The sequence below is a fragment of the Plecotus auritus genome (assembly GCF_963455305.1).
Source record: "Plecotus auritus genome assembly, chromosome: X".
In the NCBI taxonomy this organism is placed as follows: Eukaryota; Metazoa; Chordata; class Mammalia; order Chiroptera; family Vespertilionidae; genus Plecotus; species Plecotus auritus.
The window spans coordinates 98,406,498-98,476,655 of record NC_137784.1 but is presented as its reverse complement, the minus strand read 5'-3'; the positions used below and the strand labels follow the sequence as shown (position 1 = coordinate 98,476,655).

General features: G+C 41.7%; 2 protein-coding genes across 2 annotated transcripts in view; one reads left to right on the top strand and one right to left on the bottom strand.

The window, feature by feature from the left end:
• The window catches only part of UBE2A (ubiquitin conjugating enzyme E2 A), a 9,445-nt gene extending 9,163 nt beyond the window's left edge, over positions 1–282 (bottom strand). The window contains exon 1 of the mRNA XM_080652812.1: positions 56–282. Within this exon, the coding sequence (XP_080508938.1) occupies positions 56–99 (44 nt within the window). The 5' untranslated portion in view covers positions 100–282. The remainder of the gene's footprint in view (positions 1–55) is intronic.
• Positions 283–9,862: 9,580 nt separating this feature from the next.
• Positions 9,863–35,033, top strand: STEEP1 (STING1 ER exit protein 1). Its single transcript, XM_080652144.1, has 7 exons — positions 9,863–10,096; positions 14,372–14,489; positions 29,144–29,185; positions 30,514–30,652; positions 31,466–31,555; positions 32,144–32,236; positions 33,867–35,033. Exons 1-7 carry the CDS (start codon positions 9,973–9,975, stop codon positions 33,927–33,929), a joined length of 669 nt encoding a protein of 222 aa, XP_080508270.1. The 5' UTR covers positions 9,863–9,972; the 3' UTR covers positions 33,930–35,033.
• The last annotated feature ends 35,125 nt before the right edge of the window (positions 35,034–70,158 follow it).

The window sequence follows — 70,158 nt, the reverse complement described above, 5'->3', positions numbered from 1 at the left end:
GACCCGCCCTGAGTCCGGTAGCCAGCCCGCGGCCGCCGCGGTCCCCGCCGGTTACCTCTTGAAGTCCCGCATGAGGCGCCGCCGAGCTGGGGTAGACATATCTCGAGCGGGGTCAGGGCTGGGGCATACACTGAGATCGCGGGTCCCAGTCGAGGGTAAGGAGGCCGATGAGGCTGAAGAAGCCGAAGACTCCGGGGAGGAAGCGCCCAGAGGCACTGCACTGCCCCTCCGAAGTCGAGGGTCGGTCTGGCGCCGGCTAAGCACCACCCCGGAGTAGACAGGGGCTGAACCAACCTGGAAGGAAGGGGGGGGAATGGAACGCCGAACGCCTGATGGGCCGTACCAAGACGGGAGGGGGGCGTGCAAGGAAAGTTGCTTAGGTCATTAAAGCCCGGCCAGAGGCTCGCGGGGCTGAGGCAGTCTAACTGGCCAACGGAAGCCTACAGTTCCAGGACTGGGTCCTGGAATGGGCTGCACCCCCACTTGTCAAGTCTAAGACGAATCCTGGGAAGCTTTTTTTTCGGTTATCATTTTTGGCTTTCTTTTTAAAAAGACCAGATCACTGAAAGTGCGCCCTGTGACTTGGAGGGGGCGGGGGACAAGGATAAAATCCCAAACTAGAGGAGGAGGGGTGGGCGGAGGCAAACCAGAAGGTTCTCAAAAAGCGGGAACAATGCATGCACATCCCCTGCGGACACAGAACACTGGGGAGGGCTGTGTGTGACCCGTTAAAATCACTGAAAATCCAAAGAGTAAATCGGCCTCGACTATGAAAGGGTCTGTGGGTCCCTTTTCTGTGGGATGAATGTGAGCGATTTGAGTCCCAACATTTAGGCCGATGATCACTCTCAAGCAGAATAAAATGGTGGTGTGTGTCCTGGGGGGGAAGGAATGAGAGCTTAAGACAAGAATGAGGTTTTAGCTCTGGGCACTCACAATTTGGTTCTGGAACCACATTTTCCTTTGGCAGTTCAACAAGCCAAACGGCTGCTATATGTTCAGAAAAATCCAACGTCTGAGAATGTCAGACTGCAGACAACTGCAAGTGCAGTGGGTCTGAAGTAAAAGTAACTGGAAGAAGCTGCAGATTTCAGGGAAGAGTCAGAGTTGGGATGCGGACCTGCAAAAGCAATAATAGTTTTAAAGAATGATTTTTAAAGATTAACCCCAAATAACTTAAAAGGTAGGCAAAATACTCATTTAAGAATTTTTGAGGCCCTGACCCGGTAGCTCAGTTGGTTAAAGGATCGTCCAGATCGGCCAAGGATGCCCATTTGGATCCCCAGTCAGGGCACATAACAAGTATCAACCAATAAATAAGTGGGATAACAAATCGATCTCATTCTCTCTCTCTCTCTCTCTCTCTCTCTCTCTCTCTCTCTCTCTCCTTACCCCCTCAAATCAATAAATATAAAAATACTATTTTAAAAAGAGTTTTTGAAAATATGAGAAAGGTAAGTCTGGGTTAAGTCCTGAAGAGTTTTGAATGCCAAGCCAATGGATTTCTTGGAAGGTGGGTGAGCAGAGAAGAGACATGATTACAACTGGCCAATCAGAGATTGGTCCCAGGAAAGCAGCTAGGAGATTCCTGAAGTATTCTAGGTGAGAGACACTGAACCAGGCAGTGACAATAAAAATGGAAAGGAGGGGAAGAATGGAGAGGACTTGGCAACAGAGTGACTGGGGGTGAATAGACAGAGGAAGGAGTCAACAATGGCTGGAGTTGTAAATTCAAAGGCAACTGGAGGTTTGAAGGTGCCATGAACACAATTAGAAAATAGAGGGGGAGGGGCAGCTTTGGGAAAGGAAATTTGGGAATTTACTGAGTTCATGGGACTGGTGAGACATACAGATGAAGATGTCCACAAGATATCAGATGTGTAGAAATTTGTTTCTAATATGGGAGGTAGGAGACACTTTAGAATGGTAGTAATTGTAGTTGCTGCTTAACAACTGGTACCTTCATGCCAAGGATTTAGATCTCTCATTAACTCCAAAATATCAGTTAAGGCAAGTCTCCCCAGTAACTTCACATTATGGCTGTGGTGTGAAGGGGGGACAAAAATAAAATTTAAAAACCTTTTCCTCTCATCTAGAAACATGGACTAAGACATATGAAAACAAAAGCATGATCTACAAAAGCAAATGCATTCATTCTCTACTGCTGTTGAACAAATTACCACAAACTGTTGGCCAAATTCAGTTCTGTGTTCTTATAAGACTAAGCTCCCCATTTTTGCACTGCCTGCCAGCCAGGGACCATTTTCAGCTCTTAGAGGTCTCCCACATTGCTTGCCATGTGGCCTATTCTATCTTCAAAGTCAGCAACAGAGAATTTTTCTCTCATCAAAGCCCTCTCACACTCTGAATGTCTTTCTTCACAAAGAGCCCAGTTCACTTTAAAGGTTTATCTGATTAGGACAGGCTCAACTCAGATAATCTCCTATCTTAAAAATCATCTCACTTGGGCCCAGATGGTATGGCTCTTTGGTTGAGCGTTAACCTATGAACCAGGAGGTCATTGTTGGATCCTGGTCAGGACCTGGTTGTGGACTCAATCCCCAGTGTGGGGTGTGTAGGAGGCAGCCGATCAGTGATTCTCTCTCTCGCTCTCCCTTCCTCTCTGAAGTCAATAAAAATATATTTTTAAAAAATCATCTGACTTGGAGCCTTAATTACATCTGCAAAATTCCCTCACAACAGAACCTAAATTAGTGTCTGATTGAATAACTGAAATAAGGTGTGTGTACATCAATAGCCAGGAATCTTGAGGGAGGGGGTGGCATTGGAGAATTCTGCCTACAAAAGCAGCAGTAAGATACATAGCAGAAGCATGTGAATCCAGCAGTTGACTCATTGGTTTGGTCTGGTTAGAACAGTGGTCGGCAAACCACGGCTCGCGAGCCACATGCGGCTCTTTGGCCCCTTGAGTGTGGCTCTTCCACAAAATACCACGGCCTGGGCGAGTCTATTTTGAAGAAGTGGCGTTAGATGAAGTTTAAGTTTAAAAAATTTGGCTCTCAAAAGAAATTTCAATCGTTGTACTGTTGATATTTGGCTCTGTTGACTAATGAGTTTGCCAACCACTGGGTTAGAACAAGCTTCCTGGAAAGGATCTATATCAACTTTGTTTCAAAAGAGATGAAAGCAGGACTTGGAAGAGAAGAACTCACGCAGTTTCTGGGAGGGTGACAGCACCAACAAGGACATGAGGCTAAATCCCATGCTCTGACCTGGCCAGCGTAGCTCTTTGGTTGAACGTCAACTATGAACCAGGAGGTCATGGTTCGGTTCCTGGTCAGAGCATATGGCCTGGTTTCAGACTCGATCCCCAGTTGGGCGTGTACAGGAGGCAGCCAATCAATGATTCTCTCTTCTCTCTCTCTCTCTCCCCCTTCCTCTCTGAAATCTATCTATCTATCTATCTATCTATCTATCTATCTATCTATCTATCCTTGTAAAAGAAATGAAGTCCTTTTCAGTTGAAAGTGTGTTAGCAATGCAGCTTCAGGGAACATAAAAAATTGTCTATAGGCAAAGATTTGAGAATTTTCCTAAAAGTAGGACTGTGAAATATAGGAGTATGTGACTAGGGAGATTGTAGAAGTTCATTCATGCAGCTTTCAAAATGCAGAGTGGATTATGATTTTCCCAAACTATTTTGGGTTGGAAGGAGAGACTGGATAACTGATCATTTCCTGCCTATGAGGCTGTGAGTTTGTATTTCTATTAGCCAGTGAAGGCAAGCAATTTTATTATCACTTCTGTTGATAAAATGTAGTACAAACGGCAACCAAGAAACAATAGAAAACAAAACAAAAGGTCTTTCTTGACTCTAATAATCTCAGAAGACAAGTCAAGAGAATCACATAGGAAACAAGTTGTCACAGTGTGGCTTTGGGCAATAAAAGTTAAGTGTCGTCCTGTGCACCAAAAGGTCACTGGGTTTGATTCCCGGTCAGGGCACATGCCTGGATTTTGGGCTCAGTCTCCAGCAGGAGGCATGCAGGAGGCAGCTGATCAGTGTTTCTCTCTTACATCAATGTTTCTCTCTCTCTAAAAAAACCCCAAACAAAACATATTTTAAAAAACATAGTAGTATGCTGTTCATTTATAGCCCCTAGACAGGGGTGGGCAAACTTTTTGACTCGAGGGCCACAATGGGTTCTTAAACTGGACTGGAGGGCCGGAACAAAAGCATGGGTGGAGTGTTTGTGTGAACTAATATAAATTCAAAGTAAAGGAGCGGAGGGGAGAGCAAGAGAACCCTCGGCTCTTTCGGCTCCGCGGGCCGGATAGAACAGCCGAACGGCCGGATCCAGCCCGTGGGCCGTAGTTTGCCCACGGCTGCCCTAGGACATAGAGAGAGAAAGGGAGAGAGAGCAGAGTGAAAGAGAAAGAGAGATAGGAGGGGGAGAGGAAGGGAGGGGAGGGGAGGGGAGGGGAGGGGAGGGAGGAAAAGAGAAAGAAAAACTGAAACAGTGAAATATCACCTCTATATCTTTTTAAAATATGTTTTTATTGATTTCAGATAGGAAGGGAGAGGGAGAGAGATATAGAAACATCAATGATGAGAGAGATTCATTGATTGGCTGCCTCCTGCACACCTCCTACTGGGGATCGAGCCCATAACCTGGGCATGTGCCCTGACTGGGAATAGAACCATAACTTCCTGGTTCACATCACCTCTACATCTTGAAGAAATATCACCAGATTGTGGCATTTTAAAAATTAAAAGTGCATACTTATCATGTCAAAACAAGAAAATAAAAATGGATTTTTAATATCATGCTTTAAAAATATATTTTTTTCTTGATTTCAGAGAGGAAGGGAGAGGGAGAGATAGAAACATCAATGGGAGAGAATCATTGATCAGCTGTTTCATGTACGCCCCCTACTGGGGATTGAGCCCGTAACCCAGGCATGTGTCCTGACCAAGAAGCCAACTGTGACCTCCTGGTTCATAAGTTGACACTCAACCACTGAGCCACACTGCTGGGCTGAATATCAGCCTTTTAAGTGTAGACTACTTGGTTATCTACTAGATGTCAAAGCACTGTGTTTATTACACAGTGAGACTGTAGTGTTGCTAAAAGAGTATAATATACATGAACATTACCAAACTAAGCACTCATTGCAATGTTCCCAGCTCACAGGAAAGCAATGGATAGAAAAATTAGAAAGTTTAAAATGGAACATGTTATCATAGCAGAATTCTTCACAAAAATAAAAGATGAAAATGTGGCTTCGGCCAAAGTGAGTTTCTGAGTGGCTCATTTGTTAGCCAAGGAAGAAAGGCCATTTACTGATTATCAGTTAATTAAATTGTGTTTGATTGCAGAAGCCAAAGAAATGTGTCCAGGGAAAATAAACATTTTAAAGACTATTAACCTTTCAACAGGAACAGTGGCTCAAATACTGAAGGACATTGGAAGCAACATCAATAGTCATTAACACACACACACACACACACACACAAAAAAAACACAACAAAACAAAAACAGGGCAGCCCTGGATGGTTAGCTTAGTTCAGTGGTGGGCAAACTCATTAGTCAACAGAGCCAAATATCAACAGTACAACGATTGAAATTTCTTTTGAGAGCCACATTTTTTAAACTTAAACTTCTTCTAACGCCACTTCTTCAAAATAGACTTGCCCAGGCTGTGGTATTTCGTGGAAGAGCCACACTCAAGGGACCAAAGAGCCGCATGTGGCTCGCGGGCCACAGTTTGCCGACCACGGGCTTAGTTGGTTAGAGCGTCGTCCTGATATAACAAGTTTGTGGGTTCGATCCCCAGTCAGAGCACATACAAAACTCAACCAATGAATTCATAAATTAGTGGAACAAGAAATCTCTCTCTCTCTCTCCTTCTCCCCCCTCAAATTAATATAAATGAATAAACAGGGCGAATAATTTCAAGTGGTTTTCCTTGACTCTTGATGAGTTCACAGATGTTTCCAATACTGTTCAATTGTTTACTCAAAAGTCAATGCTGAGTTTAAAGTGATGTAAGGATTGACCAATGAGAATATTTCCAAAGAAATCAAGAAAACCCTGATTACAACTTGAATACAATCAAGAATACAACCTGAAGTAGAATCTGCTAATGTGCATTACAAATATGTACAGGGCAGAAAACAGCTTAGTTGGACAAATAAACAAAGCTTGAGAAAATGTAAGTTGTTTAAATCCCATGATTATTCATTTCATTATTAAACAGCAGGTACTTTGCAGGAAAATATTTGGCTCTTGTGTTATTCAACCCTTAGTGTCAACAACGTACTTCATTCACTCTCATGAACTAAACCATTGTTAGTTTCATGAATTTTTTTGTCAGAAATAGAAACTGAATATTCTGACTTGCCCTACTAACTGCAGTTTATTAGCTTAGTAGTGGTTTATAAAAAGTTATTTAAAAGCACAGGGCTGAGATTGAACATTTTCTGGATGAGAAGATTCACTCTCAACCACTGTTATTGAATACTGAATGTTTTTTTGAAATTAGCTTTTACTCTATACTTGATAATGTTACTTAATGAATTTAACCTAAAATTACAAGGCAAACCACTGCTTATATGTGAAAATTATACTGCAGTAAATTCATTTCAATGACAACTAACATTGTTTGAATCAAAAGTAATGTCAAGTTATTTTAATCACTTCCTGTGCTGTAAAAAGTTAAAACAAAAATCAAGATTTGTATTCCCACACAAATTTGCAGTGGATATATTTTCTGAGCTCAAATTACAGTTCCAGTGGCATTTTTCGAACCTTGATGCAAAGTGCAAAGGAAATTTCTGTATTTTAAAATTAATCTGTTCATTTGAGGAGCTTCCACCTAAATTTCAATTGGAGGTGATTACTCTGCAATGTAATGACATGCTAAAAGGCAAATATTAAAAGAATCTAATTGAATTCTCAAAATGCCTTCTAAGAGATGATTATGATCAATTAAAATCAATTGCTTGTGGATGGATATCAGTATTTGATAGTATTTATTTTTGTTCTATTTTTTCAAAGATGAAATACACAAACTCTCATTACAGATAAGCATTAACAGATGAATATTTGCAAATGTTTTTTAAAAGTATTTAATACCTTTATTAACAGGTGCATACAGCTTATTGACTCTTGAGAAATCAAGTTATAAACTTTATTACAAAGTAAAAATGAGGTTCTTAAAAATGTCAATTTGGTCATATGAAACAATTTAAAAACCTTTAAAGATGTATTGAGATTGCAGGTAATTTTGATGACAGGGAACACTTACTTTGAACCCTAAGTAAGTGAAATGTTATCCCCATCCATCAAAGAATGCCAGTCTGCTCAATAGTGGACCTGTATTACAAAAATTTATACTCTATTATATTTTTAATTTCATCAATAAAATATTTGTGGAAATTTGTTCTCTCTTGTTATACAAGTACCTATATGATGTTCTTGATTTTACCTCTTGGCTCTCAAAGCCTAAAATATTTACTCTCTGGCCCTTTACAAAAAAAGTTTAGCCACCCTTGCACTAAACAAAGCCACATGAGGGGGTTAAACTATTTGTAATTGATTACTAAACAACCAGTATATAGCTCAGTGCCTGACACATAGTAAAAGATCAATAAATACCAAATAACATAGAATCATAGGGATGACATTGGACTAAGACCAAGGAGCAAACACTGTGATTCTTTAAAACTTGCATTGATATTTCTTTTATATTTTGTTTAACTCAGGTTTGTTTACATCTTGTATATCTTGAACAGTACACTTCTTCCTGCCAACCTGTCAATTTTCTAGTCATAAATTCCTGCTGTCTTCAGTACGTTCCCTGTTAAAAATCCACTATTTTGGTGTCAGCACTTTGATTATTGAAGTTATTCAATGTAAACTGTTTCAATATCCTCATTCTGGATGGCTCCAGGATCTGTCCTCTACAAAAAGCATTCTGGGAGAGTTTCTGGGTTGGGGAAAAGGAAGAGTGGAAGGTGTTCACTTACACCCGTGGCAAACAGGATCATTAAGATGCCTCTATTTGCAAATCATTTATTTATTTTTTAAATATATTTTTATTGATTTCAGAGAAGAAGGAAGAGGGAGAGAGAGATGGAAACATCAATGATGAGAGAGAATCATTGATTGGCCACCTCCCGTACGCCCCCCACTGGGGATCAAGCCTGCAACCCGGGAATGTGCCCTTGACCAGAATCGAACCTGGGACCCTTCAGTCCACAGGCTGACGCTCTATCCACTGAGCCAAACCAGGTAGGGCTGCAAATCATTTATATGGTTACGGTCTAGTAACCAGAATATATAACAATTCGTACAATTCAACAATAAAATGACAACCCAATTAAAAATAGGCAAAAGATTTGAGTAGACATTTCTCCAATAAATGACCAATACATGTAAAAAGGTACTCAACATCATTAGCCATCAGGGAAAGGGAAATCAAAACCACAATGAGATACCAGTTCACACCCATCAGGATAGCCATAATAAAAAAGACAGGCAAGTCAAAACCGGTTTGGCTCAGTGGAAGAGCATCAGCCTGCGGACTGAAAGGTCCCAGGTTCGATTCCGGTCAAGGGCATGTACCTTGGTTGCGGGCACATCCCCTGTAGGAGGTGTGCAAGAGGCAGCTGATCGATGTTTCTCTCTCATCGATGTTTCTGACTATCTATCCCTCTCCCTTCCTCTCTGTAAAAAATCAATAAAAATATATTTAAAAAAAAAAAAAAGACAGGCAAAAATAATCATTGGTGAGGACGTGAAGAAATCAGAAGCCCCTCCCCCCTCGGATTCCTGATGGGAATGGTAAAGGCACTTTGGAAAACACTCTTGGCAGTTCCTCAGAAGGTTAAACATCAAGTTACTATATGATCCAGCAAATCCACTCCTAATTATACACCAAAGGGAACTAAAAACATATGTCCTCACAAAAACTTTGTACACCAATGTTCATATAGCATTAGTCATTATATCCAAAAAGTAGAAATCACACAAATATTCATAACTGATGAATGAATAATCAAAATATACTATATTCATACAAGAAAATATTATGTAGCTATAAAAAGGAATGAAGTTCCTTTTTACTGATTCATTACTACTTTTTACTAATCCATACTACAAGATGTATGGACCTTGAAAACATTAAGTGAAAGAAGCCAGTCACCAACTACCACATATTGTATTATTTGATTCATATGAAATGTCCAGAAGAGGCAAATCCATAGAGACCGAAAGTAAATTAGGGATTGCCAGGATCTGGGAAAGAGGTGGGGAGTGACTGCTAACCACACAGGATTTCTTTTGGGTATGATGAAAATTTTCTGAAGTTTGATAGTGGTGGTGGTTGTACAACTTTGTGAATATATTTAAAAACTACTGAATTATACATTTTAAAAGGGTAATTTTATGTTATGTGAATTACATCTCAGCTTTAAAAAGTCTCTACTTTGTTAGGTACTAATCCTGAATATAGCCATTAAAATCATAGAGGCAGAGACGGGAGCGGGCTGGAAGAGGTTAATGGCAGAAAAGGAGGACCTATGTAATACTTTCAATAATAAAGATTAAAAAAATAAAATCAAAGAAAAATATCATAGAGGCACACCTAAAATCTGTATTATGCATATTGTGTAAATATAGTCATTCGTTTTATATATACATGTACATGCATATACATACATGTATAGAAATATAAATAAATAATTTAAATTATATTAAGGTTGTCCCAAGCAAAGCAGTCCCAGCTAACAGGGAAGGCAACGGAGGTTCTGGGCAACTCTGGACGACTTTCCCCCCAACCCCCCCCCAGCATCTTAGCCTAATGAGACAGCCCGGAAGTTCACATGACTACTACTGACACGTGATTAGCGTGACTGTAGAGGGGAAAGGCTCAACGCGCGCGTCTCTGACGTAACTTACGCGCGACTCTTGTTTTCGGCATTTCGTTTACCGGTTTCTCTGAACTATGCCTAAAGTTGTGTCTAGATCTGTTGTCTGCTCCGACACCCGGGACCGGGAGGAATATGACGACGGCGAGAAGCCCCTCCATGTGTACTACTGTCTGTGCGGCCAGATGGTTCTGGTGCTGGGTGAGTAGTGGGGAACTGGCGCGCGGGGGGTGGAGGCTCTGTAAGGAGCAAAACTTACGGTTCTCAAGTGTGACTTTTCTTCTGGCTGTGATCTGGGAGCCAAGTCTATTTGAAGATTGGTAGGCTTTCCCTCTGCATCAAAATCCTCCCTACACATCCCCGCCTCGGAATGCAGTTTTTCTGTTTAACCTTCTGACTTTGCATCCAAACCTCCCTGAAAACTAATTACTCCTTCAGAAAACGATACACTGTATCTTCCCCTCCTATCACTTCGCCTCCGGATGCAGTAATAGCTATTATATGAAATGAAAATAGAACCCTTTCTTGATCTGACATTCTCCTCCAGCTATAACCCCATTTCTTTGCTTTTTTAAAATAGCAAAACTTCTAAAAAGAGTTGCCTATATTGGCTGTTTCTGCAACCTCACTTTCCACTTGACCTCACTTCAGACAGGCTTTCCTTCCCACCTCACCATCTAAACCATATTTGTCTAAGTTAATAACTGAACATATTACCAGTTCCAGTGGTCAATCAACCGTCATTTTAGTCCCCACCTCAGCAGCATTTGACAGATCCGAGCACTCCATCCTTCTAGAAACACTTTATTTGCTCCCTAGACTCTACACTCTCATGATTTTCTTCCTATCTCAATTTTTTTCCTCTTCTGAGTGTCTGGTTCCCTTTTCTGTCTCAGACTTTGGCCTTGCAAGGCCCTGGGGCTCAGTCCTCTGACCTGTTCTCAATCTGTAATCACTCCTTAAGTGATATCAACCATCCCCAAGCTTTGAATACCATTGATTCCCAAATGTTCATCTTTAACCTGCACTTCTCAAACTCCACCTGCCAATTCCATGTCTCTATTTGGATGTCTAAAGAGCCTCTCAAAGATATCATTGACTTCATGATGCCCTACACCGTGCTCTTCACTATTCCCCTCATCCATTGATTTTTAGAGTGAGTGGAAGGGAGGGGGAGAGACAGAGAGAAACATCCATGTGAGAGAGACACTTCGATTGGTTGCCTCCCACATGTACCCTGACCAGGGTCAGGGATTGAGCCTGCAGCCGAGGTATGTGCCCTTGACCGGAATTGAACCTGGGAGCCTTCAGTCTGTAGGTCGATACTCTATCCACTGAGCCAAATTGGCTGGGGCTCTTTTTTTAAAAATCCTCACCTGAGGATATGTTTTCATTGATTTTTAGAGAGAGAAAGAGAAGAAGGGGGAGGGAGGGGCAGCAGGGAGGGAGGGAGGGAGGGGAGAGAGAGAGAGAGAGAGAGAGAGAGAGAGAGAGAAAACCATCGATCGGGTGCCTTCCATACATGCCCTGACGGGATCAAACCTGAAACCTTTTGGTGTACAGGACAATGTTCCAACCACCTGAGCCACCTGGATAGGGCTCAGACTCATTCTTGAAACCTCTCTCTCTCTCTCTCTTTTGGCTGAGTACAGTGAACTTTATTGATGCATAAGCCCTTCCCCTTCTTCAGGGGGTCTGGGATAGAAACTGTGGAGATCAGGAGATTTTCAATATTTTGGGGGACTGATTTGGGGCAAGGACTCCCCAGCAGCTGAGGGCCTCTCTTCCTTTCACTTGGGCTGGTGGTCCAGAGGGCTCTTACTCCTTGGAGGTCCACCATTCTGTTGCTGTAGCCAAATTCATTGTCATACCAGGAAACAAACTTGACAAAGTGGTCATTGAGGGCAGTGCAGCGCCAGCATCGAAGATGGAGGAGTGGGTGTCACTATTAAAGTCGCATGAGACAGATAACCTGGTCCTCAGTATAGCCCATGATGCCCTTCTGATGCCTGCTTCACTACCTTTTTGATATCATCATATTTGGCAGCTTTCTCCAGAGGCAGGTCAGATCCACAACTGACACATTAGGGGTCAGGTATGGAGAGTGTCCCTGAGCCGGCTTCAAATCAGATGAGGCAGAAGGAGCTGGCTCAGGGGCAGTCTCCATACCCGCAGGCCTGTGTCTGTTGCCCATTAGGATGCAAGTTACCTTCTTACTTCTGAGCGGAGCACCTGGAAGGGTGTCCCTGCAGTGGGTAGAAGAAAGAGCAGAGGGCACCGATCCTAGCATCACCCCTTTTGATGTTGGCAGTATCTTGCCCCTAGAGAGGGACTTCCCATTGATGACAAGCTTCCCATTCTCAGCCTTGACTGTGCCTTTGAACTTGCCATGAATAGAATTAGGAGCATGTAGGCCATGTAGTTGAGGTCAATGAAGATGTCATTGATGGTGACAATATCCACTTTGCCAGAGTTAAAAACAGCCCTTGTGACCAGGTACTCAATATGGCCAAATCTGTTCTTTCTGACCTCCACCATCATGTCTCAGGGTTGTGGCTGGCACTGTGCAGGAAGACATGGCTGTCTTATGAACAGGAGGAGCAGAGAGCCCAGTTCTCCTAACCTTACACCCATCCAGTTCAACAAATTTGGCAGGTGCTTCCTTGAAAAGCTATCTAGAATATGACTACTTCTTATCACCTCCATTTCTACCACTGAAGTCCAAGCCACCATCATCCCTCACCTGGATTGCTACATTAGTGTCTTGCTCTCTACTTTGTCCCCAGTGGTGTATTTTCTACACAGCAGCCAGAATCCTGTTTCAAACCAGTGTTTGCCTATAACACTGAGAATAAAACCAAAGTCCATTTGAAGGCCATGCACGATCAGACCCACAGCTACCTCTCAGATTTCATCTCATAACATTCTTCCCCTTGCTCACTGCACTCCAGCCACAGTGATGTTTCTGCATCATGTCAAAATGTTCCTGCCCCCAGGCAGGGACTTTGGGATTGGTATTTAGTCTGTCTCCACCACTCTTCCCTCAGTGCTTCCTTACTTTATTCAGGTCTCTGCTAAAATGTCACTTTCTTAGAAAACTTTTCTCTGGCTACCTTATGTAAAATAGCACCCCTGTCACTCTTTGTCCTCTTACCCTGCCTGATTTTCCTTGGTAGCACTTAACACTTTCTGAGATCACTGTTCCTCCTCTTAATATTCTGTCTAAATTTTTTATTAGCACTTATCATTCTCCAAGATCATATTATATAATTATTATTTTTAAGTTTTCTGCCTCCTCCACTAGACTAAATTAATCAGGTCAGGCACTTTGTCTGCTTTGCTCTTTACTGAATCCCCAGCACAGTGTTGGGACTGTGCCTGAGTATATGGAGGAAACTCACATATTTATTGAATAAATGAATTCTCTTTTGATCACCTAGAGTTGGGTCTGAATTTTTGTTCTGCTTCTTATTAAATGTGTGGCATATCTCTTACCTTTCTAAACCTCAAGTCCCTCATCTCTATTTATTTTTTTAAAATACATTTTTATTGATTTCAGAGAGGAAGGAAGAGGGAGAGAGATGGAAACATTAGTGATGAGAGAGATGGGCTGCCTCCTGCGCAGTCCCTATTGGGGGTCGAGCCTGTAACCTGGTCGAGCCATGTGCCCTGACTGGGAATAGAATCATGACCTCCTGATTCATAGGTCGACACTCAACCACTGAGCAACACTGGCCAGGCTCAAGTTCCTCATCTTTAAACTAGGAATACTAAATATCTACTCTAACAGGTCAATGTGAATAGCAACGAGCTATCGCACAAACTACCTGGTGATCTCTAACTGCCCTCTCCTCCTCCTCTGTTAATCTCAATTCCCTCTGATCACTTGACTTCTCTGTGATCCTTTAGGTACTTAATTGGCATTATATAAATTTTCCATCTGCTTTATAACTGTACATAATTTATTTACCATGTGTTTTTCTATTAAAACTTCCCTAACTGGGATGGGTCATCTGCATACTATATATAGCATACCACCTACCCTCTCTATCCTTTTCTAAGCACTTAGCCACTTTTCTCAATGCTTTCCTCATAGGCATTGGAGTATGCTTGATTATTTCTTCTGATTCTAATGCATTATAATACAAACCAACTGTACCATGACGCTTGAATCACAGAAATATCAGAAAACTTGAATTGTAGTGCTGGGAAAGACTTTTGAGATAATACAATCTATTCATCCTTCAAATAAAGTAAAAGACCCCAAAAAGAAGTGACCTGCCAAAGATCACCAGGGTAGTAACAGCACTGCTATTGAAATCCAGGTGTCCTGATACCAAGTCATTTTCAGTTGGAAAATTCAATAATAGGATTCAATAAGCATAGTAATTAAGTAAAAATTACACTGAAAACTTCTGATTGCCTCGGGGTATTTTCCAGTGACTCTAGTGACCAAATCTTTCTTCATTACTTCAGACTGTCAGCTGGAGAAATTGCCTATGAGGCCCCGGGATAGGTCCCGGGTGATTGATGCTGCCAAACATGCCCACAAGTTTTGTAACACAGAAGACGAGGAAACTATGTATCTTCGCAGGTAAGAGGTCGATGTTCTCTGTCTAGGATTTCCATATTGTGTTGGGGTCTAGTCTGAGGACTATAAATACTCCATCTAGCATTGAACAGGTCTTTTGGGCCCAAAACATTGATGTTTGTGGTAGATCTCTAATTTCTGTTAATGCAGCAGTAGCTCTATTGTGTTTTGTTGAAATGGTGCTGAGATGTGATTCTTTTGCCATTTGAGAGCTGTAATTTTTTTTTTTGCAAGTAGAATGAGTTTATTTATTTATTAAAGTTTATCTTTTATTTTATTTTTTTTAATTATTTTTTAAAATAAATCTTTATTCAGATTATTACAATTATTTCTCCTTTTTCCCCCCATAGCTCCCCTCCACCCATTTCCCACCCCACCTTCTGCCCTTACCTCCCCCCCACTGTCCTCATCCATAGGTGTATGATTTTTGCCCAGTCTCTTCATGAACCCCCATACCCTTTTCCCCCTGAGAATTATCAGTCCACTCCCTTTCTATGCCCCTGATTCTATTATATTCACCAGATTATTCTGTTCCTCAGGTTTTTAATTCACTTGATTTTTAGGTTCACTTGTTGATAGATATGTATTTGTTGTTCATAATTTTTATCTTTACTTTTTTCTTCTTCCTCTTCTTTAAGAATACCTTTCAGCATTTCATATAATACTGGTTTGGTGGTGATGAACTCCTTTAGCTTTTTCTTGTCTGTGAAACTCTTTATCTGCCCTTCACTTCTGAATGATAGCTTTGCTGGGTAGAGTAATCTTGGTTATAGGTTCTTGCTTTTCATCACATTGAAAATTTCTTGCCACTCCCGTCTGGCCTGCATAGTTTCTGTTGAGAAGTCAGCTGACAGTCGTATGGGTGCTCCCTTGTAGGTAATTAACTGTTTTTCTCTTGCTGCTTTTAATATTCTCTTTGTCTTTTGCTCTTGGCATTTTAATTATGATGTGTCTTGGTGTGGTCCTCTTTGGATTCCTTTTGTTTGGGGTTCTCTGCGCTTCCTGGACTTGTAAGTCTATTTCTTTCACCAGGTGGGGGAAGTTTTCTGTCATTATTTCTTCAAATAGGTTTTCAGTATCTTGCTCTCTCTCTTCTTCTGGCACCCCCATAATTCTGATGTTGGTACGCTTGAAGTTGTCCCAGAGTCTTCTTACATTATCTTCAACTTTTTGGATTTTTTTTTTTTCTTTTTGCTTTTTCGGTTGAGAGTTTTTTGCTTCTTTGTATTTCAATTCTTTGACTTGATTTTTGTGTTCCTCTAGTCTGTTTTTGGGTCTCTGTATAATATTTTTTATTTCAGTCAGTGTATGTTTAATTTCTAGTTGGTCCTTTTTCATATCTCCGAGGGTCTCGTTATATTTATTGGCCTTTTCTAGGATATTCTTGAAAAGCCTTATAACCGTGGTTTTGAATTCTATATCCAGTCGTTTGTTTTCCTCCATTTCTTTCGTTTGTGATCTGATTCTTTGATGCCGCATTTTCACTGCTTCCCTGAGTTGGTAAGGTAGATTTGTGTGCTAGGTTTCCAATATGGCCCAGTGGGTCTGCCTCCCCAGTTAACCTGAGGTGGACACTCTTGGTGCACCCCTTTGTGGACTGTGTGTACAGCCTTGTTGTAATTAAGTCTTTATTGTTGTTGGTATCACTGGGAAGAATTGACCTCCAGGCCAGTTGGCTGTAAGGATCAGCTGTGTCTATGCTGGGAGAAGTTCAGTGCTGGAGACAGCCTTAGAGGATTAGACTTGCCAAATTGCAGTAGCCTCTGTGCTCAGCTTGGATGGGGTTAAGTCTCAGTCTTGGCTTCCTGTCAGCCTTGCCCTCGCGCGCACGTGCGTGCCTTCAGACCTCTGCCTTCCCGGCTCCCGAGTCTCCACCCGAGAGTCCAGACTCCCCCCACAAGAGCGTGGGTCCCCAGGGGCTCGCCTGGAACTGGGGTTCACTGCAGTCAGAACTGGGGCTCAGTGCAGTCAGGATCCTCTGACTCCCTTCCACTAGGGAAAGCCTGTGGCAACCTCCGCAGCCTTTGTGCGCACTGGCACGCACGCGCTTTCAGTCCTCTGCCTTCCCCGGCTCCCAAGTCTCCGCCCGAGAGTCCAGACTCCCCCCACAAGAGCGTGGGTCCCCAGGGGCTTGCCCAGAACTGGGGTTCACTGCAGTCAGAACTGGGGCTCAGTGCAGTCAGGATCCTCTGACTCCCTTCCACTAGGGAAAGCCTGTGGCAACCTCCGCAGCCTTTGTGCGCACTGGCACGCACGCGCTTTCAGTCCTCTGCCTTCCCCGGCTCCCGAGTCTCCGCCCGAGAGTCCAGACTCCCCCCACAAGAGCGTGGGTCCCCAGGGGCTTGCCCGGAACTGGGGTTCACTGCAGTCAGAACTGGGGCTCAGTGCAGTCAGGAGCCTCTGACTCTCTTCCACTAGGGAAAGCCTGTGGCAACCTCTGCAGCCTTTGTGCGCACTGGCACGCGCGCGCTTTCAGTCCTCCGCCTTCCCCGGCTCCCGAGTCTCCGCCCAAGAGTCCAGACTCCCCCCGTAAGAGCGTGGGTCCCCAGGGGCTCGCCCGGAACTGGGGTTCAGTGCAGTCAGAACTGGGGTTCAGTGCGGTCGGGGGCTTCCTTCCCCCTTCCGCCAGAGAAAGTCAGCTAGGCTCTCAGCCGCCCTTCCTCTCTGCGCGCACAAAGACCCTTTGCCGTACCTCCAATTCTCTGTGAGCTTTTCTCTTTCCTTCTAGTTGTAGAATTTTCACTCAGCCAGCTTTCCTGTGGTTCTGGATGGTGTCCGTTCTGTCTTTTAGTTGTAGTTTTGAAATTGTTGTGCGAGGCAGCAGTTTAGGTGTTTACCTATGCCGCCATCTTGGTTTCTCTCGAATGAGTTTATTTAACCTGTAATCTCTTGGAGCATACTATGTGCAGGCACTGATCTAGGGACTGCATCTATGAGGATTAATCAAGTACCATCCTAACCATTAAAGAGCTCATGGCTCAGCGAGGAAACAGGCTACCTATTGTGATATGATAAAATACTGGTATGGTGAACAAAAGGCTACAGGAAAACATATAAGAGTGGCTCATCCTGCATGATAGTGGTCAGGAAAGGTAGAAATAGATGGTGGCATTTGTGTTTGGCCTTGAACTAGGGTTTTACAAAGTAAGTGAGGTAAATGAGGAACATTTCAAATGGATGGAATATGGAAGCATTAAAAGCATCAAATATGTGTGCTTGGGAAATCTGAGTAGTCTTTTGTATCTAGAGTCCAGGTTACTCTACAGGAAGAAGGGGTTCATGCCTCCTGGGGTGAAGACAATAAAATGCTGAAGCAGACAAGTTTGGATCTTATCTGCAGGCAATAACCATCTCCTTTTTTATCTTTTATTTATTTTATTAAAAAATATATATTTGTATTGATTTCAGAGAGGTAGGGAGAGGGAGAGAGAGAGATAGAAGCAACAATGATGAGAGAGAATCATTGATTGGTTGCCTCCTGCACATCCTCTATGGGGGACTGAGCCTGTAACCCGGGCATGTGCCCTGACCGGGAATCAAACCGTGACCTCCTGGTTCATAGGTCAACGCTCAATCACTGAGCCGTGCTGGCTGAACACCATCTCCTTTTTTAAGCAGAGCAGTGACATGGTTAGATCTGTTTTAAGTTTGGGAGTCCTTGATATATATGGGGAATTGAAACTTGGGAAGGGATAAAATTACATAGAAAGGTTGTGGAGCAAGAAGAAGAGAGGACTGAAGATACCATCCGGGGAAACATTGACATTTAAAAAGCAGACATCATAATTGGAACATAGCCAGAAGAACCTGATGATGTGGAAAACAGGAGAGGACAGAATTTCAAGAAGTGTGTGTGGGGAGGGAGGGTGGTCATCAACAGGTGCCTGATGCCACCGAGAGGTCAATCCTAGGGAATTAAAAAGTCCCTCATTTCATTCAGCAAATATTTCATTTATTGATCTCCTACTATGTGCCATGTGCTGACCTAGAAACCCGGGATATCCTAGTATATTAATGTGCTAAACTGGATAGCTTAAAACCACAGAAATGAATTTTCTCACAGTTCTGGAGGCTAGAAGTCTAAAATTAAGGTGTCAGCAGAGCCATGCTCTCTCAGAAGGTTCTAGGGGAGGATCCTTCCTTGTCCCTTCCTAGCTTCTAGTGTTCGCTAGCCATACTTCTCATTTCTTGGCTTGTAAATGCATCACTCTCATATCTGTCTGCATCATCATATGGCTTTTTTTTTGTGTGCCTCTGTCCCTATGTTTCTTCTCTTATAAGGACACCAATCACATTGGATTAAGGGCACATTCTACTCATCTACATGACCTCATCTTAACTAATTATATCTGCAACAACCCTCTTTTCAAATAAGGCCACATTCTGAGGTTTCTGGAAGAACATTACTTTAAAAAATATATATATATTTTAATTTGTTTCAGAAAGGAAGGGAGATGGGGAGAGAGATAGAAACATCAATGATGAGAGAGAATCATTGATTGGCTGCCTCTTGCACACCTCCCACTGAGGTTGGAGCCTGCAACCTGGACCGGGAATTGAACTGTGACCTCCTGGTTCATAGGTAGACACTCAACCACTGAACTACGCCAGCCAGGTGAAGAACTTTACTTTTTAAGGGGCATTATCCAACCCAGTACAACCAATAAACAAGCAAAGAACCCTGCCCTTAAGGAGCTTAAGTTCTAGTGTTGAACTAGAAAAAACTACAGGCTGGCATCTAGCTATGTTTATTTAAGAAACCAAACTATTATCAACCCGCATTAATGAAAAAAGTTAGCAACCACTGCTAGGTGATGTTCAGTAGCAAATCAAGCATCAAGCACCACTGTGACAACTGGGTTTCCAGAACTGTACAGTTGAAGAAAATTTTGTTCATATTTAAGATACAACCAGGGGCACAAATTATAATAAAACTTATGATAGTCACAAAGGGAGGCCCTCCAGGAAATATTGGGGAAACACTTCATATGGTACGTAGAAAGGTTTATACTAGTAAGTAACATGCCCTATCTAAAGCTAATCCATTCTCTTGTGCTTTTTCTCCCTCCATTAATCTTTATTTAGGTTTCTGATTTTGAAAATTATTAACTATCTTAAGGATGAATAAATTATTAATTATATATTTATATAACATTACATATATAATATATTCTACAATAATAAAAGAGAAATATGCAAATTGACCATCACTTCACATCACCCACCAGCCAATCAGGAGTGAGTATGCAAATTAACCCAACAAAGATGGCAGTGGCCCTGCCCCCCAGCCGCTCCGGGCCTCTGGGCAGCACACATGCAGGTGCAGAGCAGCCAGGCAGGGTGGGACACCTGCTATGAGGGAGAGGGCGGGGGGCGGAGGGAGCTACAGGAGCGGTGCTCCGGCCGGAGTGAAGACTGAAGGCTGCGGCCAGAGCCAAGGCCTGGATCCTGGGTGCCAGAGGAAAACTGGTGCTGGCAGCCAGGGGAAGGAAGGCCTATTGCACGAATCTCGTGCAATGGGCCTCTAGTATATTATAATTATATATTACTATATAGTAGTATTATACATATGAAAAGAATTTCTATTATTCAGTTAATTCAGAAAGTAATCTAATAACGCAACTAGGCCACAGACTCTGTGACATTATAAGGCAGATACCCTCAGTTCTACGCCAGAAAACTGCGTGGCTCTAGGCTGAAGTAGAAACCTTGGAATGCAATCAGCCTGATCCTGGAAGTGAGCCAGCTTCAGTCCCAGCCTTAGTGTTGGGTGCTGCTCAGGCTTGTGGCCTCTGGCCAAGTGACTGTTGGGCCACAGAGTTTTCAGAGTTTACCAACAAGGCATGGTATATTTCCCCCTTGGTTGATATTGTTCCTGCTCTACTCATGTGCAGTCTAGTGTGCTTCCCAACTGGTCAGAATGGAATTTCAGTCTCCTCTTTACCCTTCCTCTTTTGTAGCCAACTGAGTGTGAGAACACCAGTTACTGAAAATATAGCAGTCTGCCCAACACAGGCCCCAGAGGAACCCATCACTTTCCACCTCCAAGTCTCTCTATTCTAAAGTACCTCTCCTTTGACAGTGTTTAAAATATATATATATATATATATATACATATATATATATATATACACATACATATATATACATACACACACACACATATACACATATACATATATTTCAGAGAGGAAGGAAGAGGAGGAGAGAGAGAAACATCAATGATGAGATAGAATCATTGATCGGCTGCCTCCTGCAGGCCCCCCATTGGGGATTGAGCCTGCAACCCAGGCATGTGCCCTGACCGGGAATCAAATCGTGACCTCCTGGTTCATAGGTCAACTTTCAACCACTGAACCACACTGGCTGGACTCCTTTGACATTGTTCCCTAGTCCTCTCTTTCCCTTATCTAGCACTCCCCCAGTTACAAATCAGTGGGTGAGTTTCTGTCTGTATCTTTGTTCCTTGTGCCTCCCTTGATGCTGTCTCCTTCCTTGATTTCTGTGAAATTGCTCTGGTGGTGGTTCTTCTACTTCTTTGGCTTTATAGGTCTTCTGTATTCTTCTTCCTGCCCCTTAAATCTTGGTCTTCCCCAGGGCTCTGACCTTGATTTTTCTCCCCTCTTTATACTGCCCTTGGACATTCTCACTACCTTTTGTGGTATCAATTACATTTATATGCTGAGGACTCACAAAATCTAGATTTGCCTACGTTTTTCTCCTGTGCCTAGAACTGTTTATCTGCCTACTCTACCTCCTCACCTGATGTTCTACCTCAGATCCAACATGACTAAGGCCAAACTCATTATTCCTCTAATGTGGAAGATATTGCAGATTGGTTCAATCAGCACCACTCCAAATCTTCTCTCATACCCGCCTAAATACTAGAGTCTATAAAGTTAGTTCATATTCCAGCCTCCCCCCCCAAAAAAAACCCTCTAATATTCTGAATTTGACTTAGCTTTTGCTAAGTAAAAAGGATGGAAGTAGAAATTGTTGGGTGGGGCTTCCAAGGAAAACCTTTTATTTATTCCTGCTATTTTGGAAAATTGACTTGATAATTGGAGCACCAGCAGCCATCCTGGGACTGGGAAAGAAAGGCCACAAGAATTGCACAGCTCTTGCCATGCTATTCTTGAGTCTCAACCATTGCCAGGAGCCACCTTCCTCTAGGCTTCTTTTACATGAGAAAAAACTCTTGTGTTGAAGCCACTGCAGTCAGGTCTCTGTAACTAACAGCCAAACACAATTTCTTCTTTTTTTTCTCCTCCTATGCTGACGCCACCATTCATGCAGTGGCCCAAGGCAGAAATCTGGGAGCCTATCCTCTTTCTCTCATCCATCCCTGCCCCCACAATCCCCTGAACACATCCACTCACCATGTACTGTCTGTTCTACCTTGTAATCTTTCTTGTGGCTGCCTCCTCATGTTTGGCCCTGCTACCCTGCCATCATTCTGGTACCCAGCTTCACTTGCTTGGGCTGTTGAAGTGGCCTTTTATCTGGTCTTTGGCCTTAACTTTTACTGTCCTTCTGCCTGAATGATCTCAAATGCACATTATTTCAATCTCCTGCTTCAAATCTTTCAGTGATTCTTCATGATCTATAGCAGTGCCTTTCAAACATTTTTAGACAATGAATCCTTTCTTAAAATTAAATTCTTACCCAAAAGTATAAATAATCAGGAAGCTGCTCTGTTTTGGGAGGAGGTGAGCCCAACCCATTAAGGACTCCCTTCCCTTCTCCTATCTGATTTCGTTTAGGGGTCATTGTGGAGCACAATTTAAAAAATTCTGGTTAGCAGGATAAAATCTAAGCCTGAGGATTTAAAAATCTCTATGATCTGGTCTTGGCCTGCCTGGTATGCCCTTGATTTTTTTTTTAAACAACTTAGAAACATCATCTCATATAGTTTCTGTGGGTCAGGAATTCAAGAGCAGCTTAGTTGGGTGGCTCTGGTTTCTCATGAGGCTGTGGTTAAGAGATTGACTATGGGTGCAAAAATTTGAAGTTTTTATTGGTGCTGGAGGTTCCACTTCCAAGGTGGCTCACTTGCATGATTGGCAGCTGAGTGTAACTGCTGGGAAAAAGCCTCAGTTTCTCACCACAGGGATTGTCCATAGGGCTGTTTGAGTATCCTCAATGACATGGCAGCTGGCTTTCCACAGTGTGAGTAATCCCAGAGAAAGCAAGGCAGAAATCACAATGTCTTTTATGTTCAAGACTCAAGTCACAGACTGTCATTTTTTCAGTGTCCTACTGGTGTCACAGGTCAGCCCTATTCATTGTGGGAGGGGACAGTATAAGAGTGTCAATACAAGGGAGCAAGGATCATTGGGGGCCACCTTAGAGGCTGTCTGCCACAACCAGGGAGAATGTTTGGTTTAGTTTTCAGCCTTCCCTATCACATATATTCCTAGAGATTAAAAATAGGAAAGCCCTAGTTGGTTTGGATCAGTGGATAGAATGCCAGCCTGGACTGAGGGGTCCCGGGTTCAATTCTGGTCAAGGGCACATGCCTGGGTTGCAGGCTCGATCCCCAGTGTGTGTCATGTGAAGACAGCCGATCAGTGATTCTCTCTCATCACTGATGTTTCTATCTCTCTCCCCTCTTCCTTCCTCTCTGAAATCAATAAAAATATATTTTTTAAATAATGGGAAAGACAGCAAGGTTACTTAGTCTATAAATATTCAGCTCATTTAATCACTTTTTAATAAAGCACTTAAAAGCCTTGTCTCATTTACATTAGAGTCTCAATATCTCAAAAAGATAAACTTTTTGAGAATAAGAACCCTGCCTTATACTTGATCAATTTTTATAAACTTGACAAAATCCACTTTGCCATAGGTATTTGAAAATAAACTCATTGGGAAATATACAGCCCCTTTTGTTTGATATTCCTGTGCTTTTAAAGTTCCAGCTTATAAGATTGGCTGACTTTAGGATTCTAGAAGTCAGTTGCATGGTGAATATTTCCCTTCAGGCTGAGGTAGAATTTAGAATCCTAGTAGGAACCAGATGGGGTACACAAAACTGGAAATATTGACAGTGCCCTAGTTTAGTGATGTTAGCAAATGGGGGCACATTTGGCATAAGTAATACTTGTAAGCAGAGAGGCAAAGTGTTAAAGAAGGTGGAGATCACAGTCTTTGGCGTTACACTCTAAGCAGCACCACTGTATCTTTTCTCATTCTGTGGGTTGTGTTTTCACTTTCTTGATGATATTCCTGGAAGCACAAATGTTTTTAATTTTAATCAAGTCCCATTTATCTATTTTATGATTGCTTGTGCTTTATTTAGATGTTCTATTTCTTTGCCCGTGAGTTTTGGTAGTTTGTGTCATTCTTTTCTAGGATTTGTCCATTTCATCTAGATAATCTAATTTGTTGGTATACAATTGATCTTAAAATCTTTCTGTCTGTAAGATCTGTCGTACTCCTTTGGTTTTTTAAGGCTAGTAACAGACTATTTGTAATTCTCTGAATAGTTTGTGTTGTTTTGCCTTTTCACATAGTATTCCCTCTGCCTGAAATACCATTTTTTATCAGGACTGTCAGCTTGAACATACCTCTTCATGAAGCCTTCCATGCTTGCTTCAGACAGATTGGTAGCTCCAACCTCTGTGTTCCCATTAATTACACTGTATACATTCCTCCATTTAAGAACTTACCTCCATGATTATAATTTTACTCACTAAATTGAATTCTTAAAATAATTCAACCCATATTTATTGCATGTTTATTTTGTTTCCAGTACTTTGTTCAGCTCTGGGGATAGAGTGGTGAGACAGACAGGCGTGGTCTCCACTGATTTCTGATCTCATGGACCTTACAGTCTAGTGCAGCCGTGGGCAAACTACGGCCCGCGGGCCAGATCCGGCTGTTCTATCCAGTTCTCTTGCTCTCCCCTCCGCTCCTTTACTTTGAATTTATATTAGTTCACACAAACACTCCATCCATGCTTTGTTCCGGCCCTCCGGTCCAGTTTAAGAACCCATTGTGGCCCTCGAGTCAAAAAGTTTGCCCACCCCTGGTAGTGGGATGACAGAAAAAAATAAAGTAATTATGATTATGAAAGGTCATATGAATGAAACAAAGGGCTCATACAGAGAACCACATGAGAACCTCTTTAAAAAGGTGGTCAGGGAAGGCCTCTATGATTAGGTGATATTTGAACTGAGTCCAAAAAGATAAGAATGGCACAGCTGTGGCAAAGTAGTAAGAAGAGCATTCCAGGCAGAGAAGAGCGTGTGTGAAAGGTCAGAGGTGGAAAAACACTTGTTGGTTCAAAGAACAGAAGGAAGACTGGCATGGCTCGTGCATAGTGAGAGAGAGAGGGAATGTGTGAAATGAGGCAGGGGCCCAATTGTGGGCCCAGTTGCTGCCTGGTAGGCCATGGTAAGGAGTTTGGATTTTATTCCAGGTGTCTTGGGAAGCCACTCTTGACTGTACTTAGAGACTGATTTGGGGTGAGACAGTAGTAGAAACAGATTCTAGAATAAGCATTCGGAATTTTAATTTTAGATATGAATTTGGAATGGGAAAGGTCTCTCTCTTTCACTATTTATTTGGTCACACAAACATCTAAAATTTCTATGTGGGGGAAAAAGTCAAAGAGAAATGTAACTGGGGAAGAAATATTTGCAAGTCTCCTTAATCCTATCTAATAAAAGAGTAATATGCAAATTAACCATCACTCTGCTACACCACAAGCCACGTCCACCAGCCAATCAGGAGTGAGTATGCAAATTAACCTACCAAGATGGCTGTGGCCACGGAGCGAGCAGGAGGCTTGGGTTTCCCTGGCAATGGAGGAAGCCAAGCTTTCTGCACACCCTGGCAGGCCCAGGCCTCCACTCAAGGCTACAAAGTTTCAATTATAGAAGATAAATAAATCCCAACAAAAATGGCAACAGCCACGGAGCTGGAGAGAGCAGGAGGCTTGAGTTGCCCCTGGCGATGGAGGAAGCCAAGCTTTCGCAGCCCTGGCCTGCCTTGGCCTCCACTCAAGGCTACAAAGTTTCAATTATAGAAGATAAATAAATCCCAACAGAAATGGCTGCGACCACGGAGTAAGCAGGAGGCTTGGCTCCGCTCCAGGCTACAAAGTTTCAATTGTAGAAGATAAATAAATCCCAGATACCAGGGCCTCCGCTTGGGTTGCCGGGGGGCATGGCCGGCCTGCAAACCACCACAGGCCCCCCGTCCAGGCTGCCCCACACCCCAAGGGAACACCCACCCTGATCCAGGCCACCCTTCACGGCAAACCAGCTGGCCCCCACCCATGCACCAGGCCTCTATCCTATCTAATAAAATAGTAATATGCAAATTGACCACCACTCCAACACACAAGATGGCTGCCCCCATGTGGTCAAAGATGGCTGCCCCCATGTGGACACAAGATGGCCGCCACAAGATGGCCAGCAGGGGAGGGCAGTTGGGAGGGACCAGGCCTGCAAGGGAGGGCAGTTGTGGGTTATCAGGCCAGCAGGGGAGGGAAGTTGGGAGGGACCAGGCCTGCAAGGGAGGGAAGTTGGGGGCGACTGAGCCTTCAGGGAAGGGCAGTTGGGGGGGACCCAGGCCTGCAGGGGAGGGCAGTTAGGGGCAACCAGGCTGGACGGGGAGCAGCTAGGCATCAATCATGCTGGCAGGGGAGTGGTTAGGGGGGATCAGGCTGGCAGGCATAAGCAGTTAGTGGCAATCAGGAAGGCAGGCAGGCGAGCAGTTGGGAGCCAGCAGTCCTGGATTGTGAGAGGGATGTCCGACTGCCCGTTTAGGCCCAATCCCCGTAGGATACATCCCTCGAGGGGTCCCAGATTGGAGAGGGTGCAGGCTGGGCTGAGGGACACCCCCATGTATGAATTTCATGCACCGGGCCTCTAGTCATATATAATAAAGAGCTAATATGCAAATGGTCATCATGCCCTCGTGCCAGGGCCGGGGGACCTGAGGCCCTGCCCCCCGCCCCAGTGCCGGGGCCAGGAGACCTGAGGCCGGGTGGGGGACCTGAGCCTGCGCCCCCCCACCTGGAGGGGCTTAACGGGGTACCTGAGGCTGCGCCCCCCACCCAGCGTCAGGCCGGGGGACCTGAGGCTGTGCTCCCTGCCCTGTGGGGCTTGATGGGGGTGGGACCAGCCGGGTCTGGGTCTCGCGTGATTTCGAGGCGTGTGCGGGTGGGCGGGGACTTGACTCTGGGTCCCGTGGTGTGCCCCAGACTCTGACAGGAGGGAGATTTTCATATATATTTTACTAATTTTCTTTCATATCTGACACTTCTATTATAGAGAAAGGGCAAATAGCAATATTAAAATATTTCCTCTAATTAATTCCCTTTTAATGTGCATGAATTTCGTGCACTGGGCCACTAGTATATAATAAAAAGATGACTCAATAGACAAAAGGTAGAGACAGTTCACCCCCCCCATACAAATGCCTATTAAATATATGAAAAGATGCCTAGCTTTTCTCTTTAAAAAAAAAGAACTACAATTTATGAGATCACATTTTTCACATGCCAGATTGGCAGTGTACTTTAATAGCATACTGTGTTGGTGAGACTGTAGGGAAACAGGAACTCTCACATTGGTGGTGGGAGTGTAAATTGGTTCAACTTCTCTAGAGTTTTGAAAAGCACTTTTAGCATTTGAAGAAATGAAATAATGATGTTGGCAGTGTCTGTCAGAATTTAAAGTAGATGCACTTCTAGGAATTTATCCAACAAGTAAAAGCCATTTTGGTTCATCCATACAAAGGCATACAGTACAGACCTTGTAAAGAATGAAGCAGCTCTTTATCAGTGATGGGGAAGGATCATATATATACTTTTTAATATGCTTTTATTGATTTTAGAGAGAGAGGAAGAGGGATAGAAACATTGATGAGAGAGAAACATCATCTATCGGCTGCTTCCTGCATGCCCCCAACTGTGGATCGAGCCCACAACCCGGGCATGTGCCCTGACGGGGAATCAAATTGGTGACTTCTAGGTTCATGGGTTGATGCCCAACCACTGAGCCATACTGGCTGCACAGCATTTAAAAAAATAATATTTTTATTGATTTCAGAGAGGAAAGGAGAGGGCGAGAGAGAGAGAACCATCAATGATGAGAAAGAATTATTGATCCACTGCTTCCTGCACATCCCACACCGGGGATCGAGCCACGCAACCCGAGCATGTGCCCTGACTGGGAATCAAACTGTGACTTCCTGGTTCATAGGTCAATGCTCAACCGCTGAGCCATGCCAGCCAGGCTAGGCAACATTTTTAAGTCAATACACATTTTACTAATTAATATACAGTTTAAAATATGCTACACTTGTTTAAAAAGGCAAAGAAAAATGTATTTTCTCTATGTACAAATAAGGATTTCTTGCTTGTATCATCCACTATCTCTGGGAGGAACAGAAAAAAACCAGAAACAGTATTTGCCTCTGGGAAATAAAACTGTGAGTGGAGGATGAGTAGGGAGGATACAGTCAGGAAGCTGTGACTGTAGTCCAGGGAAGAGATACCAGTGGTCTGGGCTAAGATGGTGGCAGGAAGGTGGAGAAAAGTAGACAGGTTTAAGGGTTTTTTATTTTTATTTTATTATTTTTAATATATTTTTATTGATTTCAGAAAGGAAGGGAGAGGGAGAGAGGTAGAAACATCAGTGATGAGAGAGAATCATTAATCGGCTGCCTCCTGCATGCCCCACATTGGGGTTCGAGCCTGCAACCTGGGCATGTGCCCTGACTGGGAATCAAACTGTGACCTCCTGGTTCATAGGTCGATGCTCAACCACTGAGCCATGCTGTCTGGGCTAAGATTTTTTTTAGATAAAATGCACAGGATTTGCTGATGCAGAGGTGTGGGAGATGAGGGGAAGCGAAGAATCAAGGATGAGACCCAGGTTTCTGTTAAGTAATGGTGGGTGGAAGAATTGGTTATCTAAGGCAATGTCCTGTGAGCTCTTGAGCCTGATGGCCTGGGCTTGAATTCAACCTGTTCTACTTTCTAACTCTATGAACTTGGGAAAATCATGTGATAACTTTGAACTTAGGAGCCCTCGTGTAAAATGGGAATGATAATATGACCTACCTCACAGCAGGGTTGTTGTAAGGATTAAATGAGTTAACACATGTACACTTTAGAACAGCTGCCTGGCACGTAGTAAAAGCTATATAAGTAGTTACCTCTATTGTTGTTGTTCTTATTACTGCCACTAAGTTGTTGCTTTGACTACAACTGCTCTTCTTCTTCTTCTGTCAGGGAGATGCTTGGCTCCTATCAGTAAATATTTGTGGAAGGAAGGAATGCTTTAAAATCAATACATATTTCACAACCAGTTGATCTATGAAATGAAAAAAATTTAAAGATATTTTATCAATTTTTAGAAGGAGGAAGGGAAGGGAGAGAGAGAAACATTGATGTGGGAACACAACATCGGCCACCACTGGGGACCAAGTCCACAACCCGGGCATTTGCCCTTGACTGGGAATTGAATGAGCAACCTCCCGGTACACGGAATGATGCCCAACCAACTGAACTACGCTGGTCAGTGCGAAATGGCAAATTTTGAAAGGCCCTTTTAGCATTTGAAGAAATGAGATAGTGATGTTGGTAGGTTATGAGATTTGTTCATATCTTTTTTCTTTGACTTGCGTTTTTTGTGCAGGCCTGAAGGCATTGAACGACAGTACAGGAAGAAGTGTGCAAAGTAAGTATTAACAGTGTGGATTTCTCTGAGCATAAGCAAGTAGTGACAACAATGTGTTAGGACCAGAATTGTTTGGATCCAATTCTCTCTTGAATCTTTATCCTTATAATCTCTACACAAATAACAATATGCTTCTCAAAGAGACCAGAGTTACATCTTTGACCAGCAAGCCACAAAAATAAGTTTTTTAACATGTTATAATTTTTTTAAGTTGAGGTATAATTTATATATAATAAAATTTACCCTTTCAAGTGTACCATTTGACAGAAGCATGCAATCATTAATGCCACCACTATCATGATACAGAACAGTTCCAGGACCCCATGTTCCCTTTGCAGTTAGTCCCCTTCCTCACCCCTCTCCCTGGGCAATCACCAGTCTGCCTTCTGTTACTGTGGTTTTTGCCTTTTCTAAAAGTTTACGTAATTTCTACAATATGTGTTTTACTATATACAATCTGTATCTTTTACATCTGGTTTCTTTCATGAAGCATAATGCTTTTGGGATTCATCCAAGTTGTTATGTATACCAGTAATCTGTCCTTCTTTATTGCTGAGTAGTAGTCCTTTGCACCAGCTTGTTTCACCATCCCTTTGTTGAAGGGCATTTGAGTTGTTAATGGTTTTGACTATTGCAAATAGAGCTGCTATGAACATTCTAATATAAATCTTGGTGGGAACATGTGTTTTTCTCTTGAAGTGGTTTTGCTGGGTCTTATGGTAAATGGAACAGAGTAATTTAATCCAGGCCCATTTATAAAGCATGCTATAGGACCCCAGACCTCAGAAGATTATTTAATGCAATATAAATATATATATTTCCAGCTTTAGATTAATAGAACATTAAACAATAGTAAGTTTAATCTTGTTTCAGTAATCACAGGCATTTGTGAGCCGATCACTGCAGTGGAGCCTTTACACACCCTCTTGACAATGCAAAAACAAAACTAGACAAACCCCCAAACTAGTTACCCAGACACAGGGAAGAATTGCAGCTGTTTTGACTAGAAAGCAATTAATAGCAGGAGCCAGGGTTCACCAGACTTGTGTGATGATAAGAATCACTTGGGATGCTGAGGAAAATGATAGATTCCAAGGCCACAATTTGCTGAATCAGGATCTTCTGGGAATGGGGGATAGGCATCTGATCAGCAATTTTAACAGGCACCCTCAGTGATTCTTACTGAGTAGTTTTGGGAAACCCTGGAAAGAGCGCACCATTAGTTTGTGCCACAAACAAAAATATTCCTGAAATCTCAGCACACTTTGCAAATCACTTTGCAAATCCGGATTCTGAGGCCTCCCAAAGACTCACTCTCCTGTTCCCAGGTGTGGACTGCCACTCTTCTACCAGTCCCAGCCAAAGAATGCTCCCGTGACCTTCATTGTGGATGGAGCAGTAGTCAAGTTTGGCCAGGGTTTTGGCAAAACGAATATATATACTCAGAAGCAAGAGCCTCCTAAGAAGGTAATTGTCATTGAAGGAGATGACTGGTTAACATAGCTATGGATTTTGCCCTGGCTGGGTGGGTCGGTTGGTTGGAGTGTCATCTCGTACACCAAAGGGTGGCGGGCTGGATTCCTGATTAGGGCACTCTCCTGGCGTGCGGGTTTGGTCCCTGTTCAGGCCTGTATGGGAAGCAACTAATCGATGTTTCTCTTTTACATCGATGTTTCTCTCTCACCCTTCCTCTCTAAAACAAAAACACAAACAAAAATAAATCCTTGGGTGAGGGTTAGAAAAATAATATATATATATATATATATATATATATATATATATATATATATATATATAATATATGGCAATGGATTTAGCCCTAAATTTTAAATTAAATTATAGTGTGCAAGAAATTGTCCTTTATGAAAGCATTCTTTATTAAGAGAATGCCATTTTTGTGCATAATATTGTGTTCTTTTTTCTTTCCTACAGCTGCCCTATAAGTAAAATTAGAAATTGTATCATTTTTATTCACATTTATTTCCTTCCAATTTCTTCTTTTTCCAGTGAAAAAAATTAAAAATGCACTGAATCTGGCTTTTTTTAGGCTAATTTTTAAATATATTTTTAAAACCCTTGATGGAAAATGTTAGAAAAATATAATGCAAATAAACACATTGGCACTTTTAGATAGGCCACCCTGTTTCAAAGAGGTGGATGTCCACTCCCAAAAACTACATTCCCCAGCACCCAGACACGTGCACCTGCGTGTGCCACACACACAAATAGCTCACAGAGCCTCTTGCTGTTTCTACACTGATTTCTCTTCTGCAACTTTAGGTGATGATGACCAAACGGACTAAAGACATGGGCAAGTTCAGCTCTGTCACTGTGTCTACTATTGATGAAGAGGAAGAGGAGATTGAGGCTGTAAGTGCTTCTGCTCTCAAGGGAATTGGGCAGGGGGTATCAAAGGAAAGGGGTTCTAGAACTACAGCATCCCGGTAGCATAATAATTAGAGAGTGCTCATAGACCTTGCTCTGCCAGTAAGCAACTGTGATGCTGGCTAGTTCCTGTGTCCCTGGATCCTTAGCACCATCTGTAAAATGAGAGCCAGGGAGTTGGACTAAATCAGTGATTTTTTTTTAATATTGTGTTTTTGAGATGCCCTAGGGGGCAAATCCCTCATCCCTCTTCAGTTTAAATACTACAACGATTTCAGGTCCCTTCCAGTCCAGCTCTGATGGTTTCTGAGTCTGCACTTAGCAGTAGCAGCAATTACCTTTATGGTACTTCAGTATAATGATGTTTACAGAGGGAGAGATGTTATCTATTATTTTTTTAATGGTTTCAGTTGAAACCTGAACTCTCCTGGATTACTGAAGAGTTGAAATGGAACAGCCATACCATTTCAGTGATAATTTCATAATTTGAGTGGTATAAATTGCTACTTAAGGTCTCTGTTGTTACTCATTGGTGTGACTGCTGCTTTAAGGATGCTGCTTTTTTCCCCTCAGCGGGAAGTTGCTGACTCGTATGCACAGAATGCCAAAGTGATTGAAAAACAGTTGGAGCGCAAAGGCATGAGCAAAAGGCGGCTGCAAGAGCTGGTGAGTAGCATGTAGTACCAAGGTGCTGGGCTGTACTATTTGGATCTCTTGGTCAGGAAGATCCTCTGGCAGTCAGGGAAATCTTTTAGGAGGTCTGTCAGGGGTTACTAGTGTAGCCGGCTGCCAGGTATCTAACTCTGTCTGGGCTATGGCTGTCGGTATGCCCTGCTCTGGGGTAGTGACCACAGGATTCAGGCTCTAAATGATAGTACCTGTTAGCTAGCCCTAAGTAGAATGATATTTTATTCTGCTGCTTGTGGTCCAAGGTCAGGAGTTAAAGATAGGGATTTATGGATGCTTTCCCAGGATGTAATGGCACAGGATAGTGTTACATTGGTAGGACTGGTGTTGGGGCTGGTCATTGCTTCTTTTTTTTTTTACACGAAATTTGTGCAAGGGGCTCGGCCCTCGCAGCCACAGCGGCTTGCCTTGGCCCTCACAGCCGCGCTTGCCTTGGCCCTTGCAGCCCTGGCTTCGTCCAGAAGGTCGTTCAGCTGTCCAGTCTAATTAGCATATTATGCTTTTATTATTATAGATTACTTTTTAGAGACAAAGTAAGGGAAAGAGAGATAGAAACATCGATGAGAGAGAAACATTGATCGGCTGCCTCCTGCACACCCCCTGCTGGGGATCGAGCCTGCAACCTGGGCATGTGCCCTGACTAGGAATTGAACCAGCCACCTCCTAGTGCATGGGTTGAAGCTCAACCACTGAGCCATACTGGCCAAGCTGGTCATTGCTTCTTAAAGCCTCGGTACCACCACCAGTTTCTGCATTATTCGTGGGCTCATCATAGAGCATGCACACCTATATATGATGGTGTCTCCATTTTTTTTATAATAATTTACTTATGATATTTCTTTAAAATCAGACGGCACTTCATTGGTGCCTCATTAAAAGTTATACCGGTCTATCCTGATGACTGTAGAGGATTTTTTGATGAAAGAGGTGGGTAGGTCTTGGTAGCTGCTTTACCTTGCCATGGTGGTTTAAAGCAGTACTTACCAAATTTTCCGAGGTGAAGGCCAGTGCTTTATCTTTTTTTAAATTTCCAATTTGAAGGCCAGTGTTTTATCTTTTTTTAAATTTCCAATTATAAACAGATTTATAATTTATGAAGTGCAATAAAATAAGTTTGCCGAGGCTCTTATTAAATTATTTCATTTTATTATTATTCTGTCAAATGGCGATAAAAGTCTCTAAATGCTTACTCTCAATTTTTGTACATATCTTACATGGACCAATAACAAACAGTTCATGGACCACACAACATTAAGTAGCACTGTTCTAGAACAGTGTTCTTCTTTTGTTATGCCAAGAATAAGATACTAGTGAACCATGATATTGATTGATTTCCCTCGGCCCATTGGGGGTCCTGGGGCTGGGAGATAGCTCTACATTGATTACCTTCGACTGCAGCCTTGTGTATTTACCCCATTTTGTTACACAGATATTATAATTTTCTGTGTGTGCCATAGCAGTTGCTAGAGATTCATAAGGACGTTAGAACCACTATTCTAGTTTGTATACTAAATGAGCATGGAGGGATAGTGTTTAGGCAGTTAGAATAAGGAAGGAAAAGAAGAATTTCATGTCATGTATCAGTACATATACTTTTCTTTCTCTCCAGGCTGAATTGGAAGCCAAGAAAGCAAAAATGAAGGGGACTTTGATTGACAACCAGTTCAAATGATCAGGACCTTTCTCTGAACCCAGACTAGAAACAAGCATTTAGACCAGAAGGCAAAATAAATTTTTTTCCTTTTTATTTAATTTATTGGGGTGACACTAGTTAACAAAATTATATAGGTTTCAGGTGTCCAGTTCTATAACACATCATCTGTATATTGTATTGTGTGGTCACCACCCCAAGTCAAGTCTCTGTCCATCACCATTGTTCTCCCCTTTACCCTCCTCTACTTCCTCCCACCTTCCCTCCCCCTGGCAGTCACCACACTGTTGTTTGTGTCCACGAGTAAAAGAACTTTTTATTGACTGCATGGACTGGCTCCTACCTTTATGCACCAGCAAAAGGCTTTATGTTGCTTCCTACATTTAGTGAAGTCTTTGAGTCCATCTGACCTGCTTTCTAGAGGTGAATTTTAAAAATATTTCTATATATATGTCTTCTGTACTATTTTTGTCCATTTGATGTAACTTATTTAGCTATACAGAAACTATGAATAGATCAGTGTTTAAGTGTCTCTGGTTTGTAAAGTAGTTGGTCTTTAATAAAATGTTTAAAGATTTTTGGAAAAAACATTGTGATGTGTTATATAAAAAAAATGGCATGGATTAGATTTTAAAGTTACAGTAAGTCAGATCCTTGTAGGTTACTCTGTCTCTCTTCCTGGACTGGCAGGTGTTACTATGGTTTGAATCTCTCCTACTGGGAGAGAAAATCCATAAAAAGCCAGAATTTGCATAAAGCTTCCTTTACTTCAAGTATGAAAGGTATAAGTGAGCCGCCCCTTATCAGACTTTGTACTTAAAGAAGCAAAAGCAAAATTGGAGTGAGGGGTAGGATAGGTGAGATCTGAATGAAAATAGAATCTCAATAACCAACTCAGGGGAGCTACCATCCTGTCAAATAACTAAGAGTACTGTTTCTGTTTGTGGGTACGTGGAAGGGAGATATTATAGAGTAAGAAAGGATGCTGGGTATTTTATTTCACATTTGCTATTTGTGGAGGAGTCTTATAAATATTTAATGTTATATTGCTTCAGTGATATCAATATGTAGTGCTTGTATCTATATTTTCATCTGTTCGTCTGTATTAAAAAGTTATCAACTGCATCTAGTGATTGTTTACAACTGAGTTGTCCTCTCCACCTCATTTTCTGTCCTCATTTGGATACATAATTAGACATCATGTGGATAACCAACCATAACCTCCACACAATTCCTTGACCTCAACTCCAAACAATGACCTTTACCTTCACACCATTTGAGCCACAAACTACCATGATCACAGCCTGGATGTCATCTATTCCGAAATCCAGAATTCTGTTCTCTGCCAACAACCTTCTATCATTGCTACTCTCATACTCTCACTTTCACTAAACGTGTTTTGTTTTATTTTTAGATTTGTAGGGTAATTTTGGTGATTGTTTTATTCATAGTAATTTAAAAAATAGTAGTAATGATTATAATAATACTAGCTACATTTTATTGAGTACTTACTATGTGTCAGGTACCATGGAAAGCACTTTATAAGTATTACCTAAATTTATTTATTTGTTTGTTTATGAATATATTTTTATTTCAGAGAGCAAGGGAGAGAGAGAGATAGAAACATCAGTGATGAGAGAGAATCATTAATCGGCTGCCTCTTGCATGCCCCCGACTGGGGATCGAGCCAGCAAACCAAGGATGTGCCCTGACTGGTAATTGAACTGTGACCTCAACCATAGGTTAATGCTCAACCACTGAGCCATACTGGTGGGCAATATTTGGTCTCAGGGACTGGCTTCTTTCACTTACCATAATATTTGTAACGTTCATTCATATTGAAGAATGTATCAACACTCCACTCCTTTTTATGTTAAATAATATTCCACTATATGGACAAACCAGGTATAACCTTAATTTGATGATAATCTCATGAGAGAGGTTTAACTACAGTAGCCTTCCCCCTTATCCAGGGGTATATATCCCAAGACCCCCAGTGGATGTCTGAACCTTATATATACTATGTTTTTTTCCTATGCATACATATACTTTACAGCTTCTCTTTGGCATATGTGAGTTGCCAGCATTACTACTCTTGTGCTTTGAGACCATTATTAAGTTAAATAAGGGTTACTTTTACATGAGCACTGTGATACCTTGACAGTCGATACGATAACTGAGACGACTACTAAGAGACTGATGGGTGGGTAGTATATACAGTATGGATGGACAAAGGGATGGCTCATGTCCCAGGCATGAAATTTTGGCACCACATACAATTTAAAACTTATTTTCCATTTAATATTTTCTGACCATGGTTGACCAGGGATAACTGAAACCATGGAAAGCAAAACCACAGTTAAGGGTGTGGGGGTGGGGGCTACTGTGCTATCTATCATTATAATGCTAAAAATATGTACTCTGAGGCTCTGCAAGTTTCAGTTTCCCAAGTTCCCATAACTAGTGAGTGATAAAGCCAGAAATCTATGCAGCTACATTGAATCTCATGTGGGATTAAAAAAAATTTACACACACACACACACACACACACACACACACACACACACACACACTCTAGAGGCCCAGTGCACAAATTCGTGTATGGGTGGGGTCTGGCTGCCCGGGCCCAATCAGGGTGGATTGGGGCTAGGCCTGTTGGAGGAGGAGATGGAAGGAGGGTGGCCAGCTGGCCCGCCTGGATCAGGGCCCCCAATCAGGGCCCCCGATCAGGGCTGGGCCGGCTTGGGGAGGGGCAATGGGTGTTTGGCCAGTGGCCCCACCCCCTGATCGGGCCATTTCGCCAGCCATAGTGGGCATCATAGCGACCGGTTGGTAGGTCATTATGGCTGAGAGGTGCTCCATGCACCTCCTGGTGACCAGTTGTCTGGTCATTTCGGTCGTGATGCCTCTTGGCTTTTTATTATTATGATATTACTGCCCGACTGGCGTGGCTCAGTAATTGAGCATCAACCTATGAATCAGGAGGTCACAGTTTGATTCCCAGTCAGGGCTCATGCCAGGTTGTGGGCTCGATCTCTATTGGGGGGCGTGCAGGAGGCAGCCAATCAATGATTTTCTCTCTTCATTGATGTTTCTCTCTCTCTCTTCCTTCTTCTCTGAAATGTTGCTTCAGAAAATAATTAACACACACACACACACACTACTGAGAACAGATCACAATTTCATTTTGACAAACCAAGTAAAATGCAATGTAAAGACAATTGCATAGAGGATTTCCTGTAGTAAATGTGTGGTTACCTTTCTAATCTTAAACCATTTCAACATCTGGTTCAAATTATGCATTTTGCTTCATCTTTAAGACTGTAAATTGTTCCATCATTAGCACCAAACAAGAATGTGCTCTTCACTATCTTTTATTCCTTCATATTGAAATAGTTATTAAAATAACATGACATTTCTCTGTTGTCTTTATTTGTATTTTAGCAGCAATTACAGTGCTTCAATGTTAGTATAAAAAAGCATATTGAAATTTCAGAGTCTTATTCTATTTTTTTGTTTTTAAATTATCAACTGTGCTAAAATAGTAAAATGTTATAAAACGTTAACCCTGAAATTTGGAAGTATAATTTTATTGTTTAAGAAAAATTGAGAAGCTTTTAATAAATTAGCTTATGTTGATCACTAGCTATGGACCCACCTCCCTTTCTCAAGAAAAATTCTTCCCTTTTTTATTTCTCTGATCTTTTATTCTGCTTCTTCACCTGACTACTCTTCATTTTCATTTTATTATAATGAAGCACACTCCATTGTACGTGAGCTTTTAATATTCTATATTACTCAAGGAAAATAAAAGTCATTACTTATGGTGAACTAAACCTGTTTTCAACTTCATAGAACCTTGATCCTCCTGTTTTCCCCAATATTTCCATTCCACCACCATCTCTCTTTCTAACTCAGCCTGATCCTGTGATTGAAGATCTGAATTTTCCTCACCAGCACCTTTAACTCCTCTTTAAAAAAATATTTTTATTGATTTTAGAGAGGAAGGGAGAGGGAGAAAGAGATAGAAACATCAATGATGAGAGAGAATCATTGATCGCCTGCCTCCTGCATGCCCCACACTGGGGATTGAGCCTGCAACCTGGGCATGTGCCCTGACCAGGAATTGAACCATGACTTCCTGGTTAATAGGTCAGTGCTCAACCACTGAGCTACACTGACCAGGCACCTTTAACCCTTCTTGATTTTTTTCACTTTTAAAAATCTTTGAATAATTTTAGATTTACATAAAAGTTTCAAAGATAGTACAGGAAGTTCCTGTATACTCTTCACTGTGGTTCCCCTAATATTAACATCTTATATAATGCTATGGGCTGGATTGTGCCCCTCCTTCAAAATTCATACATTGAAGCCCTAACCCTTGCTGTAATAGTATTTGGAGATGGGTCTTTGGGAGTTAATTAGGTTTAGGTGTGGTCTTGAGAGAGGGACCCTTATGATGGGTTTAGAGCAGTGGTTCCCAACCTTTTTTTGGCCCTGCCCCACCTAAGCATCTCTCAAATACTGATGCCACCCCTGTGACATCTAATTTTTATTATTCAAAAAGGGAACTCCTATTCATGTGGAGGAAGCCTAAAAGGCCATTAACTGGTCTAAACAAGCTTTCAAAGAACATGGCATCCATGAAAGAGAAAAATAAAAGAACAAAAAGGACAGCTGAAGTACTGAGGAAGAAATCACTAAGAAATTGTTAAATAATAATATGAAGTGATATGAAAAAATAGCATATAAAATTTCAAAATATATAATAGAGAACTGAAATGCATAAATATGTCACAATATCTTCTATATATATAAAAGGCTAATATGCAAAGTTCTACCAGGAGAATGGGAGTTCGATTGCTCGCTATGACGTGCGCTGATCACCAGGGAACAGGCAGAAGATGGCAGGCGACCAGCGGTGGTGTGCTGAGGGAGCGAGGGAAGGAGGAGGCAGGGAGGTGGGGAACCTGATTGGCTCTGATCGCTGGCCAGGCCTAGGGACCCTACCTGTGCATGAATTTGGTGCACCGGGTCTCTATTAATATACTGTCTATGAGGCCCCTAGAACCATAAGAAATGCAAAAAAATTCACTATTAATAACTCATTCTTGAATTTCCCCCCTTAAAAATCAAATTGCCCCCCTGTGGGGCGTGTGCCCCACTTTGGGAACCACTGGTTTAGGGCCTTCATAAGAGGGCACTGCCTCTGCATCTCACTGTCTCTTTGTCTCTGTGTGTATCAGTCTCTGTTTCTGTCTCTGTCTCTCAGAAGAGAGCTCTCACTGAATCAGCAAGCACCTTAATCTTAGACTTCCAAGTACCCAGGACTGTTAGAAATAAATATCTATTTATTAAGCCACCCAATCTTTGGTATTTTGTTATAGGAACCCTAGCAGACTAATATATACAGGGTGGGGCAAAAGTAGGTTTACAGTTGTTCATATGGAAAAATACATTTAATAAATAATAATACAAGAATAAACTTTGTTTTGCATACTCACAACTGTAAATCTACTTTTGCCCCACCTGTATAAAACCATATTATACTGGTCACAACTAAGAAATTAACATTGGTCTAATAACATTAAACTACAGACTTCATTTGGATTTCATCAGTTTTTCTGCTATGTCCTCTTTGTTCTAGTATCCCACGTTGCATTTAGCTGTCATGTCTCTTTAAGAGAAAATTTTTTTAATTGATTTCAGAGAGGAAGGAAGTGGGAGAAGGGGATAGAAATGTCAATGATGAGAGAGAACCACCGATCAGCCGCCTCCCGCATGCCCCACACTGGGGACCGAGCCCTCAACCCGGGCATGGGAATCGAACCATGACCTCCTGGTTCATAGGTCAACACAACCACTGAGCCACACGGCCGGGCAACTATCATGTCTCTTTATTTTATTTATTTATTTTTTTTGAAATACATTTTATTGATTTTTTACAGAGAGGAAGGAAGAGGGATAGATAGTCAGAAACATCAATGAGAGAGAAACATCGATCAGCTGCCTCCTGCACACCTCCCACTGGGGATGTGCCCGCAACCAAGTTACGTGCCCTTGACCGGAATCGAACCCGGGACCCTTCAGTCCGCAGGCTGACGCTCTATCCACTGAGCCAAACCGGCTTTGGCTATCATGTCTCTTTAGTGTCCTCTAATCTATGACAGTGTGAAGTGATATTTTTATGATTTTGATCTGCATTTCTCTAACAATTACTGGCACTGAGCAACTTTTTATACTTGTTGGCCATTTGTATCTTTGGAGAAATGTCTATTCCAATTATTTGCCCATTTTTAATTGGGTGATTTGATTTTTTTATTGTGAACATATTTTTATTTTCTAATTTTTCTCTGTATAACATCTTTGTGAAGAGTTTGTTCAGATCTTTTGCCCATTTTTAAACTTTTTTTTTTATTGTTGAGTTTTAAGAACTTTTTGTCTGGGCATATCTTTTATCAGATATATGATTTTGCAAAATCTCCCAGTCTTCATTCTCTTAATAGTACAGTACCTTATATGGCTCAGGATCATGCAGATTTTCTTCTAGCAGTTGTATATTTTATATTTAGGCCTATGGTTTATTTTGAATTAATTTTTACATAAGGTGTGAGGCATCCTACATAATAAAAGCCTAATATGCAAATTGACCAAACAGTGGAACAACCAGTGGAATGACTGGTCGCTATGACGTGCACTGACTGGGGCAGCTCCTGCGTTGAGCGTCTGTCCCCCCAGCAGAGGGAGGTGACCAGTGGCACTGATTGGGGGGTGGGGCTGGCCAGCAGGCAGCGCCAGGCTTCCAGTCAAGGTGGGCGCTAGCGGGGGGCCCCCTGATTGCCCCACCCACAGGTTGCCCCACAGATGGCCCTGATCGCCGTCCAGGCCTAGGGACCCTACCTATGCACGAATTTCGTGCATCAGGCCTCTAGTGTGTGTATAGAGGTCCAGTTTTTCAGTGCTATTTGTTGAAAAGACTCTTCATTCAATTCCCTTTGTACCTTTGTCAAAAATCAGTTGACTATATTTTGGGGCTTTTCCTTCTATTTTCTATCTTTGCACCAATACCACACTATCTTGATTTAATTATTATTGTAACTTTATAGTAAGTCTTGAAATCAGGTGGTATGAATCTTCTGACTTGGTCCTTTTAACAATTATTTTAGTTATTCTAGTTACTTTGCTTTTCCGTATAAATTTTAGAATCAGCTTATTGGTATCTCTAAAATTCTTGCTGGAATTTTGATTGGAATTGTGTAAAATCTAAAGATCAAGTTGTGTAGAATTAACATGTTAATAACATTGTATCTTCTAATCCATGAATATGGTATATCTCTCCATTTATTTAGATGTCTGATTTCTTTCATCAGTGTCTTTTTTTAAATTGAATCTCCCACCATATTATTTGTTTGTTTATTTATTTTTAATTCTTTATTGTTGAAAGTATTGACCTCTTCTAGCCCGCCCCTGCCTCCTACCCCAGGCCTTCACCACCCTATTGTCTATGTTCATGGATTATGTATATATGCATACAAGTTCTTTGGTTTATCTCTTCCCACTCACCTTCCCTCTGAGGTTTGACATCATCAGTATCTTATAGTTTTTCATGTACAGATCCTGCAAATATTTTGTTTAAATTTATACCTAAGTACTTCATTTTTCTGGTGCTATTGTAAACCTTACCTCTTCTTAAACAAGGAAAACAAACTCAGGGTGTATTTGCAAACTCAGTAGGCCGGTTCTGATATGAACTCAGGCTGAAATTCCATTTATCTCCTGGCCCCCTGCCCTAAACTCACAGTCTGACTTGTCTTAGAGTGGCATTTTGACTGCCCAGAGCCATTGTCCGAGTATTGCCCTTTTCTAGTTGATAGTAACTCTGGAAAATAGCTGCAGGACTTTTGGGGGAAGGTCATAAAAACATTTCATATTACATATTTGTGGCAATGTCAAGGGGATGCACTATCTCTTGGTTCAGAGGTAAACCAGCTTGGAATTGCAACAGGTCTGGGAAATGGGTGAGAGGCAACAGCACTTCATTATAGTGACAGCGATTAGAACTAGTTGTACATAGGCCAGACCTGTAATTCTTTTTAAAAAAAGTTTTTACATAAATCTAGGGAAATAATCTTCTGCCCAAATATTTGAAGCCACTGGAAATGATTCCTAATTATTAAACATTCTGATGCTACTGGACTTAGTTTCAATTACAGCAGCCATTCTGTTTTTTAAAATAAGTCTTTATAGTTCAGATTATTACAGTTGTTCCTCTTTTTTCTCCCCATAGCTCCCCTCTACCCGGTTCCCACCCCACCCCATGCCCTTACCCCCGCCCCTTTGTCCTGGTCCATAGGTGTTCGATTTTTGTCCAGTCTCTTCCCGCACCCCCCCACACCCCCTTACCCCGAGAATTGTCAGTCCACTCCCTTTCTATGCCCCTGATTCTATTATATTCACCAGTTTATTCTGTTCATCAGATTTTTTATTCACTCGATTTTTAGATTCACTTGTTGATAGATATGTATTTGTTGTCACTTTGTTTTTTTGTTTTTTTTTTAAAGTTGATCTGCCAAGTTTTTGTTTTTTTAAAAATATATTTTATTGATATTTTACAGAGAGGAAGGGAGAGGGATAGAGAGCTAGAAACATTGATGAGAGAGAAACATCGATCAGCTGCCTCCTGCACACCCCCCACTGGGGATGTGCCTGCAACCAAGGTACATGCCCTTGACCGGAATCGAACCCGGGACCCTTCAGTCCGCAGGCCGACGCTCTATCCACTGAGCCAAACCGGTTTCGGCTTGTTGTCACTTTGTTGTTCATAATTTTTATCTTTACCTTTTTCTTCTTCTTCCTCTTCTTAAAGAATACCCTTCAGCGTTTCATATAATACTGGTTTGGCGGTGATGAACTCCTTTAGCTTTTTCTTATCTGTGAAGCTCTTTATCTGACCTTCAATTTTAAATGATAGCTTTGCTGGGTAGAGTAATCTTGGTTGTAGGTTCTTGCTATTCATCACTTTGAATATTTCTTGCCACTCCCTTCTGGCCTGCATAGTTTCTGTTGAGAAATCAGCTGACAATCGTATGGGTGCTCCCTTGTAGGTAACTAACTGTTTTTCTCTTGCTGCTTTTAAGATTCTCTCTTTGTCTTTTGCCCTTGGCATTTTAATTATGATGTGTCTTGGTGTGGTCCTCTTTGGATTCCTTTTGTTTGGGATTCTCTGCGCTTCCTGGACTTGTAAGTCTATTTCTTTCACCAGGTAGGGGAAGTTTTCTGTCATTATTTCTTCAAATAGGTTTTCAGTATCTTGCTCTCTCTCTTCTTCTGGCACCCCCATAATTCTGATGTTGGTACGCTTGAAGTTGTCCCAGAGGCTCTTTACACTATCTTCATATTTTTGGATTCTTTTTTCTTTTCCAGTTGGGTGTTTTTTGCTTCTTCATATTTCAAATCTTTGACTTGATTCTTGCGATCCTCTAGTCTGCTGTTGGATCTTTGTATATTATTCTTTATTTCAGTCAGTGTATGCTTAATTTCTAGTTGGTCCTTTTTCATATCCTCGAGGGTCTCACTAAATTTATTGGCGGTTTCTAGAAGATTCTTGAGTAACCTTATAACCGTGGTTTTGAACTCTATATACAGTAGTTTGCTTTCCTCCATTTCTTTCATTTGTGACCTGTTTCTTTGTCTCCACATTTTGGCTGCTTCCCTGTGTTGATAGAGTGGCTTTGTGTGCTAGGTATCCTATAGGGCCCAATGTCTCAGCCTCCCCAGTTACCTGAGGTGGACACTCTTGGTGCACCCTTTTGTGGGCTGTGTGCACAATCTTGTTGTAGTTAAGCCTTGATTGTTGTTGGTATCACTGGGCGGAATTGATCTCCAGACCAATTGGCTGTGAGGACCAGTTGTGTCTACAATGGGAGAACTGCTGTGCTGGAAACACCCTTATGGGGCAGGACTTGCTTCAGTGGGGCTTTTGTGCTCACTGAGTTTGTCCCCTGAGTGTGTCCCTTATGGATCTGAGGAGTTGTAATCTGGTGTTGTCTCACTTTGACCACTGGGTGCAATGGCTCTTGGATCTCCAAGGAAGTACAAAGTCAACCACTGCCTGAGGCCACCCAGCAGGAGCTACAGAGAGATCTTCAGATTCTTCCTCTTAGTTTGGGGTTTGGAGGTGCCCAGATGAGGCACAGCTGTGAAGCAATGCAGGCTGCTGACAAGCCTTAGGCCTTCTTTTGGAAGCTCTGGGGTTCTTTGACCCAGCTGCAGTTTGTTAGGTTAGGTTGCAAAAGGTCAGGCCATTCATATGCAAATGCCTCTGCACACAGCTTGGGTGGGGTTGTAAATTGGGTGGGGTGTGGTCTCAGGGAATCATGGGGCGGTGCAAACAGCAATGGTTGCCCATTGGCCCTGCCCCAGATAGGTCCCTGGGTCTCTGTGTCCCAAGGCCCGTGCAGGAACAATGAACACTGCAACCACCTCTGAAAGAAAGCCGCCCTCGTGTTCCAGCCTGATACCAGACAGTCCAATTTCTCACCTGGTACTGGAATTCAGAGCAGTCGGGAGTTTGTATCTCCCTCCCAATTGAAAAAGACAACAGCTTTTCCAGCTCGTTTCCGCGCACCTCTGTACCTTCGCTTTTCCACACTTCTGCACCTCCTACCAGTCTAGATGCGCTTTTCTCTTTCCTTCTTGTTGTAGAACTTCCACTCAGTCAGCCTTCACGTGGTTCTGGATGATATCCGTTTTTTTCTTTTAGTTGTAGTTTTGATGTGGTTGTGCGAGACAGCAACTTCAGGTGTTTATCTATGCCGCCATCTTGGTTCCTCTGCCACAGCAGCCATTCTTAATTGAAGAAAATAAATAGCCCAGAGAATAATGGCGGCGGAATAGACAGACGTGTTCCGAGCCTTGATCCGGAGCAGAAAGAAAGAACAGCTGAGGGTCGCGCAAGGAGTGTTTGTTGGCTGGTTGGGAGACAGCTGAATTCCAGAAGGAGGTGGGGGACTGCTGAACGGGGTTCCCCTGACCTGGCAGCAAGAACTGCGGCTGGGTCCCCTCCCGGAGCTGCGGGCTTGGACGCGGAGTCTGCGCCATCTTGATCCGGAAAGTGGAGCTTATCTGAAGCCTGAGAATCCACAACTGCGGCACCCCAGGAACAGCTGCGAGCCCCAGAACAACGCTCCCCAACTGGCGCAAGCACACGGGTTCAGAGAAGCTCTACACTCCACCACGGAAAGGAGAGAGAGAACTACATAACCAGACACCCAGAGAAGAGAGACCATGGGGAGACAAAGAAGCAGCCCGCATATGAAAGAAAAGCAGGCATCACCAGAAAAGGAAGTAAACGAAATGGAGGCAAGCAACCTTCCAGAAAAAGAATTCAGAGAAATGGTCATAAGGTGGCTGAAAAGAATGGAAGACAAATTCGACAATATGAGCAAGAACCAAGAGGAAATGAAGAAGAACCAAGAAGAAATGAAAAATGACATCGCTGCTGTAAAGAACTCAATAGAAAGCATCAAGAGTAGACTAGAAGAAGCAGAGGACCGCATCAGTGAGCTAGAAGACAAGATGGAAAAAAATACCCAAGAAAAACAACTTCTAGAAAAAAAAATTAAAAGGCAGGAGGAGAGTCTAAGGGAACTTTGGGACAACACGAAACAAAACAACATCCGCATAATAGGGGTTCCAGAAGGAAAGGAAGCTGAGCAAGGAATAGAAAACCTCTTTGAAGAAATAATGACAGAAAATTTCCCAGATATAGGGAAGAAAAAACCCACACAAATCCAAGAAGCTCACAGAGTCCCAAGCAAAATGAACCCCAAAAGACCGATGCCAAGGCACATTATAATTAAATTGGCAAACACCAACGACAAAGTAAGAATCTTAAAAGCAGCAAGAGAGAGACAGAAAGTTACATACAAAGGAACCCCCATCAGACTAGCAACTGATTTCTCAACAGAAACTCATCAGGCCAGAAGGGAATGGAATGAAATATACAAAGTCATGCAAAGGAAGGGGCTGAATCCAAGAATACTGTACCCAGCAAGGCTGTCAATCAAAATTGAAGGTGAAATCAGGAGCTTCACAGACAAAAAAGGACTAAGGGAATTTATTACCACCAAACCAGCAATGCAAGAAATGCTAAAGGGTCTACTGTAAAAAAAAAAAAAAAGAAAGAAAGAAAGAAAGAAAGAAACAGGAAGCGAAGAAGTAACACAGGGGTAAAGAATAGGAATGGCGACAAATAAGTACCTATCAATAATAACTTTAAATGTAAATGGATTAAATGCCCCAATCAAAAGACATAGGGTAACAGATTGGATAAGAAAACACGACCCATATATCTGCTGTCTACAAGAAACCCACCTCAGAAAAAAAGACGCACACAGACTGAGGGTGAAGGGATGGAAAAAGGTTTTCCAGGCAAATGGAACTGAAAAAAAAGCTGGGGTAGCAATACTTATATCTGACAAATTAGATCTCAAACTGAAGGACATAACAAGAGATAAGGAAGGCCATTTCATAATACTAAAGGGAGCAATCCAACAAGAAGAAATAACTCTGGTAAACATATATGCACCCAATACAGGAGCACCCAAATACATAAAAAAACTCCTGGAGGATATCAAGGGAGAGATTGACAGCAATACAATCATAGTAGGAGACTTTAATACCCCACTATCACCATTGGACAAATCCTCTAAACAAAACATCAGCAAAGAAACATCAATCCTAAATGACTCACTAGACCAGATGGAATTAATTGACATCTTCAGAACATTTCACCCCAAAGCCACAGAATATACATTCTTCTCAAGCGCACATGGGTCATTTTCAAAGATAGACCATATGTTGGGACATAGGCAAAGTCTCTTCAAATTCAAGAAGATAGAAATCATATCAAGCATCTTCTCAGACCACAGTGGCATAAAACTGGAAATCAACTACAATAAAAACAACCCAAAGAAATCAAACACATGGAGACTAAACAGCATGCTATTAAACCATGACTGGGTTACCAGAGAGATCAAAGAAGAAATAAAAAACATCATGACAACAAATGACAATGAAAACACTACAATCCAAAATCTATGGGACACAGCGAAAGCAGTCTTGAGAGGGAAGTTCATAGCTCTACAAGCCTACGGCAAAAAACAAGAAACAGGGCTAATAAATTACCTAACCCAACAACTCAAAGAGTTAGAAAAAGAGCAACAAGAAAAGCCCAGTGTAAGCAGAAGGAAGGAAATAATAAAGATCAGAGCACAGATAAACGACATAGAGACCAAAGAAACAATACAAAAGATCAACAAAACCAAGAGCTGGTTCTTTGAAAGGATAAACAAGATTGATGAACCTCTAGCCAGGCTCACCAAGAAGCAAAGGGAGAGGACCCAAATAAACAAGATCAGAAATGAAAGAGGTGAAATAACAACAGATCCCGCCGAAATACAAAGGATTGTTAAAAAATACTACGAACAACTCTATTCCAACAAACTGGACAACCTGGAGGAAATGGACATATTCCTAGAAAAATATAACCTTCCAAAACTCAATCAGGAAGAATCTAAACAGCTCAACATGCCAGTAACTATGGAAGAAATTGAAGCAGTCATCAAAGAGCTTCCGGCAAACAAAAGCCCGGGGCCAGATGGCTTCACAGGAGAGTTCTACCAAACATTCAAGGAAGAACTAAAACCTATCCTCCTCAGACTATTCCAAAAAATTCAAGAGGAAGGAACACTTCCAAGCTCCTTCTATGAAGCCAGCATCACCCTAATACCAAAACCAGAAAAAGACAACACAATGAAAGAGAATTACAGGCCAATATCCCTCATGAATGTAGATGCCAAAATCCTCAACAAAATTCTAGCAAATAGGATCCAGCAGTACATCAGAAAGATCATACACCATGACCAAGTAGGGTTTATCCCAGGAATGCAAGGATGGTTCAATATCCGCAAATCAATAAATGTGATACATCACATAAACAAATTGAGAGATAAAAATCACATAGTCATATCAATTGATGCAGAAAAAGCATTTGACAAAATCCAACACCCTTTCTTGATAAAAACTCTCAACAAGGTGGGAATAGAAGGATCATACCTCAACATCATAAAAGCTATATATGATAAACCCACAGCTAACATCATACTCAATGGGCAAAAACTAAAACCATTTCCCCTAAGAACAGGAACAAGACAGGGATGCCCACTCTCACCACTCCTGTTTGACATAGTACTGGAAGTATTAGCCACTGCAATTAGACAAGAAGAAGAAATAAAAGGCATCCAAATTGGAAAAGAAGAAGTAAAGCTGTCCTTATTTGCAGATGACATGATATTGTACATAAAAAACCCGAAAGACTCCATCAAAAAACTAACAGACTTAATAAATGAATTCGGCAATGTAGCAGGATACAAAATTAACACCAAGAAATCTATGGCATTTCTATACACCAACAATGAACTTACAGAAAGAGAGACTAAAAAAGCAATCCCATTTTCCATCGCACCAAAAAAATTAAGATACTTAGGAATAAACCTAACCAAGGAGGTAAAAGACCTATATGCGGAAAACTACAGGACACTGAAAAAAGAGATAGAGGAAGATGTAAACAGATGGAAGAACATACCATGTTCATGGATTGGTAGAATCAACATCATTAAAATGTCCATACTACCCAAAGCAATCTATAGATTCAATGCACTCCCCATTAAAATACCAACGGCGTATTTCACAGACCTAGAAAGAACTCTCCAAAAATTCATCTGGAATAAAAAAAGACCCCGAATAGCCACAGCAATCCTGAGAAAGAAGAATAAAGTAGGAGGGATCTCAATACCAGATTTCAAGCTGTATTACAAAGCCACTGTCATCAAAACAGCCTGGTACTGGCACAAGAACAGACATATAGATCAATGGAACAGAATAGAGAATCCAGATATCGACCCAAACCAATATGCGCACTTAATATTTGACAAAGGAGGCATGAGCATACAATGGAGTCAAGACAGTCTCTTTAATAAATGGTGTTGGGAAAATTGGGCAGATACATGCAAAAAAATGAAACTAGATCACCAACTTACACCATACACAAAAATAAACTCAAAATGGGTACAGGACTTAAATATAAGACGGGAAACCATAAAAATACTAGAGGAATCCACAGGCAGCAAAATCTCAGACATTTGCCAAAAGAACTTTTTCAGTGATACTGCCCCTAGGGCAATGGAAGCCAAACAGAAAATAAACAAATGGGACTACATCAAAATAAAAAGCTTTTGCACAGCAAAAGAAACCATCAACAAAACAACAAGAAACCCCACTGTATGGGAGAACATATTTGCAAATGGTATCACTGATAAAGGTTTAATTTCCAACATCTACAGGCAGCTTATACAACTCAATAAAAGGAAGATAAATGATCCAATAAAAAAATGGGCAACGGACCTAAATAGAAGCTTTTCGAAAGAAGACAGAAGGAAGGCCAAGAGACACATGAAAACATGCTCAAAGTCACTAATTATCCGAGAGATGCAAATCAAAACAACAATGCGATACCATCTCACACCTGTCAGAATGGCTATCATCAACAAATCAACAAACGACAAGTGTTGGCGAGGATGCGGAGAAAAAGGAACCCTCGTGCACTGCTGGTGGGAATGCAGACTGGTGCAGCCACTGTGGAGAACAGTATGGAGTTTCCTCAAAAAACTGAAAATGGAACTCCCATTTGACCCAGTAATCCCACTCCTAGGAATATATCCTAAGAAACCAGAAACACCAATCAGAAAGGATATATGCACCCCTATGTTCATAGCAGCACAATTTACAATAGCTAAGATTTGGAAACAGCCTAGGTGCCCATCAGCAGATGACTGGATCAGAAAACTATGGTACATCTACACAATGGAATACTATGCTGCCGTAAAAAAGAAGGAATTACTACCATTTGTAGGCACTTGGATGGAATTAGAGAACATTATGCTAAGTGAAATAAGCCAGTCAATGAAAAAAAAATACCACATGATCCCACTCATTTGGGGATAATGAAAAACATTATAAACTGATGAACAAAAAGATAGTTACAGAGGCAGTAAAGCATCAAACAGACTGTCAAATTACAGTGGTAAGGTTAGGGAGAATTGGGGGAAATAAGAGATCAACTGAAGGACTTATATGCATGTATATAAGAGTAACCAACGGATGCAAAACATTGGGGGGTGAGGGCATGTATGGGAGTGGGGTGGGGGTGGGGGGCAATGGTAAGATATGTACACATATAATACCTTAATAAAAATTTGAAAAAAAAAAAAAAAAAGAAAATAAATAGCCCAGCCAGTGTTGCTCAGTGGTTGAGCGTCAACCTATGAACCAGGAGGTCATAGTTCAATTCCCAGTAGGGGGCGTGCAGGAGGCAGCCGATCAATGATTCATCATTTATGTTTCTATCTCTTTCCATCTCCCCTCCTCTCTGAAATATATATATATATATATATATATATATATACATATATATATGTATATATATATATATATATATATTTAATAGATAAATTTTACCTTCTTATAATATGATAATATATGCCTTGTGAGCACCCAATTTAGAATCAGTCCTACAATCTGATTTCTCTGATCTTTTACCCAAATAGGTAAGTGTCCAGAGCTTGTAAATGAGTGGTATTTGACATTGTGAATTTATGGTTCCAATATCAATGTTCTCACCACAGCTAGTCAACTCTTCTACTACATATTTTGGATCAGCAAGTCTCCTGCTTCCCTCAGGAACAATTTAGAGTCTTCACCGACCACTTTCCCCAAACCTCTGCCTGCAAACTCTCAGTAGATGATTTCCTTCCCCAAAGCACTGAGAATGTAGGAGAATGCTTATTTGTACCAGCTCCCATCCTTTTCTATTTCCAGTCTCAGAGGAAGAGGTGGCCCCTATTCCTGCTCAAGGTTAATCTGCTACCTATTCTGATACATATTCACTATCTATATCATGCTAGATAGAGCAGGTCCTTGAATAATGTTTCATTCAGTGTTATAACAATGGAAAAAATAGATTCCCAGCCAGGGCCACTATCTGTGTGGAGTGCACATTCTCCCCATGACTGTGTGGGTCTTCTCTGTGTACTCTAGTTTCCTCCCACATCCCAAAGTTGTGCACATGAGGTGAATCGGCCTGTCTACAGTGTTCTGGCATGAGTGAGGATAGGTATGTATGTAAGTGTGCCCTGCAATAGAAGGGCATTATGTCCATGGTTGGTTCTTGCCTTGCACCCTGAGCTGCCAGGAAAAGTTCCAGCTACCCATGACCTTGAACTGGAATAAGTGGGTTGAAAAATGATGATCTTGTTTTTATGCATCTTTCTTAAATAGATGTATAGCTCACATTTATTTCATTGTTTAATATTAGAAGTGTGTTGGGTCTTTATTGAGAAGTTTGGTGATGTTTTTGTGATCAGACATATGCAATGGCAGTTTAACTCTTATTTTATATCAATTAGCCTATGGTAAAATTGTTCTTGTTATAATTTATTTTGCTTAAAGTCACAGTTTCCAAGAACCTATTGATAATGTTAAGTGAGGACTACTGTACTGTACTTGACCTGGGGATATAGTGGAGAAGAAATAAGTTCACATTCTGGGAACAGGGATAACAGACAAACAAGTGAACAAGAAAATTATCAGTTAAAATAGTGTGATGTGATAGAGAATGACAGGTGGTCAGGGATGGACTCTGAGGAGGGGCCATTTGAGCCACATAAAACCTGAAGGATGACAATGAGAGCAGAAGAAAAGCATTCTAGATGATGGTGACAGAAAATACAAAGGCACAGTGGAAGAATAAGCTTAGCACATTGGAGGAACAGAAAGAAGGCCAAAGTGACTAGATTGTATTGAGCGAGAGGATGAACAACTGGCAAGAGGTGAGGTCAGAGGAGTGAGCAGAAACCAGGCCATGTGTGGCATTGCAGACTCAAAGACTTTATATCTTAAAAGCACAGTGGGAAATTATTGGAGACTTTAAAGCAGTGGAGTAACATGATTTATGCTATAAAATCATTCTAGCTGCTACATGGAGAGTGGCTTGTTTTTTGTGTTTTTAAAAATATATATTTTTATTGATTTCAGAGAGGGAGGGAGGGAGAGAGAGAGAGAGAGAGAGAGAGAGAGACATTAATGATGAGAGAGAATCATTGATTGGCTGCCTCCTGCATGCCCCCCACTGGGGATCAAGCCCACAACCCAGGCATGTGCCCTTGACCGGAATCAAACCTGGGACCCATCAGTCCGCAGGCCAGTGCTCTATCCACTGAGTAAAACCAGCTAGGGTGAGAGTGGCTTGTTTTGTTGGAAGGCAAGAATGGAAGCAGGGAGACCAATTAGGAGACTATTATCATAAGACCAGGTATGAGAAGAGAGTGGTTGGATCAGGGTAGTAAAGGAAGAGTTGGAGAAAGTGAATGCAGATGTGTTTTGGAGATTTTGTTGTCAGGACCAACCGATAGGTTGGTTGTGGAAAGAGAGAAATCAAGGACAATGTCTTGATTTTTGGTTAGAACAGTGGTCGGCAAACTGCGGCTTGCGAGCCACATGCGGCTCTTTGGCCCCTTGAGTGTGGCTCTTTCACAAAATACCACGGCCTGGGCGAGTCTATTTTGAAGAAGTGGTGTTAGAAGAAGTTTAAGTTTAAAAAATTTGGCTCTCAAAAGAAATTTCAATCGTTGTACTGTTGATATTTGGCTCTGTTGACTAATGAGTTTGCCGACCACTGGGTTAGAATAACTAGGTGAATTGAAGTGCTGTTTACTGAGATGGAGAGGAACAGCCTTGGGGGTGGGGCAGTCAAGCACTATGGGGATAGCAACTAAATGGAAGGAAGTTTAATATCACCAGTCATAGGAATTCGAACTAGAACCACAATAAGATACGGCTACATCCTTATTAGAATGATTGTAAAACAACCAAACAAACCTGACAACACCAAGTGCTGGTGACCGTTCAGAGCAACTGGAACTTTCATAGATTGCTGGTAGGAATGTAAACTGTTACAGCCATTCTGGGAAAAAGGTTTGTCAACTTTTTAAATAAAGCAAATATACATTTCCCAGATAACCCATCAACTCTACTCTTATATATCTAGCCTAGAGAAATGAAAACTTATGTTCACACAAAAACCTGTACGTGAATATTTATAGCAGCAGTATTCACAACCACCAAAAATTAGAAACAAGCCAAATGTTCTTTAATGGGTGAATAGATGAACAAACTGTGGTATATCCAAACAATTAAAATACTTACTCAACATAAAAATAATAAACTATTGATTCCTGCAACAAAATGAATGCATTCTCAAATGCACCATGCTAAGTTAAAGAAGCCAGACTTGAAAGGTTGCCTACTAGATTTCCTGATCCTAGATAAGAGGCCTGATGATACCATCCTTTGGGCCTCTGGACATTGCTGACTTTGGATGTAGTGCCTGGAAGTTTGTAGCCATCTTGACTTAGTGAAGGAGAATCCCTGAGGACAACTCTGACCCACTGAGGATGGCAGAGCAGCATGAAGGAGAAACAGTCTGTCATGACATTACTGAGGCTTGGGATCAACTGCCCCTGAAACTCTCCCTACTTTGGACTTCCTAATATGTGGAGTAATATGTGTTATGGACATGTTATATTTGAAATGCCTACTGACTATTGAAGTGGTGATGTTAGATATGTATCTGGAGCTTAATTGGGGAGGTCCAGCTAGATATATAAATTTGGCAGTTTTCAGTATTTAGATTTTTTTCAAAGGCACAAGACAGCATGAGATTCCTAAAGATGTAAGTGTAAATAGCAAAGAGAATAGGTCCACAGATTGTATCCTAGGGTATTTCATCATTTAATGGTCAAGAGATAAGGAGAAATCAGCAAAGAAGACTGAGTAGAAATGGCTAGTAAGGTTGGAGGAAAACAGAGTGAAATATTTGGAAAGCTAAGAGAAGTTGATGTTTTATATCTTTCAGGGGCCAGTTAGAAAACAGATACCACATACAGAATTTTAAACAAAAAGAATTTAACATGCAGAATTGGTTACTTGGATGAGAGCTGTTCTCAGTAAAAGTGGAGAAGCCATGGAATGAATGGTGAATCAATCCAGAAGTTTAGCAACAGCAGAAAGCTGCTTCACCCTAGGTACATCATTTCTACTGGAGGTGAAATTAGAAAGTAGTGTTATCCAAGTCAGGATCAAGGGCCACCCAGCTGAAGCAGGAAGGCTGGCCCAGCAGGAGCTTGGTCCTTAGAGGGAGGCCTATCCAGTGGGAGCCACAAGGGAGATACAGCACTGCTAGAGATGACTCTCAAAACTGAGGGAAATGAAGGAGAATATCCTGGCTTTTCCCCTTCTTCTGCCCTCCAGCCAATGATTTTGACAAATCATTCCCATTGGCCAATCTATCATGAAGTCATTCGGGAAGGGTGACTGGGAAATGTACTTGTCTGTTCTACACAGCAGAGCAGGAGAAGAGGGGAAATGGCTCTGAGAGCAAGTAGGCACATGTAAGATGACAACTTGGAAATGAGTATTGTGTTTAGTAATGTGGGGGTCATTGGTGACCATGACAAGAGCAGTTCAAAAGAGTGGTGTGAGCAAAAGCCTGACAGGAGTGAGCAGGTATTTTCAAGATGGAAGAAATAACAGCACATTTGAATGTTGATGAGGAAAAAGCCAAAAGAGAAGTAAAAATTGATAATGCAGGAGAGAGAGAATTATCGGAGTGATGTACTTGAGTAGGCAAGAGGGAATGAGATCCAGTACAGAAGTGGTACAATAATAACATTTGTAAAACATCAGTCATTGAATGTTCATCACTCAAGTTTGGAAAAGACCTTAAAAATAATGTGCCCTAATCTCTCATATGCAGAAATTCCCTGTGCAGCCTCCCAGACACATGTTGGTTCAGCCTTTGCTTGAAAGTCTCAAATGATGGTAAACTTACAATTTCCCAAAGCAGCTATTTCTATTTTACAACAGATATAATTGTTAGAAAATTTTTCCTTTTCAAAACAGCAAGATGCAATTAGTGCCTGGTTCTAGATTGTTATGGTTTGGATAAGCCAGATATAAGGATTATTTGGGGGTCAACTGGGAAAATATAAATATATGGTATTAGATGAGTTGAAATGTATTAAAATGGTGGAGATTGTTGGCTGAAAAACAGTTTTCAGAACAGTATGTAGAATGGTCTCATTTGGTGTATTTTATATCTGTTCATGGATATACACATATAAAGAGATATCTGGAAGAATATGCATTAAGATATTAACAGTGATGATCTCTGGATAATGAGACTGTATCCTTGAGTTCTAGCAGAACCTCAATGAACAGATAGTTTTTAAATATAAAGATATACTTTTCCCCAATTCTTTTTTAAAATCCTCACCTGAGGACATGTTTATTGATTTTTAAAAATATATTTTTTTATTGATTTCAGAGAGGAAGGGAGAGAGAGAGAGAGATAGAAACATCAGAGATTCATTGAGTGGTTGCCTCCTGCATGTCCCCTACCAGGGATCGAGCCCACAACCTGGGCATGTACCCTGACCAGGAATCGAACCGTGACCTCCTCGTTCACATGTCGATTCTCAACCACTGAGTCACATGGGCCAGGCTGTTTATTGATTTTTTAGAGAGAGGGGAAAAGGAAGGAGGGAGGTAAGAAGGGAGAGAGAGAGAGAGAGAGAGAGAGAGAGAGAGAGAGCGAGAGAGAGAGAGAGAGAGAGAGAGATAGATATGAGAGAAAGATCAGTTGCACCCCTTATGCACCCCAACTGGGGATCAAACCTGTGACCTTTTGGTGTACAGGACGATGCTCTAACCAACTGAGCCACTCGGCCAGGGTATCCCCAATTCTTTTTTTTTTTTTTTAATATATTTTATTGATATTTTACAGAGAGGAAGGGAGAGGGATAGAGAGTTAGAAACATCGACGAGAGAGAAACATCGATCAGCTGCCTCCTGCACACCCCCCACTGGGGATGTGCCCGCAACCAAGGCACATGCCCTTGACCGGAATTGAACTCGGGACCCCCCAGTCCGCAGGCCGACGCTCTATCCACTGAGCCAAACCGGTTTCGGCCCCAATTCTTTGTATGAAAATGGGATAACTGATATCAAACTTGACAGTGATAACAGGAACAAAGAAATATATAAACCAATCTCACCTACAAATATAGATATAAAATCCTGAATATAGATGTAAAAGTTCTGCATAAAATAGTAGCAAATAGAATTCAGATTAAATTCTAGAGGCATTTTCATTAATGTCAGAAACAAGACTAGGGTGCTTGCCATCATTGCTATTATTCAATATTATTAGGGAAGTTCTACTTTACTAAATAAAATAAGAAAGTTGGTAGAAGCAAAAATTCTCAACAAAATATTTGCAAGTCTGGCCGGTACTGCTCAGTGGTTGAGCATCAACCCAGGAACCAAGAGATCTCGGTTTGATTCCTGGTTAGGCTACATGCCCATGTTGCAGGCTCAATCCTCAGAAGGGGGCATGCAGAAGGCAGCTGGTTAATGATGTTTCTCTCATCGATGTTTCTATCTTTCTATCCCTCTCCCTTCCTCTCTCTCTAAAAATCAATGAAAACGTATTTTTAAAAATATTAGCAAACCGAATCCAGCCATACATTATAAAGACCATACACCATGATCAAGTAAGATTTATTCCTTGGATGCAAGGTTGGTACAATATCCATAAATTAACATGATACACCACATAAACAAAATGAAAGATAAAAATAATATGATTATGTCAATAGATTCACTAAAAATGTTTGACAAAATCCAGCATCCATTTATGATACAAATTCTCAGCAAAGTGGGAATACAGGGGTCATACCTCAACATAATAAAGACCATATATGACAAACTCACAGCGGACATCATTCTCAATGGGCAAAAACTACAAGTGTTCCCCTTAAGATCAGGAACAAGACAAGGATATTCACTTTTACCACTCTTATTCAACATATTACGGAAAGTCCTAGCCACAGCAGTCAGACAAGAAGAAATAAAAGGCATCCAAATTGGAAAAGAAGTAAAACTCATATTTGTAGATGACATGATACTGTATATAAAGAACCCTAAAGATTGTACCAAAACACTAGTAGACCTGATAAATGAATTCAGTAAAGTAGCATGATACATAATAAATATCCAGAAATCAGTTGCATTTTTATATACCAAAAATGAACTATCAGAAAGAAAAACTAAGACAACAATCCCATTTAAAATTGCATCAGAAAATAAAATAAAATACCTAGGAATAAATTTTACCAAGGAGGTAAAAGACCTGTACTCAGAACATTATAAGATAATGAAGAAATAAATTGGAAAAGATACAGATAAATGGAAGCCTAAACCATGTCCATGGATAGGAAGAATTAACATAATTAAAATATGCATACATCCAAAACACTCTACAGATTCAGTGCAATACCTATCAAAATACCAATGGTGTATTTCATAGAGAACTAGGACATATAATCTAAAAATTTATATAGAACTACAAAAGACCCCAAATAGACACAGCAATCTTGGGAAAGAAGAACAAAGCTGGAAGAATCATGCTACCTGATATAAAACTACTATAGGGCCATAGTAATCAAAACAGCATGGTACTGACATAAAAACAGACATATAGATTAATGGAACAAAATAGAGAGCCCAGAAATAAACCCACACCTGTATGGTTAATTAATATTTGACAAAGGAATCAAGAACATACAATGGGGTAAAGGCGGTCCACTCAATAAATGATGCTGGGAAAGTTGGACTGATACATGCAAGAAAAATGAAACTAGACCACCTTCTTATACCATATCCAAGAATAAACTCTCCCCGGCTGGGTGGCTCAGTTGATTGGAGCATTGTCCTTTACACCAAAAAGGTTGTGTGCTCAATTCCCAGTCAGGGCACATACCTAGGTTGGGGTTTGATCCTTGGTTGGGGAGCATATGGGAGACAACTGATCAATGTTTCTCTCTCACACCGATGTTTCTCTTTCTCCCTTCCTCTCTCAAATCAATAAACAGCCCAGCTGGTGTGGCTCAGTGGTTGAGCATTGATGATGAACCAGAAAGTTCATGATTTGATTCCCAGTCAGGGCACAGTTGCAGGCTTGATCCCCAATAGGGGGCATGCAAGAAACAGCTGATCAAGATTCTCTCTCATCATTGATATTTCTATCCCCTTCTCTCTCTCCCTTCCTCTCTCTGGACTCAATAAAAACATGTTAAAAAATAAAACCAATAAACATATCCTTGGGTGAGGATTTTTTTAAAAAGAATAAACTCAAAATAGATTAAAGATTTAAATGTAAGACTTGAAACCTTAAACTCCTAGAAGAAAACATAGTAAAATCTCTGACATTACTCTTAGCAATATTTTTTTCTGCTATATCTTCTTGGGCAAGGGAAACAAAAGAAAAAATAAACCAATGGGACTACATCAAACTAAAAAGTTTTTGCACAGCAAAGTAAACCATCAAGAAAATGAAAAGACAACCTAATTATGGGAAGACATATTTGCCAATAATACATCTGATAAGAGGTTAATATACAAAAATTTATAAAGAGCTCATACAACTTAACACCAAAAAAAAACCAGACAATCCAATTTAAAAATGGGCAAAGGACCCAAATAGACACTTCTCCAAAGAGGACAAATACATATGGTCAATAGATGTATGAAAAGATGCTCAGTGTCACTAATCATCAGAGAAATACAAATTAAAACCACAATCAACCTGGCTGGTGTGGCTCAGTGGTTGAGTGTCGACCCATGCACCAGAAAGTAATGATTCGATTCCTGGTCAGGGCTCATTCCCGGGTTGCAGGCTTGATCCCCAGTACGGGGTATGCAGGAGACAGCTGATCGATGATTCTCTCTTATCATTGATGTTTCCATCTCTTTCTCCCTCTCCCTTCCTCTCTGAAATCAATAAAAATACATTTTTAAAAAATCACAATCAGATATCACCTCACACATGTCAGAATAGCTATCATCAATAAATCAACAAACAACAAGTGTCAGTGGGGATGTGGAGCAAAGGATACTTATGTTCACTGTTGGTGAGAATGCTGATCGGTGCAGCCACTGATGGAAAACAGTATTGAGGGTCCTCAAAACATTAAAAATGGAACTGCCTTATGACCCAACAATTATACTTCTGGGTATATATTTATTCAAAAGAGTATATCCAACCTTTTGTTCACTGCAGCATTATTTACAATAGCTAAGATCTGGAAGCAACCCAGATCTTAGCTATTTATTGATGATAGCTATTCTGACAGATGTGAGGTGATATCTGATTGTGATTTTTAAGACCTGTGGTTGCCAGAAAGGAGGTGGGTTTGGGGACTGGGTGAAGGAGGTGAAGGGATTAAGAAGTACAAACTGGTAGTTACAAAATAGTCAGGGGGATGTAAACTACAGCATAGGGAATACAGTCAATAATATTGTGATAACTATGTATGGTGCCAGGTGGCTACTAGAAATATTAGGGGGAACACTTTGTAAAGTATATGATTGTTTAACCACTGTGCTGTACACCTGAATCTAATACAAAATAATACTGAATTTTAATTGTAATTGAAAAAATTTTAAATTCAAAAAATGGTACCAAAATAAAATTGAGTTATAAATATTGAATGACAGTGATAAAATTATCATTTTTTAAAATATGTTTTTATTGATTTCAGAGAGGAAGTGAGAGGGAGAGAGAGATAGAAACATCAATGATGAGAGAGAATCATTGGTTGGCTGCCTCCTGCACGGCCCCTTCTGGGGATTGAGCCTGCAACCGGGCACATGCCCTTGATAGGAATTGAACCTGCGACCCTTCAGTCCACAGCCAACACTCTATCCACTGAGCAGAACCAGCTAGGATGAATTATCATTGTTTTAATAGGGTTCTTTGGATGCTAGGAACATATTCTCATCTACACTAATAAAAGAGAGAGATGCAAATTGACCATACCTCCACAACACCCACCAGCAGATCAGGAGTGAGTATGCAAATTAACCCAACAAAGTGGTGGGTTAATTTGCATACACAGGCAAGGATTGAAGACTGAACGCTCTGCTGGAGCAAAGACTGAAGACTGAAGGCTCCACTGCGGCCGGGGCCAAGCCTGAAGGCTGAAGGCTTGGCTCTGCTGAAGGCTGAAGGCTTGACTCTGCTACAGCCCGGGTCCCAGGTGCCAGAGGAAAACCGGTGCCAGCAGCCAGGGGAAGGAAGGCCTATTGCACATATCTTCGTGCAACAGGCCTCTAGTCTTAAATAATTGTAAAGATAAACATGGAAATGAGGAACTAAGAATACATGAAAATTTCTTCATTATGCTAAAAGGTATCTACTAAAAACCTTTCAGCAAGTATACTTAAAAGCTGTATTATTGCCTCTGAAAGTGGAAATGAGATAAGGATTCCCTCTATTACCATTACATTGGGAATCCTAGCCAGTGCAATATGAGAAGAAAAAGACTTAAAAGATTAAAGGTTTTGGGGTAAAAAGAAACAACACTCATCATTTGTAGAAAACACAACTATGTGCATCGAATATCCAAAAGAACTGAAGGATAAACATTTGAAGTGATAAATTTAAAAGGTTGCTGGATATGTAGTTGACATGGAAAATTGATTTTATTTCTGTATATAAACAACAAGCAGTTGGAAACTTAAAAAATAAATATTAAGTCATTACCATAGCATAGATACCTAAGGATAAACATAGGAAAATAGTCTGGCCGGTGTGCTCAGTGGTTGTGTTGACCTCTGAACCAAGAGGTCATGGTGTGATTCCCGGTCAGGGCACATGCCTGGGTTGTGGGCTCGATCCCCAGTAGGTGTAGGCCTACAGGAAGCAGCCAATCAATGACTCTTTCTCATCATTGATGTCTCTCTCTCTCTCCCTCTCCCTTCCTTTCTGAAATCAATAAAAATATATATTCAAAAAACCCAAAAAACCAAAATAACAAAAAACAAAAGAGAACTAACATGAAAGATGGATCACTTGACTACATTAAAATTAAGAACTTCTTGCCCAGCCAGTGTGGCTCAGTGGTTGAGCATCGACCTATGAACCTGGAGGTCACAGTGTGATTCCTGGTCAGGGCATATGCCCAAGTTGTGGGCTCAATCCCCAGTGTGGGGCATACAGGAGGCAGCCGATCAATGATTCTCTCTCATCATTGATGTTTCTATCTCTTTCTCCCTCTCCCTTCCTGTCTGAAATAAATAAACTCAATAAAAATATTTTAAAAAACAAGAACTTCTGTTCATCAAAAGATACTATTAGAGTGAAAAAAATAAAAATAAAAGGAAAAAGTAGAGTGAAAAAGCAATCCACAGAGTGGGTGAAGATATTTGTAATACCAAAGAGTATAAAGCTCATATCAAAATATCTAAAGAACTACAAATCATCATTCAGAAAATAGAGGGTTTGACTTTGGACTCTGGGGAATAATGCAAGCCATAGGACTCAGACATAGGGATCCCAGAAGGTGGGGAGGGCCACTTATTTATTTTTGGCCTCTGAAGGTAGAGCTAGAGTGAGGCAGGCAGGTGGAAAAGTGGGACTTTGGAAGAGAATTTGCTGTCTATAAACCCTAATTGAAAGTTTTCTCTAGCAGAAAGACTAGAGGGAGCAAGTGGCCACAAGCCCATCATGCCCTCACTATCTCAAAGGACAAATGAATAGAGTACTCTGGAGGTGAAACGATGAACTGTTTAAACTCTAAAGGTCAATTCATAATCTCAGTTTGCTCCCGCAAGTTTAGCCCTAATCTCAGACTGAGGAGGAGATTCAAGGAAGGCCCTGACTATCCTCCAAGGTGGCTGGGGGTTGGGGGTGGAGTAGGGAGTCCAGTCATGAGAATCCAGTCATGCCTTTAAAATGGAGCTGGAGAGAGTGACTTATTTTTTTATTGAATTTATTGGATGACATTGGTTAATAGAATTATATAGATTTCAGGTGTACAATTCTATAATATATCATCTGTATATTGTATTGTGTGTTCACCACCCCAAGTCAAGTGACATTTATCCCCCCTTTAATGTCTTTTATCTCTCCCCACCCCCCTTCCCTCTGGCAATCACGGCGCTGTTATCTGTGTCCATGAGTCTTTTTTCCCCTTTGCTTAATCCCCTCAACCTTCTCACCCAGCCCCCACACTCTCCCCTCTAACAGCTGTCTGTTCTCTATATCCATGAGAGTGAGTTATTAATAGGCATTCCTGTGGGGCCTCCACTCTCCCTTGTGAGTTCCAGCAGGATTTGGAGGGCTTCCACATTGTGGGACCAGCTTGGTTCCCATACTCCCAGGCACCAGACACAATCTCTACTACTTGTTCATTCATTCTGACCTCAACCCCTACTACAATCTCCCTCAATTTACTCCCCTACAGCTCCAATAGTCTCCTCCCTGGCCCTCAAACATGCCAGTCACACCCCACTCTTAGGCCTTTGCATTTGCTGTTCGCTCTGCTGTGTACACTCTTCCCTCAGATATCTGCATGGCTTGCTCCCTCACCTGCTTCAGGTCTTCACTTAAACGTCATTTTCTCAGAAAGGTCTTCGCTGTCCATTCTATCTGAATTTTATCACCTCCTCATACTTCCTTGCTTTCCCCCTAAAAAGCCCTATATATTTTTGTTGCTGGTTTTATTGTTTGGCAATCCCTCTGTAATGTATATGATTGTCTGACCACTATGGTACACACCTAAAACTAATACAAAATAATATTAAGTGTAAACTATAATTGAAAAATAAAATATTTTTAAAAGATCACCTGTACTTTGGCCTAACCTGTGTGGCTCAGTGACTGATAACCGACCTATGAACCAGGAGGTCACGGTTCGATTCCCAGTCGGGGCACATGTTCCAGGTTGCAGCTTGATCCTCAGTGTGGGCATGCAGGAGGCAGCTGGTCAATGATTCTCTCTCATCATTGATGCTTCTATCTCTCTCCCTCTCCCTTCCTCTCTGAAATCAATAAGAATATATTTTTTAAAAAAGACTACCTGTACTTTGTGTGTGTGCATGTGTGTGCATGCATGTGTGTTTCTAACACTGGAATAAGGTATGGGGAACAGTAATTGCAATTCCTGGAAATTGTACTGAGTAGTCAGGCAGGCAGGTGGAAAGAGCTATCTATATATATATTAAAGGCAATATGCTAAGTGTCCTTCCCACCGTCAGGGTAATGATGTCATGTAGCAAAGCCTGGCTTCCTCTCCCTAGCGATGACTAGCCTCCTTGCAGTTTCTTCAGTCCAGAAACACTTTAGCCAGGTGGAAACATTTTACACTGTAACCAAATGTCTGTGAAGCGTTTTCCCGTGCCTCATCTCATTTGATCCTCACAGAAGTCCTGGAGTAGGTAGATAGGAGACTCGGAATCCTATTTTCTTTTCATTAGCTGGAAAATGAAGATTTAGAAACCTTAGAAACTTGACCCAACTGAAAAGAAGTAAGAAATGGTGGACCTTGAAAATGACTTCAGGTTCTCTCACTGTGCAGAATAGTCAAACACCACTGCAGTTAAATATTTTACCCTTTGTTCTCCCTTTGTGATCTACAATAATAATCTGCTTCGTGTTGATATTTACTGCTGTGTTGCTGACAATTACCTGAAAGAGAAGTTGGGGTGCTTCACTGGGCTGGAAAAAGTTTAGCTAAATCAGAAAGCAGGTCTAATTAAGCAAGTTTATTCTATATATAAAAGGCTAAGTTGACTCGCCCATGCTCAATACATATAAAGCTCTCGCTGGTGCCAATCACACACATGTGTTTTGATCTGTCATTGTCAACGTGAATTTGGTTGACACTTCTATTATAGAGAAAGGGCGAATAGCGATATTAAAATATTTCTTCTCATTAATTTCCTTTCAATGTGCACAAATCCATGCACTGAGCCACTAGTAAGATGATAATTTGCTGGGAGTGATTGGCCCCTGGAGGCTATGGGGAGCCCCATCTCTCCTCTAAGGTAGAGCTAGAAGCAATACTGACTCACTTTGTATCTGGAATGAGATAGGATGCATCAAAGTAATACCTACTGCATAGCAACTCTATAGGTCTGCTCTTCTCCATGTCCTAAAATTTCTACACTTAGAGTCATAGCTTAGGTAGGCAACAAAGCTTTTGTTAAAATGTATGCTCAGTGACAACTCTATGCAGAGAAGCAGGATGAGGCCCCATCACAGATGTTGATTTTGTTCTTGAATTGGATATTTTTTTCCCCTAGGAACCACATTGTTACTGCCAGTTATAAAAGTTTCTGCTACTGACTCATAGCTACTCATAGTTGACAAGCTGGTGTCCTGAGCTAGGCACAGTTGGCTGCCTAGCCCACGCTTAGGGCTTTAGGCCGAGTGAGTTCTTATTCTAACCACTCCTCATGCAGGGACCCTTTCTTCTCAGAACAGCAAGGTACTGTTTTTGAATGATTGCCCATGTAATTCCTGCGTGGATTTTAAAAGCCCGTTTAAATAGGCAGTATACTTGCCTTTTGTCACTCTAGTACCTGATGGGTCACCTGTTCTACATTTCGCCATTATAGCAGCAGTTTTTCCTTTGTAGTTCATAATTTGTTTTCCTTTGTAATTTTCTACATTTTGTATTTGCCTGCTAATTAGGTTTAATCTTGACTCCTATAATTTTTGTCCATAAACAAGCATTTCTTTTCTTTAATGTCCACGCTGAAATAATTTTCTTGATTGGTTGATTGGTTTATGATATTTTAATATAATAGTTTTATTTACCATTAGCCAGATTGTTGCCATTAGCATAAGTAACTGTTATTGTAACAAAAATAATAGTTATCTACTGAAGTCCTTGAATGCAGATTTTGTTTATGAAATAATTTAGGTAAAAAGTTTGCGAATTTAGGAAATAGATGAAAAGTTTGCAAAAGGAACACTGTGTCATAATATGTTTTTCCGATTGTCGTGGCTCAGTGGTTGAACCTTGATCTATGAACCAGGAGGTCAGGGCACATGCCTGGGTTGTGGGCTCGGTCCCCAGTAGGGGGTGTGCGGGAGGCAGCTGATCAATGATTCTCTCTTGTCATTGATGTTTCTATCTCTCTCTTTCACTTCCTTCCTCCCTGAAATCAATTAAAATTTATTATAAAATTAAAAATAAATGAATAAATAATATAGACATCTCCTGATACAAACTAACTAAAACCTTGAAATCTGAACGCATAGGCCTGCCAAAATGATTCATTCTCTGGTTTCAATTAAGACCCAAACACCACTTGGCAATCCTATTGTATGTCCCTGGTCAGCTCCTCTTCAGTGTCCTGAAGCAACCACCCCACAGCCATTTTACTTTCCTCCAGCCCTAAGCCCCACCCTTTTCAGCAGAAGGACTTGTTTTCATTTTCACAGGGAAAATTCAGGCCAACAATGTAAACTCCTTCAGCCTCTTACTAACCCACAGATTCAACTCAAATGCAATAGCAACCCTTTCTTTTCTGTAGTGGACACGGTATGTGCTTCCCTGACCCCCTTCAGGACTGAAGGACTCAGTGCCTGCAGCAGACACCCTTCAGCTGTCAGATCCCTTTGGGGTTTGCCTCAGCTGAAGAGACCTGCTTTGCCCAAGGCCATGCCCCCTTTCCAGGGCAGCCTGCATCCAGTGAATGACTGATGGGGGTATAAAGGCCTGGCCCCCTGACACCAACTCCTAGCTTCAGTGCTTCCCATGGTGCAGGCTGAGGTCTTTGTCAAATCTGCAGTGCAGACCAATGGCTCCCTCCTCCAATTCCTTCTCTTCCATGGCTAGTGAACCCAAGGGTGCTCTCTAATAAACATCCTGCATGCTGATCTCCAAGTCAAATTGGCTTCTCAGCAAATCCAACCTGGAATTCCCTCTTCTCCTACCCCAAACTCCCTCCTCCTGCCAAAGGCTGAGATCCCACCCCTGTGTGCTCAGGTCCTGTTCTCCCCTTGGGCCTTCCCTAGGAACCATATTGTTTATTGTTCCATCATGTCCTCTCTCTTTCCTGTAATTTCAACCTCTCCCTCTCTATCTCTTCCCCTCCACCTGGAAATTTGAACAAATAAACTTCAACAAAAACCTTCTTTGACACAGAGTCCCCTTCTAGCTTTTGTTATTTCTTCCCCTTCACGGTCTAAACTTCTGGGACTAGCCCACTGCTGTCTAGCTTCTGCCTCTACCACTCTGCTGACATATCTTTCTCCTCCTTGTTCAACCCTGTCTTATTTGACTGCTCTGGTGCATCGGGCTCTGACAGCCATTCTCTGCTCCCTTCATTTCTAGAACATTTGGCTCTCCCACTTTCTTTACATTCCTTAAATGCTTGTGATCTTCAGAGCTCCATCCTTAGCTCTCTTCTCTTCTTATTCATCATCTCATTCAGAACCATGGCTTCAACTACCCCCATATGTGTAAGATGCCTAAATTCATATCTCTAGCCCAGACCTCTGCTACTGAGTGATAACACTTTTATATCCAAGCAGACATCCCCACCTCCATGTCCCACAAGTATCTCAAACCCAACATATCTACAATGGCCCTTGTCTCCAACCCTGCCCCAGCCTAGGTATTCTCCGTGTTCCAGAACTCAGTTAGTTAATAGCACCACTATGTACTCAGTTACTCAAGTCAGAAAACTTGCACTTCCCTTGGCACAACTTCTCTCCCTTATCACTTACTTCCCATCAACCACCACATTCTGTTAATTCTGCTGATTTAAGGATTCTCAAAGCCCTCCTTTACACCCTCCCTGACAATGTCCTAGTTTGGGCTTTGAACCTCTATAACCCAAATGATTGCAACAGCTTCCTCACCAGTCTCCCTGCCTGGAAGACCCTGCCCTTCTCTCTGTTGCCAGAGCAGTTTCTTTACAAAAATTTTTTTTGTTGATTTCAGAGAGGGAAGAAAAGGGAGAGAGAGAGATAGAAACATCAATGATGAAAGGATCATTGATTGGTTGCCACACTGGGGGATGGAGCCTGCAACCTGGGCATGTACCCTGACTGCGAATCGAACCTTGATCTCCTGGTTCATAGGTTGATGCTCAACCACTGAGCCATGCTGGCTGGGCCAGAGCAGTACTTCTTAAAAGTAATTTGGATACGGTGCTTGCCTATTCAGAATGCCCCAGGGGCCCCCTATTGCCTTTAGAATCAAGTAAAAACTCCTTTATCTGGCACCTCTCAGATCTAGCTGCTATCTGCCTGGCTTCATCACTCCCCCACCCCTGCCCCACCTCCATCTAGCATTTTATATTCTATCACAACTGGACAACTTGAAGTGCTTTGAACATGTTTCACTCTCTCACATCTCAATGCCTCCTTTGTACATGTCCTCTCAGGATAGCGGCTTTGTTACTCCCCAGTTACTCCTCCCTCTCCAGACCCCATTTATTCTTCAAGCATCCTTGCAAACTTGCCTGACTCTGAAACTACCTTAGGCCCTGGCACTTCTTCACATTTTTACAGACACCACTGGACTTATCGCACCCCTACCCAGCTCCTCTCTTTCCATGTCTTTCTACCAGACTGAGTTCCTTGAAGCCAATAGTACCAACCCATAATCCCAATACCTGGCACAGGGTTTGGCAATTGGTTGCCACTCTTTAAGGGCTTTTTGAATGAATGCATCAATGGGGCATGAGTGGGTAGCAGGAGGAGAAAAGGGAACAAGAGCTTGAGGGGAGACCAATGCGCCTGTCTCACAATTTTGTTTTGGCTATACACCCTGTCTTTAGTGTCTGACAGACAGATTGTCCTAAAATGCAATGTGCTTTGCCCGGAGGTCTGTGGGTGGCTGTGATGTCCTCACCTCTCTGCATTAGGAAAGGAGCACAGTGAGTCAGAGCCCGCAGAGCTCCGTCATGTGGCTGGGGCAGGCATATAAGACCCTTGCCCACTGCTCAGTGACCATTCCCACCTGCCTGTATGGTCTCTGTGGGTCTCTGAGAGGCAGGGCCACCCAACCAAACCTTTGCTGGCTGACTAATATGAAAGAGGGGAAAGAACTGCTTCTTTGACTGCTTTGACATAACCCTTTTAAAGGATTCTAGGAAGGCTGAGATATCATACCCTCCAACTTCGGTGTAGCTGGGCCAAATCTGGGACAGCGTTGCTCACTTCCTTTTACTCCAGTGTGTTAGACAAATATTTTCTGTGTGTGCTGTGACATAAAAAAGGGTCATAAACAAACAAACAAAAAAGGTCATAAACATTGTTCAATAATACCTAATAATTCTAGTCAGGTACCAAGAATTTTATGAGTACCCCTCTGGAGCCTTGGCATCTTGAATCTACCCGCACATTTCCCCCCAATTAAAGCTTTTTCTCAGGTTTTAAAATATGGTGGAGATCTGTCTGCCCAGCTGGTGTGGCTCAATGGTTGGGCTTGATCCCCAAAAGGGGGTGCTCAGGAGACAGCCAATCAATGATTCTCTCTCATCATTGATGTTTCTATCTCTCCCTCTCTGAAAACAATAAAAAATCTTTTTAAAAAATATGGTGGGGGCCCTAGCTGGTTTGGATATGGTGCTTGCTTGTGGACTGAAGGGTTCTGGGTTCAATTTCGGTCAAGGGCACATGCCCAGATTGTGGACTTCATCCCCAATAGGGTGTGTGCAGAAGGCAGCCGATCAATGATTTGCTTTCATCATTGATATTTCTCTCTATCTCTCTCTCCCTCTCCCTTCCTCTCTGAAATCAATAAAAATATATTTTAAAAAATATGGTGGGGGTCTTTGTTTACCTCCATTTTATAGATAAAGAAACGGAGGCGCCATGAGGTCGAGACAGCAGTCAGAGTCAAATCAAACCTTACAAGGGTTAGCTGGCTTCCAATGAACAGGAAAATATGGGAGCACAGCTCTTTGTAGTGCAGCAGGCTAAGTGAGGGCCAAGCCCTCTAAGGATGTCTGGCCTTAGTGCATTTATACTCTGCCCACAAGAGGTCAGTAGGTTCCACAGGAGCAGAGTTGGGTACTTAGAAGCAGCCCATACTGTGGGAGGTGGAGCCAAGGTGGGGCAAAGGTGGAGCCGTACTGTCTTTGCTGATAGGAGCACTGGTTCCTGGCTACACAGCAGCTCCATAAAAGGAAATCCTCTACCACACAACTTCCAGGAAGTGCCTCCTCCATTATGGACCAGAGGTTGTGACTGGCCAAGGGTGTGCTTCTCCTGGGAAGGCTGTGGAAATTTCCCGGGGCAGCCACCTTATTATATGGCCAGTCCTTGGGGTATGAGTCATTTGTGGCGGGCAGTGCCTGTAGATGGGGCAGCTGGCATATGTGCCCTCTGCCTGGAGGGATGCAGCCATATTCACAGAAATAACTGGAACAAAAAAAAAAATCACAGGACTGTGTCTGTTAGTCCAGAACCTTCCTGGGTAAGGGAGGTTGAGGATAGGGGAAACTTGAAGATATATATATATCATCTCCTGAATTTAGAGTCAGACAGACCTGGGTTTGAACCCTGACTCTTCCTCTTACTTAACTTCCCTAAACCTTAATCTCCTAATTGGTAGAATGGAAAATAATAATGCCTGCTTTTCAGGATAGTTCTGAAAAGGGTTGTTTGTTATGCATTTACTCATTTGACAAATAGCAAGAGGGCTCATCTGAGACTTGCTACTACATTCAGGTTATGCGATGCTTAGATTCAATGCCTGGCACAAAGTAAACACTGAATTAATGATAACTTCTCTTTGAAGGTCAGGCCATGAATTTACATGCAAAATAGCTGTCAGTTGGAGGCATTTTGAACGGAAGAGTAGCAGCAGGAAAATGCTGTTAGGGAACACTCATTATGTGCAGTATGGAGGCAGGATTGGAAAATGCCAGCATATTGTTTCCACAGCATTTTCTGAGCACCAGAAAATACAGGCAGAGCAAGTGGCCGAGAGCTAACACTGGCCAGGACTTGAGCCCACCTTGCAGTTGGGGATTGAGAAGAAGCCTCCTGTTCTTTCCCTGGAAGCTGACAGACTTCACTTTGCAGATCACCTTGCATGTCTTTGGGCAGCGGTTCAGGATGTGGGAAGAAGGTGTGGGCATGCATACCCAGCAGCGTGGACTTGAGCCAGGGCATTTGAAGGACATGAAAACACAAGAGCATAAAAATGCCACATTGTGGGTGAGGCCTGATTCCTGTGATTCAGGCAAGGGCATCATGGGA

Coding starts and splice junctions, on each gene's coding strand:
- STEEP1 (XM_080652144.1), top strand. CDS start 9,973: ATGCCTAAAGTTGTGTCTAGATCTGTTGTCTGCTCCGACACCCGGGAC. Junction 30,653..31,465: donor AGCAAGAGCCTCCTAAGAAG/GTAATTGTCATT, acceptor CTGCAACTTTAG/GTGATGATGACCAAACGGAC. Junction 31,556..32,143: donor AGGAAGAGGAGATTGAGGCT/GTAAGTGCTTCT, acceptor TTTTCCCCTCAG/CGGGAAGTTGCTGACTCGTA.